A 72,089-nucleotide genomic window follows, 5' to 3' on the forward strand; every position below is an offset into this window, starting at 1 on the left:
TAGAGCTCTCTGTATTTAAAATCATACCATTCCTTTATTTTCTCCAAGGGGGAAGTAACATCTTCATATTCCACCTCCCTGTATCTCAGAGTTAGGGAGAGTTGCTTCCTCTTGCTTATGACATGACCATTTTATACCATCCTGCTTCTCCCCTGCAATAAATCCAGTCCTCTGTGGACAGTAGCAGATTTCAGCTCCATATGTGGGGCAGTGGGGGAGCACACTCCATAGAAAGAGACTAAAAGCATCGAGGGATCAACTGTGCAGCTCCCAACACAAGTCAAATCTGCCTCTATAGCTATTTGGCTTCGAAGAAAGAATATATATGATGGTGAGTGCATATTTGCTCCACTTGGGCCTCTCCTGTTGCCCATACAAGCCCTACTTTTCATTTCCTAATGAAACCCAAGTCTTTTCACCGTATTATTGGTTTGTTATAGGTTTTTGATGTTTCTGGTCTTACAGCACCTTCTGTCTTTCCCATGTGAATTGCAGAAGAGGGGGGAGAATCACTGTTCCTAACCTTTGGAGGCTGCAAGAACTGTGCCTAAAACTCTTATGCTAGTACACAAAAATTAAACTTGTACTTTGTTTTTAAATCATATTTTTTTCCTTTGACTTACACTTCTGAGAATTTAATTATCTCTATTTTGCTTTCTTCTTGAAAATTTCTCTCTCCTATTTTGATATAATTTGGACTTACCAGCATGTCTGGTCACTGCAGATGCTGTGGAATATGGCTGTTGTCATACCCTAATTTTGATTAAGTAATGTAGAGCTACAGGGTTTTGTTAATAACAACAACAACAACAATATTCTGATTTCATTGCCATAGATTTGTTCACCCCCAGAACTAAAAGGCCATGTAATTGCTTTTAGCTGTGATTAGCTCTCAAATCCTTGCAGTAACACTCCTGAACTGAGCTTTTAATTCTCTGAATCCGTTTGTATATCTGCGATGGCTTTTGTCTCTTTGTCTGTTGCTGATGACAAGTAAGGTATAAATACACATCTCAGGAGGTCAAAGAGTATTAAAATAACTTGTAAGTACTTCTAAATGGAAGTGATGGTAAAGCTGTTCTGGAAACCATTTTTCTCAAGCACAGGTGACATTAGTTTTATGTTCTAGGAACTTGGCTTTTTCCTTTGAAGTAAAAACCTGAGTTCAGAAAGTAAGTATACATTGTTTGCTTCAGTTATGCTCTGGTTATACAAAGGTCTTTGTAGTTAGAACATGTGCCAAGTCGTGCCATTTTGAATTAGTCTTCCGAGGAGCAAAACTGGTACTTCCTAAAACCTTAAAATGCTGCTTTTTACACCAGCCTACACAAGCCCTGAGCAGCAGAACTGGCACAGCATCCTGCACTCTTCTGTCCCACTGCCTTAAATCTTACCATGGCCCAGTTTGCTGGTGCTTTGCTCCCCTAACACTTCCCAGCCACTGGCATATCTCAGGTTACATGGGTGGTGGTGAGGTCAGGAAGCCAAGGAGATACTAGTTTGGTTTTTCACCTGCTATCTGTTGAGCAGTCTTCATGAAGCCTTTAGGAATTTATAATTTGGACATCTCCCTCAACCTGTTGAATGTGATTGGAATTAGCAAAGTGCCAGTGAGCAGGACAGATGTACCAAATGATTATGTTGACCTTACTTTTTTTTTTTTCTTGGAAACTAGAAGAAAGGATAAGCTGACCAAAGGTTCAAATGGTAGCCAAACAAAAGTTCACTGAACTTCATCAGTAACTATCAAACCTTTATTCTGGGGTCAAATGTATTATTTTTTAACTTTTTTTTTTTCCAGAAAGACAAGAAAACTTGCAAGTATTTCTCAGCTGTATTAAGAGTACAGTGATATAATCTTTGATAATAATTCAGCCTTTAAAATGTTTTATTTCTTTTCAGGAATATCCAGCATGATTGCAGAACAATATGCAGATAGTAAGAACTACACCAAGTTGGGAAAACTGTGTAATGCAGCATGACAAGAGTAATAGTCCATGTTATAGAGCAGCTAAAAGTATTATGTCAACATTGCAACATCACATTTTGGCACAACTTTAAAAAGATTTTGTACGAAAACCAAGACAGAAAAAAAAATCAGATTTCAAGAAGAGAGTACTTTTGAGAATAATAAGGCCTTACTTAACATGAAAGAAATGGGAGAATTGCTTTCAAATTTGGGCTTTACTTTGAAATCCATCTGTGCCCTTGTGCCCCAGCAAAGGGGTTTGATGTATTGTAGCGCTGCCTCAGGCAGGGGAGGAGGTGAGCTTGTCTCGGCCAGGGGAGAGCGGGAGGTGAGTGGCTTGGCGGGGACACCTCTCCGTGCCCGGCGGCGGCTGGGGAGGCTGAGGAAGACACTCCGCCCCGGCCCGCCCGGTCCCTCCCCATGCCCGCCCCATGCCCGCCCCATGCCCGCCCCATGCCCGCCCCATGCCCGCCCCATGCCCGCCCCATGCCCCGCAGGCTCGGCCCCGCCGGGGAGGTGGCAGCCGCGGAGCCAATGGGCGGCGGTGACATGGCGGGAGCGGCGGGAGGGGCGGGCCCGCACGGGGCAGAGGTGGTTCATCCCGCTGCCCGTCCCGCATCGCCCGATCGCGGCCCCCGCAGCCATGGAGTCCTCGCAGGTTGCCATCATCGGCAGGTAAAGCCTCTGGCGGCCGCGGGCGGGTGCAGCTCCCCGGGGAGGAGGCGCCGGCCCGGATGCCGCGGCGTGCGGAGGGGCTCGGGCGCCGTCTCCCGGCCGGGAGGGGCTCTGGGGACTCCGTGTCGCGTACGGCCCTGCCTCAGTGTCCCCGCTGCTGCCGCCGTGGGATGTGTGAGCCAGGTGCCGCCTCGGGGCGGGCGGTGGGTTTCGGCCAGCTGCGGGGCCGTGCTGCTGCTGGATGCACCTGTTCGGCTCCTTAGAGTGCTTTTGCTTAAGCCTTTGACAGCTCTGTGCTGCTTTAAAGCAAACGGCAAACAAACATCTTTACCCTTTAGGTCTGAAAGACTGGTGCCCCTTTTCAGTGCAGTGCCTTGTGTGTGTGTCAGTGCAAGAGGAGTGGAGAAGTCCAAGCGCAGCTTAAAGTCCTGATTGTCAACTATGGCAAGAGACTCCTCAGTTAGTCTCGGACACTCCTGAAGTAATACTTGCCACAAAATTCAGCAGTATTTCTGGTTTGGGTGGGAATGCATTGTTTCATCCTCTTGAGCTGAACCTAAAGTTCTTTACTTGAACTATACTCGGGAGTAGAGAGAAAATACGTGCCAGGCAGTAACAGTGCCCTGTGCACCACTGTACCTTAGTTCTACAAGTGTGGGCTGCGGCAAACTTCGTTAGCAAGACTACTTGAAGCCTCAGGATGGGAGTCTCGGTGCTGTTGTGTGACAGGGACCAAACTGGCTCCTACTGTGGCCGCTCGTGGAAGTTTTCTTCACCGTAGGTGTGTGTGAAGGATGAGGAGAGCTGGGCTCTTGCCCACTGTGGCTCCTGTGCCACTATTGCACTGAAGAAAAAAAAAATGGTTTTGGCAGCACCTACAGTAGCTGTGTGAGCAGATCTGGTTGTTAATACTTTATTTATCACTGGGCCCAGCAGAACAGTGCTTAAAGTGTCAGAAAGTACTGTCTTGGTATCAAATATGCTACCATCAGGTCGTAATGATGCTGTTGTATACAATGGAGTAATAGTGTGGGTCTGATACCTACCATGGACTTACTTTGTGTGCTCTGTAGTTCAAAAGAAAAACCCCACAATCCTAAAAACCTGTATTAAAGTGAAAGAATTTTTTGTGTGTGTGTTTTAAGGAAATTTAATTTCAAAGTGCAATTTAGAAGGATTGTGCTAGTTTATAAAGATACTGGTAGCTCAGATATGCTTATGTCAGGTTTAAGTGATTCAAATACTTTCATTTTATACTCGTTAGCCAGGAGGCTACAGTAGCTAACAAACCTTGATCGTGCCTATTCTGCAAGTTTGTTCTGTTGCTTACCTCAGAATTGATGAGGTCTGGGCTTACTACAGAGAAGTTGTGTGGTTTTACTTTTAAATTATATGTTTCAAATGAAACCTTACTGTCTGCTTAATAGCACTAAATGCAAAGCTTCATTAAGTTATTTCCACTGATTCCTGCTGTTTCCTGAAACTTCCTGTTTTGATCCTTTTTTAAAATATATGCTGAAACCATAGGCTGAATATGTTCCTGTTTTTTCTTCCTTCTTTTCTCATCTGCCCTATTAGTCTTATTACTCTTATCTCTGACTTTTGCTCCCTTTTTAATCTTTTATTGATGCCCTAATGGCCTTGAATTTTTCAGTTGCTGGAGATCACTGAAGTTCAGTGCTGCAAGTACAGAGATCTTGGAAGTGACAGGAAATGCGTGTATTTATCAAACCCCCCACTGTAACAGTCATGGATATGGAGTTCCGGTCTTGTCTCTGTCACAGATTATTTTTCCCCTTAATTTTCTGTGATTTCAGGCTACTTAAGATTGTGACACTTAAGCTTGTGACTTGATGCTTCCATTTAAAAAGACCACTGCCTGCAACAGATCTAATGGAGTTACAACCTGCATTGCTTTAAGAGACTTAATAAAATTGTCAGTTCTACAAATCTCCTCTATGTATTGGTCTGTAATGATTTCACCAAAAGATGTAGGCAGAGTGTTCCTGTGTGTATCCAGCATGATAAAGTGCTTCATCTAAAAATAAAGGTAGTGCTAGAGGTGGCTAGATGGAAAAATGGTATCAAACCCAAGCTCACTTGAGATTTTTTTTTTTTTCCCTTTTCATGTGCTTGTGGTACGTTCTGAATTGCTGAGGACCTGTGATTTCAGTAGCTAGGCCCTGGATTTTCTGATCATCTCTGAAGCATGATCCTGCACTCTTGGACCAGTGGACTGCTGCCTGTCTTCAGACTATGAACTGAACAAATGATTCCTTTTTTTTCTTTTAATCTCTTTAATGTAATTCCATGCACCAACTCCAGGTTAAGATTGTGGCTGACAGAACTGTTGGTAATGTAGTCCAGTGTCCCAAAGTCAAGTTCCTCCTATGTGAATTCTGTGCTCCTTTTTCTGTTTTGGTTTGGTTTTTTCTTCCCCATTATCTTACTCCCAGCTCTCAGGGAAGCTGCTACACACAGCCAGCAAAGGGTATTTATCTGTTAGAAAGATTTGTTTCTTATCAATATGTAACTGATCTTTTTATCAAATATCAAAAAGTCCAAGCTCTGTTTTTATGTTTGCAGTGCTTTCAAGGCTCCTTTCCCTAATTAAATTCCCCAAATTAAGTTTATTAATTGGCTCTTTTTTTTTCCTTTTCAGTGGGCTCATTGGTCGCAGCTGGGCCATGGTGTTTGCTGCTGGAGGCTTCAAAGTGAAACTTTATGATATTGCACAACAGCAGCTAACAAGTGCACTGGAAAATATTCGGTAGGTCACCTGCCTTGATATAACTGGGGCTGGAATGAATTGCAGGATTTTTGTAATTGTGAATGAATAGCCATATCTTGTTATTTCTGGGAGCATCGATCTTAGGCTTTGAAGAAGGCTTTAGCTTAGAAGTACAGGTCCTGTTAAGATCAGAAGAACTGTCCTTCCAAGTGTCACTGATGCTTCTGAAGACAAATTTAATTTTTAAGTTACTCAAGACCTTAAGTTTAAAGTCAATTTTTAAAAATAATGCTTGTCACCATTAGGTTATTTATAGGCTAGCTTTAAAATATATGAGAAAATGTGAGTTTTTGCACAGAAAGGCAACAAAGACTTTCAAAGTGGAGGTAGGTTGATGAATTGCTGAGAAGTCCTGCAACAATTATTAAAATTTTATAATAATTTTTTCTAGTTACTCTTAAACTGGTGTTTTTGAGTCCTAGGAGAACAGCTTGCTAGTGTCATAGATCAGCTATCATTGAAGTAGGAAGCATCTTTAGAAGGAGTGCAATTTGAGAGTGTGAACATGGCATCACTCACACTGGTTGAGGCCAGCAGGCCTCCAGCCCTCTTCTCTTGCCCTTGGCACTGTGGGTAAAACCTTGTGCCCTGTGCATTACAGGAGCTACAAGTTCAAGTCTTGCCTGTCTGCTCCCCTCCCCCAACCTTCAATGCCTACTAGTTAATTATCTATTCAGTCACTCTTGACTAGATTTCTTCCAAGTACTTCTCTAACCTTCCCTTGAACTGATATAAATCTTTCTGTGGCCCCCTTGCCAAAGGACTTTGTGTTCTGCAGGTTTAGTGCTCACTGTGTGAAGAGCCATTCCCTTGTGTTTGTTTTGAACCTGGCTCCTCAGTTGCTTTGATTGGCCCCTAGTTCTTGTGTTAGAAGGAACATGTCTGCTTGGTCCTATGCACCCTCTTCTTGCTGGGTGTGGACATACAGCTTTTATCTGCCTGTGAGAGAGGGTCAAAGTACATTTATAAGGTGATTCCATGCACACCTTTATGTTGCTGTATTGGCATTTAATGCTGAAGTTCAGATGACTTCATAATTAGCATCAACCTAAATGCCTCAGCTCTCCCTTCATGGATCCTTGGAATGACATATGTCAGCTTGTGTGTCAGCTGTATGGGGTGCAAGCTGCACCTAAAAAAAAGATTGTAGTATGTTGCATCCTAATTGCTTTCTGTAACAAGGCTTGAAGTAAACAGGAGGGACTTCAGGAGCCCCTTGTAGGTCAGTACAGTTGTTGGGGTTCAGAAGTTAAACAGTATATGCTGTCTAGTTAGATTTCCTAAAAAATGCTTGATAACAAAAGCAGGGGAATTTTTTTTTCTTTATTTTCTTTATTTTCCAGGTAGATGTTAGTCAGACGAAACATCTCTGTTGAAACACCTCAATGACACAAACTTGTGGGTTTTTTTCAGAGTTGCTGTCATAGTGGTAGCCACAATGAGATTCTGGATTATTAGGTGGCAGTTTTGTGGTGTTCATTACTAAAGCCAGCACTTACCCTAATTTTTTTCTTTTTCTAACAGTAAAATGAGGATTTTAGCTTTCCAAGATTTTTGGCTTGAAAACATGAAGCATACAATGTCATGTGTAATAGGATAGAGTGCTATTTGAGTGGGTCTGTGCTGTCCTGTGCCTGCATGTGTTCTATAGGCATTCACAGTATCACTGAAGGGGTCGTGTTGGAAGGCAGCACTGGAGGTCATCTCTAGTACCCTAATCATCTTCATAGTCCTCTGTTTGTCCTGCTCCAGGAGCTCCATGTCTCTGTTGTACTGAGGAGCCCAGAACTGGACACAGCACTCCAGATGTGCCTCACCAGGGCTGAGCAGAGGAGCAGGATCTCCTCCCTCAACCTGCTGGCAATGGTCTTCCTAGTGCATCCCAGGATCCCACTGGCCTTCTTGGCCACAAGGACACTGCTGCCTCATGGACAGCTTGTTGTCCACCAGGACCCCCAGGTCCTTCTCCACAGAGCTGCTTTCCAGCAGGTCAGCCCCAGCCTGTGCTGGTGCTTAGGGTTATTCCTCCCCAGGTGCAGAACTCTGCATTTGCCTTTGCTGAATTTCAGATAGTTCCTCTCTGCCCATCTCTCCAACCTGTGCAGGCCTTTCTGAAGGGCTGCACAGACCTCGGGGGTACTGGCCATTCCTGCCAGCTTTGTGTGGTCAGTGAATATTACTGAGGAGGCATCTGCCCCTTCATCCAAGTCGTTGATAAGTTCAAGGCAAGTTCAGTTGAGTTCAAGGCAGGTTTTGCCTTTTACACAAGATGTTCTTAACTTATAATTAACTTGTGTACCTAGTCTGTTTTAACACTCTAGTTAAAAAGCCTAGTTTTGGGAAAACACAGTTTGTGTGACAAGAGTACAAGCTACACAGTTTTTTCAACCACTATTATAATGAATGTATCTATCAAAATATGGTCAAACTTCTTTGCACTGATTTCATAGCACACAACCTGCAGTAAATCACAATGAATTACTGAAGTGATACTTCTGTAACAGTTGGAGCTTGAGTAGGTAATGTGGGCTCACAGGAGAGCAGCAAGGGAATGTCTGTTGGAGCTGTTTGATGGAGCTGGTGACTATTTCTCTGAACTTGATGTAATTTGCTTTCCTTTCCTTTTTCCCTTCAAATAGCAAATACTTTTAGGGAAAATTTTAGGCTTAGGGAGTTTGTGCTTTATTTTGTTTTAGTATTGGAACAAATTTATTTTGCTCTAGTCGGCAGTCCACGAACTTGTAGTGTATGGAGATACTACTTATTAAGGAGAAACTGGAGTGTACAGATGACTATTTATAGTTTCCCTTTTCCAAACAAAAGAAAAGTGGGATTTGAGCAGTAAGTAGAACTCACTTTACTTCTAATAAAAGGAGATGATACTTCTTTGATGGCAGAAATTATTCTTAACTATTTAATGTTGTTGCCTCTTGGTGTGTTGATCCATAACTCATTGCCTTTTGTATAAATTCAGAACATCTCAGGGTTCCTTAACAAATTCATTTCTCAAAGAACAGCAGATGGGCAGCAGGAGTGTGTAATCCTGCAAGAGGAGTGGAATGAGTCTGAGATGGACATAAAATCATTGTGAAAGCCTGTGCATATCTGTGTGGAAAATCTGAAATGTACTCTGTAAATTTCCTTGAAACATTTGGTTATGGGTAAAAGCTAAGATTAGAGTATGGAATTTGGATCTACTGCAACAAAGGAAAATATGTGTCAGGTTACCACAGTATCAGTAGCCCAGAATCAGAAAGAAAAAGAAAGTGTGTTTCTTAAGAGCTAACTTGGTGAGATGGATTTACTCTACTGATGTACCTGTTGAGCAGCACATAGCAGTCAGTGCCTGGGCACATGAAATGAAATGACTGCACGTTGCATTGAACAGGATGTGCCAGTGATGTGGCAAACCAGTATCTGCTCTAGAGGAACAACCTTTTGTTCTGTTGAAGAAACAAACTAGTGAACACCCTTATACCACACTGGACCTACTGAATGCATGCTGTAGTAGCCTGCCTTGGGAAATGCAATTTTTCATATCCAGCATTCTTTTTTCTGCATCAGTGTGATTCTGGTTTGAATGCAAGATTGCTAAATTTTGAAATAATGAAAATTAGAAAAACAAGTAGTATCCTATTTCTGGAAGTAGCCCTAAAACATAGGATGCAAAAATGCTTTAGTGCATGCTCCTCTGCCAAAAATAAATTTATGATTCTTGTAATATGTAAACTTTTTCAAGTAGTTACTGTGCTATTGTTCTAAACATAATTATGCTGCTGATTAAGATTGATTAATTACAGGGCTTACTGGCTTACTCTTCCAGCCTGTCTTACATACTGCTGTATTATATGGGCACAGTATAAATATCAAGGGCAAAATGGAGCTTGGTTTAGGTCTTCCTTGATAGTTTTGTATATTTCCTTTGAGAGGAGAACTTCTAACTAGATGAGCCTTTTCAGAGCATAGCTTGCTATTGAGTGCCTGATGCTGGCACATCAAGCTTGTGCTAAATCATAGGCTTGATTCTACCTTTCAATTTTTATCTCTGCCCACCCCCAAAAAAGTTCAATTAACTAGCTGGGCAAAATGGCACAATTTACAGAACTAACTAGAGAGCATACTGATAGGCTTTGGAAGAGGATAGATTCTGTCTTTCCAAAGGTTTTGTCTGACTGTCCTGTAGTTGAAAACATCTCCGTAAGGAAATGTTGTCTTTTCACTTCATTCCTGTGCAGTAGCCAGTCCCCTGTGCAGGTAGAACATACAATTTCTGTAAGTCTGATTTGTGTAATTACTGAAGCTGTGTTTTGAGAACAGTTATGGTGCTCACGTTTGCCTGGTATGCAGAGTAACAGGTTGTCCAAGGAGGCTGTAAAATCTCCTTTCCTGAAAGCTTTCAAGGTTTGGCTATACAAAACCACTTGGTCTGTTGTGTCTCAGGCTCAATATATAGAACCAGTGACATTTTGGTTTGTTGGTCTATTTTCCCCATGCCAACTACCCTCTTATTTATCAGACAGCACTAGATGGTAGTGCTGTGACTGGTGAATGGTTCTAGTCTTTGGGCTACAGTTCTGTCTGAACTTGTGAAGAACAGGATTGGTGTTCTCTTCCTTCCCTTCTTGTTGGTGTGGGCAATATGGTTGTGATTAAGAGATCTTTAATCTTCTAAGTGTTTGCTTGTTGCAACAGTGTGTGCTGAATGCGATGACTGCCCAGTAGTAGCTGTGGATAAAGGTGAGGCAAGTGGGGTGTGAACAGGATGAGTTAAGTGTTAGCATTGCTTTCAGGGTCCTTCTGTAAAGACTTTTAGAGTAGGATTTGTAACCAGAAGCATTCCAGGCAATTTATGTGAATGGGAGTGTTCCCATAGAATGGATATCTTATCCTGAAGCAAATACTAGCCCAGTTCACAGAGTAGTGTTGACGTGGGCAGACAGGTACAACAGTAAATCTCTGGAGGTAGATGAAGCAGAAGCTCAAAAAGGAAGTAGTATTTTCTGATGGACGTGAATTCTTCATTTTTCAAAGACCTTACAGGTATTGAGTGAAACTCTCTGAGCTGCACACCCAACACAGCTGCAGAGTGAAGCCCTGTGTGCTATGGACATGGCTGCATCAATCTCAGTCTCGGGTTATCCTAGCGATGATCCCCTAAAAATTTAGGCTGCCTAGACTAAAAAGTCATCCAGTAGAGGTCAGTGGTGCACTGCTGTATGAACAAACCTTTGTGCCTTAGTGTAAGGTAAGGATCAGGGAACACTGTTTCCCCACAGTTCTGTAGCAATCTAATACCCCAGGGGAATATAAATATGGTTTAGCATTTTAAAAACTTAAAATTTATTTGTGGAACAAAACAACCAGGATGTCAATAAGTAGATTGGCAAAGGGTGTGAAAGATGAAAATTTCTCAGGAAGGAAGGCCAAAATTGAAGTAATGCACATAATCCTTACCATGGTTTAAGTGATTTAAATACATGGCTAACATGAAGAGTGGTTATGATAACAGGAACAGTTTTTGTTCAGGAGGAAAAAAAATCAATCCAGGCTCAAGTTCCAAAGATGAAGATGGTAGTTTTGCAGGTTAACTAAGAAATGGTATTCTCAGTGCACAGTGTATTGTTAATGGTTTATGACAGAAAAATGGAAATGACAGGATGGTTGTCACTGGCAGAGGAGGAAAGATATGAAACAGGTGCTGCAAACTTCTGTAAGAGCTTGAGGAAGAAAAATAGAAGCTAGATCACTTACTTTATGACTGTAGCTTTTTTGAATCTCTCAGTTACTGATCATGTACCGTCGTTTTGGAGGACCAGGGTGGAAGAGACAAATAAAGTATTGCAATGAGAGTGAACAAAACTTCACCCTCTTCTTCAAAGAAGGAAGTAATTCTGATATGATCTCTTAAAACGTAACTTTGTGTTTTGGTGTTTTTAGTTTGGTTTGGGTTTTTCTTAAGCAATATATATAGCATGTGAGCAAGAGTATGCTGGATTTGGGCAGGAGTACCTGGGAAATGATAACTTCTAATGAATAGATAATGAAGACTTTTTGATTTATTCGTTCCTTATCTTGCCTCACAAGGTGTGAGGGAGCCAGAAGTTTGGATATTCTAGCTGAGGTGCTCCTATTTCTTTACAGTTGAAGCACTGGCACCTTTAGTGCTAGAAACCTTAAATGTTGGATGAAGTTTCTGCCCAGCAAGCTGTGGTGTATATGCCCTGTGAGCTTGGGAAAGGGAGCTGAGGATTTTTGTTTCCTATTCCTTGCCATGCAGATTGCTTAAGAGGTAGAAGTCTGTGCTTTTCAGCCATCCATTTGCTGTGTCATTAAGTTGGTAGAAAGAATAAAGGATTTTTTTTTTCCCTGCTGCTATTCATTAGCTCAATTTCCTCATTTCTTCAGGATGAGCAGTTTTTGCTGAATAATAACCAAAGGCTCAGAGGAAAGGTTTGTGGTAACTGTACAGATTTAACATGATAATGGCTACATAAAAGAGCTTTAGGTTGATTGTGATCAGACAGTTTAATCCCACTTGGTTTTTGTGGAAATTGTTCCTCTAAGTGGTTTATAATGGTTTTGAAAAATGGCTTGCTTATTCTGGATGTTCGAGGGCTTCAAATTATCGAGACTTTTTCTGAGAAGGTGGCATGTCCAGTCCCAGCCATGGTGTGTATGTGAGCATTCGTGTCAAGTTTAGTAACTACTTGAATTTTTTTACACTTGTTCTGTAGTCATTCAAAAAGCCCCAGAATGTAGTGGCATGAGGTTTTTAGGAAGGACTCTTGGCTGTATTGAATGTATTTATTTATTTCTGTTTGTAAAACTCAAGGAAGTATATTAAAGTGTATTAAAGGGAGCTTACTTCCCATTAAATATGAGCAGACTGGTGCACAGTCAGTAGAAAAAACTCTTGCTGACTGTGCACCAGTTAAAACAAGTTTGAGGTGATGACAGTTTTGCATCTAGGAGTAGATCCTAGAGCTGTCTGTGCTTGAAGAGAAGAAAAAACTGATAAGATGGGAGAGGAAGGAGAAATGACTGAAATTAACCTTTATATTTTTGAATATAAATGTGTGCAGTGGCATGGCAAATAGTATAGTACATGGTTTGTTAAGAAGGTTTTTTTTTTTTTTAAATTAATGTTGGCTTAACAATGATGAAGTGTTTAAATGTGTCTATGTTGTTTCTGTCAGCAAACAAATGAAAGAGATGGAGAAGTCGGGAGACCTGAAAGGAGCTTTGAGTGCAGATCAGCAGCTGGCTCTCATTAGCGTTTGCACAGACCTGAAGGCAGCAGTAGAGGGTGCTACTTTCATTCAGGTAAGCCAAGATTTGCCAACTCCTAGCAAACAATTTAGAAAGATGATCAAAAGCTGGGCTACGCAGTAGGTAAGTGCTGGAGAGTTCAACATCCTGACCCCATAAGGATGTAGTCGTGCTTGTTCCTTCTAGCTTAGTATCCTGACATGCAGGATCACACCCCTTTGCAGGATTTCTTCCACTTAAGTCCTGGCAAGTTTATTCTAAGTTGTGGGGAGAGGCTGGCAGCTAAGCTGGGAGGGAATTGCTGGCTTTCATGTATAATAAAGACTGTACCTTTTAGGAAGGTGAATGTGATGTGATGGTGGGCATGACAGATTATCGCTTAGGGAACACCACATACTCTAGAGCTGGGTCTAAAATGTGCTTTTTCCTCTCCAGCTACCTAGAGAAGGCAGGGAGTCTGTGACTGAGGTGAATTCTATTCTGACTGTGAGGAAGTGCTGTAGTGAAACACAGCTGTCCCAGAGTGTTAGAAGTATTAAAACCAGGGTTGATACATAGGTTTGGAATCTGTGCTGCTAAGTAAAATTGGAATGGGGAACAAGCTGAACTACTAGACCCGAGAGTTTGTGGCTGCTTAACTATTAATATGCTCACTGGATTGGACATAGTGCAGAGAACAGGCTAATCTGGGACCATTTCTGTGATAAAGTATGAATGAGTTTTCATTAGGACTGGCATCTTCTACCCTACATGGCTCTCCAGTATTATCCCAGTGTTGTACCATTAGCTGTCTCTACATGTATTTGTACTACACTCAAGAATTTACAACTTACACTGTTTCAGGCTGTAAATCTCACAGTCTGATTAGCTGCAACACAACCCTAATAACAAATTGAACTGAAACAGCACAGATTTCCAGACCTTTTCTTCCTCCCAATGTGGTGAAGTAAGGAGGAGAGAATGGGAGGCAGGACAGAGCCTCACACAGAAGTCAAGGTGTGAATGTACTGTAGATTTTTACAGTGGTACACTGTTTCTGATCACTTCCTTTTCATCATATCGCAAAACTATACAGTGTCACCCCCAGTATCTTACTCTTTCATCACTAATGAGCTCAGAACTTGTTAGTTCATAGTATTGTGTTCATGCATGTATTGCCTACTTCTACTGAGTTTAGTTTGCAAATTTATTGTCTAATCACTCAGTTCTGTAAAGTCCTTCTGCAAATGTTTGTGGTTGTGATAATGATGGCCAACTTAAATTTTATGAGCTAACTTTCAGGTCATTTATGAATGGATGTAACAAAGGGCACAGCTATCTGTGAAACAGCACTGGCCAGCCTATTCCAGTGAGTAAGAACTGACTGTTCTTCCTACCTTCTGCTTGCTCTCTCTTTGCAAGTTTCTGTGCGTGAAAGGAGCTTTTGTCTGTCGTGTGGCCAGTTAACTTTCTAAAGTCTTTTTTGTTGCAATACTTCTAGGCATTCACACAAACTGCATCAGCTACATGATGCCTGTGCTTATTGCTTCCTTTAAAGAATTCTGCTTGGTCTGTGAGTTGGGAATTTACTCCGTAAAGTTCCTTTTTTCATCCCTAATGTTTCTTCCCTTTGATTCTTCTTCTAATTTATGTGATACTCATTCAGAACTACCGTTTTCTCTTAACTTGCTTGATAAAGACATGAGGCTTACAGGCTTACTGTTGAGATCTTTTCTGAAGTCTCCTTAGAAGCTGAATCATGATTGCCACTCTTCTCTTTGGTACCGAAATAGTACACATTCAATTTCTTTTCAAGTGAGTGGTTGTATACAATTGTTACTGTGTTGGGTATTTCAACCATATCAAAACATGCCCCACTACTGTAGTTCTGTTTCCCATCTCCTCTGTTCTGTGAGTTCTTCAGCTTCTTTCAATTTCAGACAAATCATGGGAGTCTCCAAGACTTTTAAACTTCAGTTTTCTACAAGGATTACAAGGCAAAGCAGAACAGTTGAGAAGAAATCACTGTTCTGTGTTTGTTTTCCAGATAATCCTTCTGTACTCTCATCTTTTGATCATATGCATTCTTCTCCAAGCATTTTGAAGAAAGAAGAGAAATATTTTTTAAATTATTCTATCTGTAAATTGTGATGGGGTGGTGGTGTCTTCTTTGTTTTGCCTTATTTTTACAAATTAACAATCTCACATGGCTGTAGTCATTTGAGTACCACATCAACTTTGTGAAGGCTGCCTTCTTGTTTCCAGTATTCTCATAGTTCTGCTTGTTTTCTTTTGCTGTTCCAAGCATTTCTTACTACCTGGTCTATCTGTATAGTGTCTTTACTTTCTCTGTATGCTATCTCTAAAGGTCTGATCCTTCTCAGTGCCAACTTTTTATCTCTTTAGCATTCTGACTTCTATTTTACCATCTTCTTTTGAAGCTGAACACAGCTCTGATGGAATTCTTGGCTCTTGTTGCTCTGGTAGGGATGTTGAGTTTTACTGTGCTATTGGTCCCGTTAGAGAGAGTCTTTGGCAGTAGGGTTTTTGAACAAGGTCTTGCATGCCACATCAGATTAAATTGAGGGCTGCATCCTTCCCCACCACTATCAGTTAATCTACAAAATGGGCATTGGGCAAATGTTGCAAAATCAAAGTAATTTTATGTTGGAAGGAACCCATGGAAGTCATCTGGCCCAACCCACTGCAGGACTAACTTGCATCAACCTGCACAGAATTTGTGCAGTTGAGTTTTGGGTAAACACTTCTGGTCTCTTTGGGTAACTTGTTAAAATGTTTGATTACCCTCATTGTGCAACTTCTTCCCCCATATCTAATTGGAATTTCTCTTCTTGCAACTTCAGTCTCTTGCCTTCTGTCCTACCAGTCTGCACCTCAGAGAACCTGTGTGTTCCTTTCAGGTAGCTGAAGACAGCCGTGTTGTGTTGGTTGTCTCCAAACAGCAACAATATACTTGGGGTAACTCCAGCTTTCTGATGCTGTTTTATGTTCCCTTTGCCCTCTTGATGTCTCTTAACATGTAGTTGTTTAGTGTAGAAATAGAAATAAACTAAATAGCTACAGTATGCTCATGGATAACAAATCATACGTGTGATATGTGGTTAGCACTATTTGTATCAGCTTATCAAACCATAGCATTAAAGTTTGGTTTGATTCAAAGTGTTAGCAAATACACAGTGGAAGTGGGCAGGCAACTTATTTGAAATACTTTAATTTTCTCTTGAAAGGAGGGTGGTGGAGTAGAATAAAACAATCTTAATTCTAGGCTCACAGCCTTATTTCAGCAGTGAGCAGAGTACTTTCTTGCTGAACCACATTAAACTTAAGGAATGTTGCTTAGTGCAGCTTTGATCCTGGAAGGACAAAATGTATGAATTGTAACTTATGAGTGCGAGTGTTCTGATGTTCAATTACTTAAAAAATAAAATATTGGTTGCATTAATGTTAGTTGAATATAGAGGACTCAATTTTCATGCCAAATGGTACAACCTACTGAATGGCTTGTTTGAAAATTTTCATGAGAACTGCATTTCTTTACCCTGGATTTCAATTGGTTAAATCTTAACTTCTTTTCAAATTTGGCCTTTGTATAGTAAGTCCACTTAAAGCTTAAAAGAACTTCTATATGTTTGCTCTCTGTGAGTAAATTCTTCAGATATTTGCCTTCTATGTAATTTTCATAGGGCATAACTTAAAACAAATGGGATAAAGAAGTAAAAAATGGAACTTCCTAAGTTATATCAGTGAAGATATAAAAGGGAAAAATATGCAAGAAATAATTAGAAGGACTGAGAAGAAAATTTGTAACAGTCATGTCAGAAGCCTTTTAAAAGGTTATATATTCCCTCTCCTGAGCATTTTCATGAAGTAACTTGTCTTGATTAGTGTGCTTTGCATCAACTTTAGAAAGAAATCAGTCTGTATTTTGCTCACAACCTGAGTATACACACGAGTTCCCTTCTCAGAACTTGCCTATGCTACTTAGAGTAAGAGCATAACCTATAGCATTTAGGTGAATGTACACTGCAAGTTTCTACATCACTAAAAGCTGTAACTCTGAAATAACTTTTTTATTAGCTGAAAACTCCATGGGCATAAATTATTTGATATCTTTGAACTATAATGTCCCTGGCATAGGACTGTCATGGGTGAGCTATATGTTTCTTGCTAATGTACTGTTAGCTTTCCTGCATAAATATAGGATGACTTTTGTCTTCTGTCCTTATGTGACTATTGGGTATTGAATGTCTTAGTACTCCTTTGAATATTAAGACCAGATTTGAGTGGATATGTTTCTAGTTCATAAATAATATAAACTGAGTACAAGTCAGTGCAGCACTTATACGATCTCTTACCACAACACTAGTAAAACAAAACCAGAGCTTCGTAAGTTGAATGATTTACAATCTGAACAATAAAGTTTACTAGTTGTCAGAGGAAGATCAGATGGCTAACTATTGGTATGATCTTACTCTTGACTCCTGAGCTGCTGTGTATTGTGGTGAGTTGTGAGGGCTGGCTGGACTGGTCGAAGATGGACACAGAAGATGACTGAGAGATGCTCTGAACCCATCTGTTGTGCTGTGGCGTTGAACAGAGCAGACTGGGCAAGGGGACAAAGTTAAGTTTTTAACGTATACCTTGTGTTCTTGAGGTATTTATCCTTTTTACTTTTAAAAGAACTCTGCCTAAAAGCCTTAGAACAGTATCTTCATTTCCTGCCCACACCTTTAAAAAGAGAGGGTGTTCTGCCCCCTCTCCTCTTCCCCCAGTTACACCTGCAGACAGACTGTTGAGCTGGTGATAATGACATTAATAGATCTTCAGCCTGGAATCTTTTAGATCTCTCTAACTTTTTCATCTCTTCTAGTTTGATATATTTTTTTAAAAAAAGTGTTAACAGCTTTCAAAAGCCTGGTGGTGCCTCAGGGTGCAAAACCAGCATTGACTTCAGAGCTTTGACAGCAGGTGTCTTGTGTCTCTGGTCAGAAAAATTAATCTTTGACTGTCTGTTACCAGTTTCTACCCATAGCTTTTGTTTGACTTTCCTGACAGCTTTTAAGAACCCTTTTACTTCTGGGGATGAGGGAATGTCTGCAGACAGTGAGTGAAGACATCTTCAGCTGCCCTGAGCTCATAGGCTAGAAGACCATACTGGTTTGGAGGCTGTGTTAGTCACATACCTCTGTAAAAACAAAACTGCTGGCAGGCAGAGTGTGCAAGCATTGCAGTAACATGGCTTCTTCTGAGTTGAGCCCTGGACAGACAAACATGGGTCTGTTTGTTCTCAGCTGGGCAAATACAACCTTAGGCCTGGTTTTACCCTGCTGAGCTTAAATGCTGGCCTGAGGCATCAGAATTGGTGGTTTGGATTCTGAGGGAACAGGTTTTAAGCATGTGATCTGACTTGCTGTCTTTGTAGAAGATTTGAGAAAATTCTTTCTCATTTTAGGGATTGAAACGATCAGATCTTAAAGACTTGCTGTAAAACATTTTATGAGGTCAGTCTCTGAGTTGAACTGAAAGATGATGTTTAGGTAAACAGCTTGCCAGTGTCACTGCACTGGTGCTGCTGCTGAATGGACTTACATACTTCCAAATTTTCTAACATTCATTTCCCATCTATTCTATATATATAACAGATATATGTATACATATACATATATATATATATATATATATGCACACATATATGCATTTAACAGCTGGTGTAATCTACCATTACAGTCTTGAATATGGTTTTGCTCCCCATTTCAGCAGGTTGTCATTGCCAAAACTATCATCCCACCCAACAACTGATCTTGCTCTTCAGGTTCACTTCCATTGCTCCCTGATCCCTCTTCTGGGGCAGTATTGTGTTTCCATTACCTTTCCAAGATCACTTTCCCTATTTTTCAAGGTGGATGGGATCAGGGTAGAAGGAAACAAAGAAAATCAAGTTCTTTGAGAGAAGATGTGGGGAGAAGGATGTCAGTCAACCTGTTTGAAATCTTACTGTTCTTTCCTGAGGGAACAAAAAGTATCTTTATCTGTATCAGCCTGATTGACTTGTCTGTCTGTCCTTTGAAAGTTTTGTAAGGCATGTGAACATCACAGAACAAGATAGATTTTTTCATGCTGTGATACTAACAGGGGATGAAGCAAAACTTGTCTTCATTTGCGGTATTTGTTTTAAACAAAAAAACAGCCAAAAAGCCCCTCACAGAACCCTACAAACTCTCCCAAATCTGCAAGTTTGATTTTAGAAAATGGAGTTCTGAAAACTAGCACTGCTGCAAATCCTGTTTTTCTACTAAAGGTTGAACAGGCACTTGTAATTCAATCATTTATTCTGAACAGTATAAAACGGCAGTAACTTGATATTTTTATTGCTCAGATTCTTTAACAGAGTTATGAAATGTAGGAAAGTACAAAATGTTTCTATCCAAATGCTGGATTTCACCTCAGTGTTTTTTTCTTGCACAGTATCATGCAGTCAACAATCTTTCATGTCACTCAAGAGGTAGTGATTTGTGAAGCATCAGATTTCACACTCGTATGAGCTCATATGTTCAAGACAAATAAGAAGTTATCACTCTAGATCTAAAGTGATTTATAGCCCTAAATTATTTTTTAAATTAGATTAGCTTGAGAGTGCTGGTGCTTTAACTGATGCTTTTACAATAAGCTTCTTCATCTACTGATGGGACCGAAGTCACTCAGGACCAGTCATACCTAGACAGCTGTCTGTCAACAGTGTGCAAACCTGTTCTTGAGATTCTCTTTTGGTGTGTTTCCTTCTCCTCCCATGTTTAGCATTTTACTTCAGTGCATACATAACCCACAGAAAGTCTGTAATTGAAGCCCTGGGATGTGAAGCCTGCATGCCTGTATTTAATTAATATTTTTTATAACTGTATCACAGAGTGATAATGTGGTCCTGCCATTCCTAGCAAACAGCCAGTCTCCTTTTCAGTTAAAGGAATTGTTCTCTTTATTATGTTTTCTTACCCTTGGCTTGCAGGATAACAGTAAGGCAGTTCAGGTTCAAAATAAAATCTTCGTTGCCGAGGTTGTGTGGTTTGTTTTGGGCTAACTAAAGCTGGTTTACACCTAAGGAGGCTTTTGTTGACAAAAATACTTTTGTTAATAATGTGGTATTTGTTTATGAGCTTGAAACTGTCTTAGAGGAAGTTGTGTACCCACTTGTTGGAATGAGTATCTGCTGTGGGAAAGGGGCAAACAGCCCGATGGACTCCTGTTCCTTTGTGTATATCCCACTGGGTTGGGTTTCTGCATCACATCCAAGTGTTTCAGGGCTTTTGTGGTGGTTTGGTTTTTTTCTCCTTCCTCATTTTAAATGATCAAAATCCTGACTCTGCACTGAAAGGTGTGCAACAGCCTGGGGCCTCCTTCAATAACAGCTGTGTGTGTGTCTCATCCCAAAGCCATGCAAGACTGTGTTGGGCCTCCTGCCCAGCTGCTGTCCCTGCCCTTACCCTCAAGGAGGGTAGCAAGATTTATAAAAGGAGGCGGAAGCAAATATGTTTTTCTCCCACCATCTTTGAAGTTTGAAATAATGGATTTTTGTTTGTCACCTTGTCTTGGTATACTGTTCGATCCAGATACCATCCATCTCTAAAGTGCCTCAGAATATACATCTAAAACCATTTTTGAGGGGAGCATGATGGTAAAGTCCAAAACACTTAAAGTCAAATCTTTGCATTTGAAATGTGTAATGATTTTGAATTTTGTGAAATTACCAAAACCTATTCAAGGTATTAGATAAAATTAGCAAAAATTAGATATTTGAGCTAAGTTCTAATGGTTAACAATAGTATCAGAAGCAAAATTGATACTCCGATTTAATAATTTGTTCTGGTGTTAAAAGTAGAGTTTTATGTCTCTGCTGGTTTCACTAGCTGAACTCCCAGCCTCTGCAGTCAAAATGTCATATTTTTTAATTGCAGGTGGTATAGTTCCCCAGGTTCATGTGTGTGACTCTTGTTTACTAAGTAAAGTGCACTTCACTGTCTGACACGGAATGCAATAGAAAAAACCTTAAGTTTCCTTAGTAGAAGGTGCATCCTCACTCCTCCAGAATGGAAATACACACCTAAACCCTGCAGGAGCAGAACAAACTAGCATGTCAACACAAAAGCCTAAATAGAAATTATAATTATTAGGACTGAAATACTAATGATAGTAGTGAGCATTTTAAACACTCATTTGCTTAAAATATAATTTGGTGTGGATTCAATAAAATCATAGCAATGACTGAAAGACAGCAGTCTGTATGCAAAATGGAGCAAATAGATGGAATCTTGCTTTAGTAACTTCAGTAACCTCAACTTTGCCAGTGATATTGGGGGAAACAGAACTGGTTGTGAAATTACAGGGTTTAATTTGCAGAGAGCTTATTTTCGCATATGTACTTCTTTCATTGAGGCTTTTACAAGAATCCTTTATTATATTATTTAGATGTGGTAAAATTGTATGGAATAGGTATATTTGACTGTAGAGTTGCTATCTATAGATTTTAATAGTGATTTGAAAGCTCTCTTTCATTTAATTTAATTTGCAGGTCTCCTTTTCAGGTATTTTTAATGTCTGTCTTAAACAGCATTCAGGTTATGTGTATAAAAATCCACAGGTCCCAGCTTTTTGTAGGTTTATGTTAATCAGGTTTTGTTTTAGAAGTAAAACATTCTGAAGTGACTTATTAATTGAAAATAAAATAATTATGCCTGTCTTTTCTGATAAGTTATTTTTCTAGTGGATTATAACTATAGAAGATAATGGAAGTATTTGTAGCAATGTATTAGGCACTAAGGTTTCAGAAAAGCTCCTTTTCTGAGATGCAGAACTCTTTGTCTCTTAATCCTGTGAAGTTCTTTATATTCCCACAAAAAGCTAGACATAATGTGGTCCCTGTTGCAGGAGTGCTGACAGTCTGGGTCCAGCTTGTGGGATAGTTTGGTGCTTTGAAATCTGCTGCTATGGCCTCATTCTGTGAGGGGAGGGGATTGCTGTCACTTGACTCTGGGGCTGTTCTACAGGAGTGCTTTAAAAACGTCAGCTAAATCACAGCACTGATAAGCTGAGACTCCTTAAAATGCTGTAAGTTTTATTTGTGTGTGAAACAGCAGGGGCTTTTGGCGTGTTTGGGGAGCCTCACTTAACTGCAGAAGACAAGGAGCGTTCTTGTTGCAGTCAAAGTGGTCATGGCTTCTAAACAATTTACCTGCTGCTTAAAACCTCATTGAATTTACTGGGAAAAGGGACGTTGCAGAACTCTTGAAAATACTTTTCTGCCTGAGTTATGGTTGTGAAAGGGCACAGGGTGTTCTTGCTGTATCAACTGCAGCATGGCAGTGAAATGCAGCTCTTGGGGGTTAGGTGGTCCAAGATGAAGGTAGGAGGGGAATGGCTGCCTAGGGTGTTTCTTGCTCTCCCTTGGTTTGATTGAGGAGCCATTTGGGAGCCTATGGGTCAGGATTAGAAGGGCCACCAGTATGGGAGAAATTGTGGTAGATGTCTGCTACAGACCACTTGATCAGGAAGAAAAGGCCTTTTTCAGAATACTGGAAGAAGGCTTACATTCAAAGGCCCATATATTTAGGGTGGGACTTCAACCAAATCAGTATCTGCTGCAGGGACAGCACCAGAGAGCACAAGGAATTCAGAAGGATTCTGTAATGTATGCACAGTAACGTTGACACATGTGGTTGAGGAGCAGAAGAGAGGACATGTTGTGCTGAACCTAACAAACAATGAAAAACTGGTTGGAGATGTGGAGATTGGGGGGAACTCTTGGCTATAGTGACCATGAGATGGTGAAGTTGAGGATCCTCAGCGGAGAAGCAAGACAAAAACTGGGATTACAGCCCTAGACTTCAGGAGAGACAACTTTGGCCCGATGGGCCAAAACCTGTTTGGACGAATCCCATGGTATGGGATACAGTCCTGGAATGAAGAGGGGTCTAGGAGAGCTCAAGATGGGATCTATCTGCACTTACAGGAATGTAAATTTTCATAAATCTTCATATTAACATTGCCAGGGAAGAAACACTTTCTTGTTTATGTTTTGATTTTGCAGCAGATAGCAGGTAGGAATTCATTATTGTGCAACTGTAGCTTTCAGACTTCTTTATTCAGCAATTCCTTATGCTGGTGACTACCGTCAGACTCCATACTCATTTTTGGGAAGGCTTGGTGCTGCTCCCTGTGACAGCATCTCCAGATGATTTTACAGAAAGTGGCTTGCTTGTTGCTGAGTGGTTGTAATCTTCGACATTCTGCATGCTGGTTAAAATATCAGCTTTCATCTTACACTGCCATCTTATACAGCTTGTTCAGGATGTTTACTTATTTTAGGACCATACCACTGTGTTGCAGGGCTTTGCTGCAGGCTATATTTTGCTTCTTTTGCCTCCCAGTACTAATAAATTGCTCAGCAGCGATTCTCATTGATAGTATAAGGAAAAGGTCTTTTGCAAGATAGTGTTTTGGGGAGTGTTTTCCTAGAAGGTACAGAGGAGTTGCTACCTTGGCTACCTTGGCGCATTTGAGAATGCATGGGAAGAACCTGGGTAGATGCCAGTATTTAAATATAGGAAAATGAAGTTGTGCATTTAGATGAGCATGGATGCATGTGGGAGCACAGGTGGTGGATAGCCTGGTGGATGGTGAGAAAGGCCTATACAAAAACACAGAGACACTGGATTTAAACAGATCAAACTCCCTGGCTTTCCATGTACTGGCATTTCAGGGGGTGTGTCATGTGAGCGCAACTTTTTAGTTAGGGGCAACTAGACCTCAATCACCATGTTGGTATATCAGTTAGCCAGGGAAGGAGTGTAGTATGTGTTTATCTTTGTGTAGTTTTTCAAGTGTTCATAAACTGGTCCAAATGGCTGCTATGTGTTCTCTGCACATGCATTTGAATAGTGTAATTCCTATTACCTTTAAGCCTTTAATTCAATACAACACTTCCAGGAGATGGATTTTAAAAATTAACAGCTGTCATGTTGTGATCAGGCTGTTAATAAAGTTTGCTGTCTAAATAATAAAATGCTGTATAATAAAGTTTAAATTGGAAGTCAGATTAGTAGCAACCTTGTTTAGGTGGCCAGACCTTGGAATAAAGGTATACTGTTCGCTGCAATGAGAAGTATGATCTTCCCTAAGAAAAGGGCACAGAAATATACAGTGTCAATTAAAATGCGTAGTGGTGCATGCTAACCTTTTTGCACTGATTCTTTGAGAGAAACTGTGGTAGCTCTAAACCCATATCTTATCTGCTCTCTGTTTGATCTTCTCTTTCTCAGGGTAAACGGAATAGCTTCTGACCTCTCCAGGCTCCATAACTGACAGCAAGTGAGGTTTCTGTTTAATGGATTGTTTAGAGCTTAATTTTCCCCCTGTTCTTCAGGGAATTGGTGTCTCTGAGAAAATAATTGCATGCTTGAGAACAGAAACTTTATTGCAGTGGTCCAACAACCTGAATACAATTGTGACACTATACAAGAAACTCCAAGCAAAGGCCCATTCAGAAACCTTACGTAACCGCGGCAGGTTTGAGTTTCCAGCAAATTTGAGTTTGCCTTTTTGATTATCATCTGATGTGAGAGCAGGCTTAGAGTTTCAAGTTCACAAACCTATTCAGAGGAGCTCTTTTATTAGCTTGAACAGTATCTGCAGAGTTCTCGTCATCTTTGGCTTCACTAAAAGAAACTATTTAAACCTAACCAACAAGCAGGGATTCTGGCACTGTGAGCAGAGTATCATTTTGTTTTGATAAGGCTGTCTAATACTTTGGGCTCTATCTGGAGTTCTTAAATGACCCTGTTTATCAGTTCTGCATCATGGAACCTTTAGTACTGTTCCATGCAACATATTCTTTAAGACTTCAAATTACTTTTAACCCATCTATTGGTTTGAAAACTCTGGCCCTGGGCATTCCTGCCACAGAGTCTATCTGAAAGTGAAGATATTAAATGTAAATTTTGGATTATGTCAAATGTGTTGCCTTTTCCCCTAAACTCGTCATGTGCAGTTCAGCATATTAGGAAGAACAGAATGAAGTACTGACAGGTGAGAGAAGGTTGGAGTTAGAAAAGAGCAGATATCCTCTGTGTGTTTTAAGGGGAAAGCTGAGGTTTTGCAGCTTTTAGATCCTGTCTGGATTTTTTTTAACTCTTCCAAAAACCCTAGAAAACAAGCTGGCCTTGTTCCTCCATTTTCTTCTCATAGACCAAAGTCTTTTCTGCTGATTGTGGGATCCACCGTAGGTATTATCCTGTGTCCTTCTCCTCCCAGGCTAGTGGATCTTTGCATGCTCTCCTTCAGGCAGCTCCTGGAGGTAACTTTGGAAATCTAGCAGACTGCAAGTTGTGGGTCTTGGCTCATACATCTAAAAGTTCACACAATAATGTAGAACTGAACGTGCTCAATAACTTTGGGAAAAGTTTTGATAGCATCCATTTTACTTCAGAAATCTTTCTCAGTGACCCTTACACTTAAAATGCTTACATATCTTCGTTCATTTCAACTCTGGGAATTGTTTCAGTGCAGCTTGCAGAGCTGTACCTTGGAATCTCCTGCCATAATTCTGGAGATTGTATGTTTGTCTTCTTTTGAGATACATCTGTTCATTTCCAACTGAGAGAGAATACTGCCTTCTATCATGTGAGATTCTCTTTAAAAAAAAAAAAAAAAAAAGTGGAGACCAGGTCTTACTCCTCATTATTGTGTTATCTCCCTGGGAGTAAAAGTCTGTATTTTAGACAGAGCAGAATCTTTTCCTTTGGGTTAAATCTCCTGTGGGGTGTGGTGGTCCATCTTCTGCTGTACATAAACTCTTGGGCTTTCCATTTCTTTAACTGAAAGGTATTTTTGTGCTAATGGCTCGCTGATATATCTAGGCTGATTAAAAGAGATGGTTTGTGCTGAATTTCTAGGTATCAGGGTGGGACCAATGAAGTCTGAAATGTATGGATAGATGCTACATGACTACATGTAGCATGAACTATGTGGCTCCTAATACTCTTTTTTGGTTTTATTTCAGGAATGTACTCCAGAGAACCTGGAACTGAAAAAGAAGATTTTCAGTCAGTTGGATCTTATTGTGGGTGACAATGTTATCTTGAGCAGCTCGACCTCTTGTCTCTTGCCCAGCAAATTATTCACTGGCCTTAAACATGTTAAGCAGTGCATTGTGTCACATCCTGTAAGTATCCTGCATCCCAAACTCCTTCCTGCAGACTGAAAGACACAGAAGGGTATTTGAGGCACTTGTGTGATGTTGTTAGTGTGCAGGGGCCAATTTTTCAAAAAGGCTGTAGTTTGGTTATTCTGTGAGCAGCAGCAGCACTGATCTACTAAATTGAGAGGATGTAGCATGTTTCATAGTGTTAGCTCAAGATATGTTCTGTGTGAGCTGTTGTGCTCATATTACTTTGTGTTTCTCAAACTAGTGGCTGTCAAAATGTAGGAATTCTGTGTTTTGTGTACAAACTTACAACATTGCTACTTTCTTCTACTGTCATTGTTAGATTTTTTTAGTATCCTTTTTCAGCTCTGCTGGGTAGCAGTAAGAATCCAAACACTGAGCTGCATGTGCTTGTCAGGTAATATTGCTAAAAGATGGAAAGTTTAGACTCCAGTTTTTCAGACTTGTGATGCAGAAGCAGTATACCTGAAAGATGACTTAAGGAATGATGAAATGGAACAAATTTGACTTGGAGCTGAATTTGCGTGGTTCGTGACCAACTGGGACAGGGCAGCGATGCAAAAATGGAATGACTAGAGGTTGCAGCAGAACCTCAAAATGGTCAAAGGCACTTGTGAGCTTCTGTAGAGGTCTGTTTCGAACTGCCAGACAGCAGTTTATAACATGGAAGAGCATTTTGTCTTGATCACTGGGATTCTTACTGCTTGTGTTTTCTACTACTCAATAAGCTAATGAATTTGTTAGCCCAGTGTTAGTCTGCTGGTCAGCTGATCTGCTAAGTTGATAATCTTCAGTTGTCATGAAGAAAGGTACTGCTCTGGTCTCTGCAATTTGATAACTACATGATGTCTCCCCAGGTTATCCCTCAGAGTGTAAAGTAAATGTCAATTCCCTGGGCATGCTCCAGAGCACAAAAATACAGCACTACTTTACTGTAATATCTTTACAGCTACCTGTAGCCTAATGCTGTAGTGTCACAGCATTTGGTCAGTCCCTTTCTGGGACCTCCCCACCACCATCACCATTGTGCCTTGGGGCTTTGTGTTTCTCATCTCCTTTCTTAGCTGTCACTTTGTTAGACTAAGGTGATTGTCTGTTCCCTGAAATACTTCTCATTTTTAAGAACTTTCCCCCATTCCCTATTTCATCTGTGTTCTACCACTTTCAGTTTTCTCCGATATCTGTTATCTCACTCCTAAAAAATTGTCTTCCTATGTCTCCTCAGCGTGCTCATGAACACACCCATATACTCCCTGTGCCAAATTCATGAAATTGAATACTTCAGTAAGATCACTGTCAACACTAATCTTCGAAGAAATTTTTTAATAGCCTCAGTCTCTCTCAACAATTAACTTGTCCTCTTTCTGATTGGAACTTGTGATATACACAAGGGTTAGAAAAGCCTCAGAGAATGTCTTGGTGCTTGCAGTGTTTTGGGTCTTGCTCAATTTCCTGGCACCACTGGACAGTGTCTATCCACCACACTGATCTCACCACTGGTGGTGGCACTGCCAAAGAAACTGATGTGAGAGAGGCTGTGTTGGGACACAAGGCCCTCCAAAAGGAATGAAGTGTGTTGCATCAGTAGTTAGAGCAGATGTGACATACATCAATCAGATTATGCATTGGTCAGACCCTACAGGAAAGGGAATCATGTAAATACTGAAAAGAAAGAACATGCAGAGAGGAAAGGGTGTTTGCACATTGCTGTGACTAAATCCTGTGCTTGCATTTACAGGAGCACAGTTAAGAGTGGTTTACTATAAGGGAGCATGATGAAAGAATCAGTATTTAATTACCATCCTTTAAATGTCAGTGTTATTCCTGGTAGTTATTTATTATATGTTAGCTCCTTCTATGCATGGAACTAGATGGAGAGCTGAATTTAACACCTCTAAAAGTACAGCTGAAAGACAGTTATGCTCTTTGGAAAGAGCATGCATGCAGCATTACTATCTGTAACACTGTGACCTGAAAAACTTTCAGCTGTTTCCAGGATGTTCTTTAGGATTTTTTTGTTTTTTACTTCAAAAATACGTTACACAAGGGTCTTGACTTGATGAGAAATTACATTTGGGAAGAGTCAGGGAGAGGTAATTTTTTTTTTCTAAGTACAGTGTTTGAAGATAACCTGTTCTGCAACATTTTCAATGTTTTATGTGATATCTGTTACTGTGTTTAGCATACATTTACAGGCTTGGACCAGTAGAAGCTTATCTGTTAAGTGTTGCATCTTACAGGTGGTGTTTAGCAATACTTTTGTTTTAAAGCTCCTAACTGTCTAAAAGGAAATGCCTTGCTTAATTTTGAAATACAGGTGGTGATCATATGTCTTACAACAACAAACAGCCTGAATATTGAGAAGTTACTCAAGTCAATATAAATTCTTCTAGTACTATTCAGGTGTAGCTCCTTGAATTTTACTGGGGTTAAAGAGAGTTTGATTTAGTGCAAAGTTTTTTGTTGGGTTTTTTTTCATTTTAATTAATGCACCAGCTTTTATTGGCTTGGTGAAGTCTTTCAAGGTCTGAATATCAGACTTACTGTGTTCACTGGAAATTATCCAAGGCCATCCACTAGTGGCAGCTATAAAGATGTTTTATATTTACTTGTGCCGTTGATGGTTGACATTCTTCTTTTGTGTTTCTTCTTGAGGTAAATCCACCTTACTTTGTGCCATTGGTTGAAATTGTTCCTCATCCAGAAACAGATCCTTCTACTACAGAGAGAACATATGCCGTGATGAAGAAGATTGGTCAGTCTCCTGTCAAACTAAACAGAGAAATTGAGGGGTTTGTTCTGAATCGACTACAGTATGCAGTGATAAGCGAAGCCTGGAGACTTGTGGGTGTATGTATATCTTTTTCTTCAGTGCTTGATCAGTTCTGTAAATGTGATAAGTGAGATTGTATATTTAAACTTCCTATAAATTTGTGTTGTCTTTTGTTAAGTTGTCCCTTTTGAACATAAAATGTATATTTAAATGTAAATTAAACCCAGTAAGAAGTGATGTCAGCTATAAAAAGCAAAGACTGACAAAAACAAGGTGATATGTGATCATAACAATTACTCTTTATCCTGCTTTCTTTTTTCAGAATACTATTATTTTCAGGATAATCAAAAGAATAATCTTAAAAGCACAGGAATCAAAATACTGATTTTTCTTTTTTGTAGGCTTCTCATAATTTCCTGTTTGTTTTTTTCTACTTGTTTTTTTCATTACTGTACAGTGGTAATGAAAATATTTTAAATGGTTTTCTCTTTGGCCTTTCAGGAACTGAACTCATAGGTTCAGCTGTTACTTGATACTTGTAGGTAAAGACAGATTTCTCCTCCTCCTGCCCATTCAGACTTGTAGCTGAGAATCATTTGTTTGTGTCCCTTCAGCTTTTCCCACAGTTTCCTGTTCTGTGCTGAAAAGTCTGATCTTTCATCAGCAGGAGCTGAGTTATGAGTCTGTTGCTATTATGTTGAGAAGAATTTCAACTGGGCTTTAATAGGACTTTGTTGTTGTGGGGAGTGTTTTGATTTTTCAAGCTGTTTGAAACAACCATGCACACAAATATAGGTAAAGATCTTAAAACTAAGGTAATATTATTGTAAACAAAGCAACCCTTTTTCCAAAGAAGTATTTAAACATAGTTGCTGAATTGATTTTGCTTACCTGTACCTTTCACTAGCAACATAATACAACAATATAAAGGAGGTGGTGAAAAACAGTAAGTAAAACAGTGTTGTGAGGAAGGAACTGATCTACCACTGGAGATTTTAATTTAAATTTTTTAAATGGCTTCTGTTGTTAAACTTTTAATACAAAGTCTCAAGTTTATGATAAGAAAAACCCCTTCAGAAAGCTGTAGTCATATTGGAAGACATAGGATAGAAAAGACAGTAACATGGAATCACAGAATATTTGGGGTTGGAAGGGACCTCTGGAGATCATCTAGTCCCACACCCCTACTACAGCAGGTTGCACAGGATCATGTCTAAGTGGGTTTTGAATAACTTCAGAGAATACTCCATAACCTCATTGGCAGCCTGCTTCAGCACTGTATCACCCTCAAAGCAGATTTTTTTCTTCCTATTCAGATGTAACTTTCTGAGTTATAGTTGGTGCCTGTCCTCTTGTCCTGTTGCTGGGCACCACTGATGAGTCTGGCCCTATCTAAATTGGCCTGTAAATTATTTCAGAAATCATAAAAACAGTGGTGAAAAAGTATCTTCAAGAATAAAAATGTAAAAACAACTACTAAAAATTGTGGACAAGGAAGGCTAAGTTCATGAGCAAAAAGCTAGCTTGAACTGCAACTTTTACTGTTAAAGAGGTTCCCACAGTGTAACCTTTCTTTGAAAGAAAGAGATCTGATATAAAATAAGTCATGCTAAGAACAAGATTTTTGAAGGAGGAAAGAGTAAATGACTATGAAGGAGAAATTGAACTTACCCGTGGATCACGAAACTGAAATACCAAGTTGATTAAATACCAATTTAAGCACCTTTTTATACACTATCTAGCATAACACTGCAAAAATGGAAGTTAGCACACTTTACCTCTTATGAAAGAATTCAAAGAGTCATTGAGAAGCTGTGGAGCAGTAAGTCTGATAACGTGTAGGCACATTGATACAACACTCTTGGTCAGCACAGGCATTCAGGTAATGCCTCAAAAATCTGGTAGGATTCTTTCACATCTCTGAGAGCATAAACTCAATTGTGGGAGCCACTGCCATAGTCCAGGGATCATTTAGACACATTCGTGCTGGACTGTGCAGAAGCAACCTCCAGCTGTCAAATTCTCAAAGACTGGACTGCTGGGAGCTGAGGCAGTACAGTGCATATCAGTGGAAGTGTCATTGGCTGTTTGGTTTTGCTGTGGAAGGAGTAGAACACTTCATGGGCTGCTGTTGGAAAGGAGGAACTGAGTTGAGGCAAACCTTTAGTGTGAACCGGTATGGATGCTTTTGTGGGAGTGGTGGTTATGTGAATAGCAATAAAACAGTGCTTGAAGGGCTGACAGATAAAGAAAGTTGCTTTTGTTGTACATCAAAATTTCCAAGTTGTTCTGTTCTTGTGCAGTTTTACTGCGTTTCAGGCAACTACACATTTAAACAGTAACAACTTTGATAGTTGTATTTCCATTCCAGAAGCCTGAACAATAGCAGCTGTCAAAGGTGTATGGTTTCAGCTGTGTGAATTCAGGCTGCACAGTACCTTTGATGGGAGGAGGATCACTGCAGATAGATGAGAGCTGCAGGCCTGGAGCAGTTTGTGTGTTTCTACTGTTGTTCTCCCAACTTAGTAATTTTTATTGCAAGTCATGTCCTTTTCGTGTATTCCACTTTCCAAATGGGGAAGAATACTTCTTGCTTCTGATTGTGAAGTCACTTTTCCATTCTTACTGTTGAAAACATCAATCTCCTCAACTCTCAGTCTTTGAGAGGCTCCTAAAAATCAAGTTTTACTCACATTGGTAATGTCTTGAACAGATGTTTTCATTACTCCAAGAAGCACTGGGGAGTTGTTTGGATTTTTTTTTTTGCTGTTTGTTTGGTTGTTTTTTTGGGTTTTTTTGTTTGTTTGTTTGCTTGCTTGGAGTAGTTTTTAGGGTTTTTTTAGGGATTTTAAAGCTGGGCTAAAAATGAGTGCTGTAAATACAGGACTGGACTAAATGTGAGAGTGGGAAGTGTGGAGTTAAGGTGGTAAAAAAATGATAGGCTTGAAAGTTGTGGGGCAATTTGTGTGAAAGTAGGAGAAGGAAAACTCATTTGGAGATGTGCAGTTGGATTCTGAGAACTTTGCTTATGTGGATAATTAGGAATGCAGACTACAGGATGTAGAAGTTTGACTTTACATGAACTTAGAAGCAGATACCACGGATTCATTTATGGGTCTAAAAGATGTAATTTGAGCATGTGCTTCCCTTTGAGGCAAGACTGCTACAAAGAGATGTTTCATTTTGGGTCTGAGTTAGTCTTTTTGTGATGAGATGTCTTTTCAAAGAATGCTGTGACTTGCAAGTCACAAGCATTTGGGCAGTGCAGGTGTTTGTGGCAGGAGCTTTTTGTATCAGTTATCTCTGTCTCCTCATGCTCCACATTTAGTCCATGAAAAAGCAGATACTGGGAGCACTCCAGTCTCTCTCTTCAAGGTCATGTATCTGAGAACTTTGTGTAGGACCTCACAGCCTGTCTGAGAGTGGCATTTATGTAGGTTTCTTATTTATGTTTTTAATTTTTAGGGCGCTGGTAGAAATGCTACAAAGCTGATAATGATGAGAGTAAAAGATGTACTGTGAGATGTTGAAGTTGAAGGTCCTTATTCTTCTCTTATTGACCCTAAATTTTGATACGACGAGTTTGGAACCATTAGAATAACCTTTAACCAGTAACAGGAAAAATATATCAAACTGCTTTCTCTGTTATTCTCTGTTACCATTTATTTACTTTCTCACATCTCTATTAAGAGTGGTCACTGGTGTGTCTGATTTTGTTCCTAACTCTTGGCGTAGAAGGTTACTGCCTTTATTTGCCTGGGAAGCATGCTGTGCACTGCAGATATCATTACTTTAGTACTTTTACCAGTACCAGTGTATTCTAGAGTAGTTTGTCATTATGTTACAAAGGAGTGTTAGTTAAATAGCTTGACTTTGTCTTGTTCTGAAGGTAAAATTTTGATTGACATAATCCAGTTTCACCAACACTTCACTGTGACTAGCTTAGCAATGCTAGCTAATGCAATCCTTAAATGCTGGCAAGACTTTTTAAAGTCCAAATTCCTTACTATTAATTATATTACAGTGTCATTCAAAGGACTTTTCTAAAAGATTGAAGATAAGGTATAGGATTAAACACCTAGTTACAGTGCCCCATAAAAGGGGGAATATCATAAAAACTAAGTTTAAAGGGACAGTAAGAAAAACGGTGTTGATACTAAGTGTTTCTTACAGGGCGAGGTGAATGAGGGTGCCATGGAAGATGGAAGATAAAAGCCAGCAAAGCAAGGAGGTGTGAAGTGTGTAGGACAAGTTTCTTAAACATTATGAAATGGAAAAATGTGGTAGAGGGATATGGCAGAAAACTCATATGCTCAAAATTACAGGAGTGGAAAAAGATCTTATCAGGGTGTGGATGGAAGGGACTTGATTGAAGTGATAGTGACAAGAAGGGTGTAACAAGTACTGCTGAGAGAGAATGCATATATTAGTGGCAATCAGGAAAAAAAAAAAAGGAATACTGGATTTGGGAGATACAGAGGTTGAAGTTAGCAGATTTGGAGACAGAAAGTATGTGGTCCAGGAGGCATTGGAGTCCAAAATAACTCTATAACAGACACTGGAGTGAGTAGGAGAACATGATGAATTGATGGAATGAGAAAAAAGTAAGACTGTGGGGCTTTTTGGCTATTACATTTGATACGATTACAAACTGAGTCCGTGACTGAAGTTGCGATGTGAGTGTGAGTCACAGATGGAAAGACTGGTGATTAAAAGCAGGCAGGTTGGGTCAGAGCCTAAAGGTGGAGACAACAGAACCACCACGGGTTTCTGGAAAGGTGAAAAGGATCCCTGCATGGGGAGAAGCACTAATGAAATACCAAAGCTCATTAGGATAATCCTGTGGTTTCACTGGAGGTTAAAATCTCTAGGAAAATGAGATTGTGGTATATAAATGGTGTTGGAAGAAGTGTGGAGGATTCTGAGATTGTCTAGATTTTGAAATTTGACTGGCCATTGGGATCACTGAGGATTTTAGTGGAATCTATTTTAAATATTAATTCTGTAGCTGTGAGAGCTTCTAGTGAGCTCTTAACACACTTCCTCTTCCCTCTGAAAAGTGCTGGAGGCAAAGGCTTACCAGAAGGGTAATCCAGGATGAAAAATCCTCTTGGGAAGATTATTTCACACCTAGACTTAATGAATCCAGATAGGAACTCTTTCTTGTTTAGTTCTTAGCATAAACACCAATCCCTGTGGAAAACACCTTCCTGACCTTGCATGCTGGTGAATCATTCTACCAGCTTATGGTCTCCTTGTCATAAACTGGAGTAGGGTTATTCCTTAGGGGAGGACAGTCTAATTTGTTTATCATTTATGTGTTTTTAATTTCTAAAGGGAAGAAGTAAAAAGCTTTTCTTTAGGAGGGTCTTTTTGACAGGAAGAAGCTGAGCTCATTTGTGTAGAATACTATATCCCTCAACTGAAGAGATCTGTCATGGTTTCCTTTTGGTAGCAACAATTTTTGCCTTTTAGCAGCTGTAAATGTCAAATTGCAGCTATAGTCAGAAGGCCAAGAGAAAAGCTCGTGAGAAATCTCATGATTCTGAGGGCACCTGGTCTTCAAATGTCAGTATAATAGCTGAGGACTATGGTATCCAAAGTAGGTTTTTAATTAAAAAAATAATTTGCAATGATTTTGAAGTGCTTCAAGAGCCTCTTTTAACATTATGTTTACAGTTTTTAACTGCTGCTGTGGTTCAAATGCTTGTCTGGAATTTGTGGTTAGTCTTTTGTCCACAAATCCATGTCAACCAGGGGGGCAGGGGGGAACCACTCATCAAGCACAGCTTTACCAGCACAACTCATTGTTTGGATGAAGCACTCCCAACAGAAGAACACTTTTGTTGACTTTGCTGATGTTGTTCAGAGAAGTTGTGTTGCCCTGTCAGGGGAAAAAGCTTTCACAGAATGTATGGTGCCTGTGTTAGTTACCCTGAGGCTGGTCTGTAATCTGAATTCTGTCTGAGGTTTTTGTTTAGTCCTGTCTTTATCCAGGCCTTTCTCTCTGTCTCTAGATGAGTTACTTTACCATGTCTGTGCTTTACCTTTAATTTGAAGAAAATAATGCTTTCTTATCCCTGCCATTTTATGGCTAATTAAATTGCTATGAGAATTGTGTGTTCCATACATGGTACATAGATCTTAATTATTATGTCAGTGTTTCCTTTTCAAGGTAGAGTTCTGCAACAGGGATTCAGACAGGATTGTTTTTGATAGGAACAATGTCTACTAACAGGTTGAGGATTGAGGTTGTCTTATAAAAGTCTCAGTTTAAGCCTGAGATGATGAAACCCAATGTCTGTGGCCAGCTGTAGAAGTTATGTTGGTTCACGGCTTATAAGCTTCTTTTATAGTAGCATTAGATGATGTGAGTGATGGACACAGGAAGACACTGTGGGTGAGGTTCAGCTCATTTAAGATGGGATATCTACAGTGTAGACAGTGATATCTAAGTTCCTTACTCATCTTTCAATCAGTGAGGAGAATTAGGCCCTTTTAGGACACACCTCATCTTACCTATTCTAGATGGCTGCTTTAGGACGCTGATTTCCTTTTTCTCCCTGGTGATTATAAAGAGTCTCGATGTCTAGCTCAGATGTCAATGTCTACTACAGATCAGAAGAGTTGTCCTGCACGCTCGTAACTCTAGCCCATGACTGCGTGATACAAAGAGGCATTCAGAAAGGGCCCTGCAAGAGAGAAATTTAACAGAAAATGACAACAGACCATGCGTACTTATATTCTGAAGCCCAAAACAGCTGCTTAAGGAAGAGGCATTGAGTGGGGAGAGCACCTCAGAGTAGGGTGAAAACAAATTAGAAGTAGTTCATCATCTCTTCCACCTTCCTAACCAGAAGGAAATGTTTTCGTGTCTCTGGGAATAAAGAGGACAAGTTCTTGAAACCAAGCCTTATCTGATAGAAGTGGTAAGAACAAGTCTTCATTAATTCATATCTTTCTAGTAGGTGGAGAACAACCTCATGTAATAAACAGTATTTCTTCTCAAGTAAATCTGTTGAGGTAAAGAACTGTAAGTCATTTTTTTACAAGACTTTCTTGCCCCAACCTGATGGAAGAATTGGCTTTCTTGTAAGTGCTACATGTGGATGAAATAGCAATGCTCGACTTCTAACATGAGAAATGCTTTGTTTTGCGTGTTCCATATCTTGCCAGCTCTTGAGGTGTGAGGCTGGCAATGAACTCGAGAACCCTGGGCAGGTTGAGGCTGGGTAGGCTGAATGTTTGGTGAGTTTTGTGAGAGGGAGTGGCAACTGCATTACCTGTGTGTTTGGATCCAGCCTTTTTTGCAGGTGGCCTCAGGAGCAGTACCCACTGGTGTACCACCATTCTGCTAATTTGGACTCTGCCCAAAAATCCAAAGCTAAGAGAATATGAAGAGATATTTAACATTTAGGCAAAACTCCTGTATTTGAAAGGGGTGGTATACTAGTTGGATTTGACATAAACTCTTTTGTTTGTGTGCTGTTAACAGTGTCATGCTTGCTTTTTTCTCTGATTCTCGGTTTCTGGGACTATAAAGTACAATAGTCTTAGAGACATGAATGACTGCTTATACTGAACCTTAAGAAGGCTTGCATAATAGATGGACATTTCTGGCAAACAGTTGTTTTTCTCTTTGCAATCTAACTGCTTTTTCCAGCCTTAGTTTTTATTACTTCTCTAATTTTTTAATTATACACATAAAATGGAAAATTTTGCATTAAAAGGAAACCCTCACCAGTCTTCCTTCCTGTTGTATTTTTGCTGCTTAGGAAGGAGTAATGTCTCCTACTGATCTAGACCTTGTGATGTCTGATGGCTTGGGAATGCGATACGCATTTATTGGACCTCTGGAAACCATGCATCTTAATGCAGAAGGTAGGTAGTGTAAAATGTTATGAATATGAAGGGAAGGCTTACATTGCACAAGACTCTGGAAATGTTATCTAACCAACAGGTTAGGATTGCTGCAACTATGGCTTGTCTCTGTTTTTACTGTAATGATAAGAAATAAGAAAAGGAAGACTTACCTAAAGCATGAGGTCAATGGAAGGAAATAGATATTGGCTATCCTGTTATAAATGATCACATGAAAGATGACAAGTCATTAAAACACTAGCTGTGTAATAATTTTTTTTTCCAAGATTCATCCCAGTATTTCAATAGCATTGCTGTACCCACAGTTCAGGACTATCTAAGTGTCAGGTAAAAAACTATTGAAAAAGTTTAGCTGATAATCCAGTGTCACTTCCACAAAAGCACTTTGTTGGCTTGTTCAATAACTTGGATCATAAGAAGTATTGCTTCACTGCGGCACATGTAGATGCATTTTCTCCAAGTCTAGAGCTGCTCCTGTTTATGTGCTCACAGATTGACTCAGGCTCTTGCTCTCATCAGAGACAGTTTAAATCAAAATTGCTGATGTCAGGACATGTGATGGCTTATGTTCATAGTTCCATACCAGTGCCAACTTCTGTTTGGTTGCCCAGTATTGCTTCACATAATGTGGAAAAATATGGACCTCCTCTTGATTGCCAAGAATTTGCTTGACTAACCTGATCTCCTTCTAAAGCAAGATGATCTGCTTAGTGGAGGAGGGAAAGGATATTGTCTACCTGGACTTTAGTAAAGCCTTTGACTCCTTTTTTCCACAGCATTTTCCTGGAGAAACTGGCTGCTCACTAGGTAAAAGACTGTCTGGATGGCCAGGCCCAGAGAGTGGTGGGGAATAGAATTACATTCAAGTGCAGGCCACTCACTAGTGCATCCCCCAGGGTTCAGTGTTGGGCCCAGTCCTGTTTAATATCTTCATTGGTGATCTGGATGAAGGGATTGAGTGTACCCTTAGTAAATTTGTGGATGACACCATGGTGGGTGGGAGTGTTGATCTGCTGGAGGGCAGGAAGGCTCTGCAGAGGGATCTGGACAGGCTGGATCAATGGGTCAAGACCAGTTGTGTGAGGTTCAACAAGGCCAAGTGCCAGGTCCTGCACTTCAGTCACAACAATCCCAGGCAGTGCTACAGGCTCGGGCAGAGTGGCTGGAAAGCTGCCATGTGGAAAAGGACCTGGGGGAGCTGTTTGACAGCAGCTGAACATGAAGCCAGGGTGTGCCCAGGTGGCCAAGAAGGCCAATGGCATCCTGGCCTGGATCAGCAGTAGTGTGGCCAGCAGGACCAGGACAGGGATTGTCCCCCTGTACTCAGCACTGCTGAGGCCACACCTCAAATCCTGTGTTCAGTTCTGGGTCACTCACTGCAAGAAAGACATTGAGGGGCTGGAGTGTGTCCAGAGAAGGGAAAGGGAGCTGGGAAGGGTCTGGAGCACAAGTCCTGTGAGGAGCAGCTGAGGGAGCTGGGAGTGTTTAGCCTGGAGAAAAGGAGGCTCAGGGGGAACTTTATTGCTCTCTACGACTGCCTGAAAGGAGGCTGTAGCCAGGTGGGGGTCAGCCTCTTCTCCCAGACAGCAAGTGATAGAACAAGAGGAAATTGCACTGGGGAAGGTTTGGATTGGATATTAGGGAAAAATTCTTCATGAAAAGGGTTGTCAAGCATTGGAAGAGGCTGCCCTGGGAAGTGGTTGTGTCACCATCCCTGGAGGTATTGAAAAGACATGTAGATGTGGCAGTCAGGGACATGGTTTGCTGGTGAACTTGGCAGTGCTGGGTTAACGGCTGGACTTATCTTAGAAGTCTTTTCCAACAAAACGACTATGATTCTATGACAGCCTGCTCTAATGTGGTGTATTAATAATGGTTTTTTAAATCAGTGGAAGGAATTGGAGGTAGATGTAAGAAACTGCCTCTGTCCTGTTTGTTAGCTGATCAGTTTCACCAACTTCAGAGCAGCTGCCTTTTTTTTACAGCAATAAGATATTAGTTGTCCACAGTCTTAAATTACTTGTTAATTAGCGAGGAAGGAGGGTAAGGATGAAAGAAGCATGTGAGAGAAAATACTGTTATTTGTGGGAGAGTCTCTTTTTTTATTTGGTTTGGTTTTGTTAAGGTGATGTGACATTTTTGTTTGGATTTGAATAAACTTATTCCAATAATTTTTTCTGAGATCAGTGTTTCTTCTTTCCCTATGGGAATGCATACATCAAGATCCTCCCATGAACTTCCTATGGGCTAATGTCACTTTTTTCCTGGGTTAGTTCTTATATCCTTTCTTCCATATTCACAAATGATCCTATCAAAGCTATTATCTAGGCCATTTAGATTACCCTTTAATCAATGCATGAATATTAGGAATGCTGACTATATGGCAGTGAGCCAACAGCCTTGAACAAGGCATAACATGACAGCATCAAGTCATTAAAAGGAGCAGAAACAGCAATAACAGTTCAAGAACTGAATTGCAACAGACAGAGGAAACTGCTTTGGGGAGGAAAAAAGTATATCCAAATTGCATAATGCTATGAAGTTGATTGTTGATCACAACAAATAAAATTAATGTTGATATGTGTTTCAGATTTTGAATTTGTATGCCTGCTTTCTATTGTGGGATTATGTTGGCAGACACAACATCCCACCTGTACATGTACCAGGCAATCTGTGAATACAGTGAAGATGGTCCAGCCTCAGTAAGATTGTATCTTCAGAATCTCTTGTTTCTTGAGAAATCTCTTCTTTTTTTTTTTCTTAAGCTCTTGCAAGCAGTCATCTGTAGAAGTAGAGGCTAGACTATCATATCCTGTGTTTTACAGGTTTGCAGCAAAAGCTCTTCGTATATATTTCACAATTGGCTTAGATCAGTTATTTTATTAGTGGGTTATTTAGCAAGCTATAATTGGAACTTGATCTAAACTGCCAATATTAGTAGAAGAGCTGGATGGGGGGAGGTGGAAGGATCTTTGTTGCTGTTTTCTCGCCTGCATTTTCGTGAACACCGTTCCAGGGTTATATTCTACCTGTCACCCACCCAGGTATTCATACAGGTGTCTACAGGAGTTATGTGGAAATTGGGGCTGACCTATGGTCCCCATAAAGTAAGAACAAATATCCAGTAAGCTAGGACTTAGTCTTCACCATCAAAACTGTGTTTCTCTTACTGAAAATGGGAATAAGTATTTCCCAAGCACCTTCCAGGTGAATTGGTTTTGGATAATAGGAGCAGAGTGATTGTGCTGTATAAAAAGCAAAAAATATGAAAAGGAAAGAGTGGGGAATCATAAGTCATAGTTCAAAGGGAGGAAATTTTTCTTGTTTGGTTGGGCAAGACATAGCCAGGTGTGGTTTCTAAGAATTACTCTGAACAGGTATGCTGGCTGGGTCAAGAGCAGAGATTATTTCCATTGCTATGGCCACTACTTCAGTTCTGCTGTACAGGGACCAAACCAAGCTTTAACCCAGTTCAGGAACTTTTGTACTGCAAGGTGATCAGCATGTGTGAGAACCTCTAAGGTAGTAACATCTAAGAAAAGGAAGATTGCCTCCTTCTCTGTCCAACCTATGTGGTATGTTATAGGATAATAAAATATTTCAACCCAATTCGGGATACTTGTAAGAGGGGTACCATGGATATGAAGTGTCACAGTAGTATATAATCATAAAAACCCTTTTCATTTTCATAAACCCACCATATATTTCACACGTTTTTATACGCAATCAATTCCCTTCCCAGTAGGCTGAAGAAAGCAGTCTGTAGCTCTTCTAGATATGCTGTTTGCCTCTGTGGAGCTGCAGGGCTTTTCTGTGTGGAAGAGTTTATATGTAGTGAGTTAAGAGGCGAATTTTTCAGGATACTGGCTGCTCTGCACCAGTTTCCTTCTGTGGGCTCTTAGGTGCAAAGTTATACCCTCTGCTTTCTGAAAGGAACACATGGCTTTGCACAGGAATTCTTAAAGCTTTATTCCTCAAGTCATTATAGATGGGTCCCAAAGAACACATCTTGATGCATCCTTATGCCTTATGGTAATGAAAGAATGTGTATGATCACCAGGTGGCTCAGACTGAGGAATTCATCCCAAGTTTGAAACTGATCTAACAAAACAAGCAGTTCATAATGACTCAGTTTAATTCCTTCATCCAGCTCACTGCAGGCCTGCAGAAATACTTGGGCATTGCTGTTGAGATGGTAACACTGGTACAACGAGAATAAAACTTTTTTTGGTGCTACCACTGTTTTAGTGTACTTGCAAGTATTTGTGCAACTAGTGTCTTAAGTGAATTCATATGGTAATTAATGTAATGTACAAAATGTCCTGTGAGTTCACACCCTAACTCAGAGCATGCACCTGTGTTCAGACACACCCTTGATGAAGATAGGATTACATTTAGAAAGTTGCCCTTGGAGCTGTAATGTCTAGAAGTGTAATCCCTCTATCAGTAAAAAAGTTTGGGGCTTTTGTTTATCTGAACATAATCTAACTGTGTCAGATTCCTCCATGATGTTCCCAAAATATGCCTTTTTTTCTGCCATCATCCATACTCATCTTTCATTGCAGCATCTTCTTAGATTTTATGTGCTGAAGTCAACCCCACCCCAGTCTTTTCAAATTGTTGATGCTGTTGCATCAGTGGCTTGACCACCGTGCCTACTCTCTTTGAGTCACTACAGTATCTTAATATGCTGCTCATCAGGTTGGAAGTCATCAAGTTAATACTCAGTATTGTGAAGCACCCTCTCTTTGGCATGTTCCCTGTCCATGCCAGTAACCCTTGCTCCTGACTCTGCTTCCCTCTCACAAGTGTCTCAGTGCCTTCCTTGTTCTGCCCCATGTATAGTCTTCTTGCCAGGCTGGTTTACCGAGTTTGCTTGCGTGCATCCTTCAGCCCTCATGCCTCTTGTCTTTCTTATGAGGACAAGGGGATGAGACAGCATACAAGAAGCTGAGATACTTCAAGATGCTTACAAACTATGATGCATGAAAATGCTACATTTTAATCTGTTGTGTTTTCACTTCTCTTTTCCTACTACTACAGTCATCTTTATGAACTTCACTTGTGACTTTTCAGGGCAGTGAAGCATTTCATGCATGTTTCTAAGCTCCTGTGTTCTCTTTCCTTCATCAATAATTAGTTCACTTTGATGATGCAACTAGAGGCATTACAGCAGTAACGATGTTTGCACCACACTAGTGCAAGTCCTCAGGTAAGGATCTGCAAACCTTAAGTGTGGTTATTAGAACAAATTTTTGTGGGACAGTTCATTAGTCATTTTGGAATATGCCTGGACTGTCATTGAAACTGAATAAGCAGCAGCTTATTCCATTATTGGAGCCTTGTGTGTCCTAGATATGTATGGGCAGCTGAAGAGCCTTGAATCAATGTCTTTGTCTAGCTTGTGGTAACATGTTCCTGTAACTGTATTGTAGGAGTCAGAAATGCTGAGAAAGTTTGGGACTTTCAGGGAAGATAGAGTATTCCCCTTTTCATCTCTATAATCCTGCATATGCTGCTCCCTAAGAACTTTCTGTTACTCATTCCTAGTCTTTCACTCTCTGCCATAGCTTGACTAAGTGGTGGCAAGTAGATTCAGGAAACTCCTACCTTCCCTGGAGGTGTTTCTGTTTTGTGTTCGTAGTTCTCAGTTGCCTGCTGCAACATCTGCCTTCTCCCATGGGCTCTTTCCTCCAGTATTGGCGAAGTGAGTGTGTGCAAGGAAGATGAAGGTCTAGCCAGGGAGCCAGCAAACCACATAGACAAGAGGAAGCTGTCATCCTCTTCCTCTGTCCCAGATGCATCTTGTGTCATTTTTGTTCTCCAGTTGGAGATGGCGAGGCACGGCGGGGGCACAGCAGTGGGATGCAAGGAGAGGTGGTTGATTTTATCAACCTCATTTACCATCTTGCTGTTTTTCCATCTCCTGGGTGCTCCCTTCTGTCTCACACTGTTTGCCAATGCTAATTCTTCCAGCTTAAGCTGCTCCCTGGGTAGTATCTACAAGGATTAAAGTTAAAGGGATTGTGTCATATTTGTTTTACTTCTTGTCCCTATGCTCCAGCCAAGGTCTCTTCTCATCTACCTTTGCAATAGCCCTGACCTTTGAACCAAAGGACTCCTAAAGTCTAAAGGCCTGGAGTCTAATATTTGCTGTGAGTTTGCAGTTGAAAAGCAAAGTGATTTTTTCAGCCATATTCCCCATTGCTCAAGTGCCTTCTTGGAGCTGGCAGCCTACAGGTGATCCTGATTACTGAAACCAAATTTAAACTGTATTTCACGTTGGGAGAACTACTCTGAGTTATTAATTATGAAGTATTGATTTTTTTAATCCTTGTGTGAGACTGTGTGTATATTATAACTTTTGGTCTATTTTTCCTTCACTTGTCAGATTTTGCAGTGCCCACCCCCTGCTTGCCATGCAGCAGATGTGCTTGTGTGTTACCATTTCAGCCACAATATTGACATCAATTATATAATGCTACTGCTCTTCTCTAGACCCCTAACTTTTTTTATACTTTTTCCTCTTTTGCTGACCTTGCATAAGGCTTCTTTCCATTCAAACATTACACGCAATGGGTGAACTGTGTTACCCAGCCTGCATTTGGCACGTCTGTGCTGCATTGATGAGCTACACCCACCCAGAAATTGTTCTGATTCATTCAGGCAGTAGGTGAACTGCCAGTTGGAGCTTGATTTCCAGGTCTAGCTGGCTGAGTGAGCTTTAAAGGCCATGTTCAGCTCAGGAGTTCATATTCAGCAGGTAAATGGTTCAGCCATATCCAAGCATTCAGCTTTCCCAAGATACTAATGTTATCTCTTCAGCTTGAGGTTTGTGAAAAAGATTTCTGGCGTACAGTCTTCTATTCTACCTTCTCCTGACTACCACAACCGAAACTACTCAGATCTATAGTATTATTGCACAAACTTGCCAGATGTTTGAGAGGTTCCCATGGACTTTTGGAAAAGCATCCAATCCAAACTATTCAGTCTAAGTGTCATAATAGACCTGTGTCAGCTGGGTAAACACCAGAATAACTGGTAACTGACACTACTCCATTTACCATTCCTTCTGTTGCCAGATGCTCATGGGAATTTGCTTGAATTGCCGTAATTGATTGAGTTGCCATTTTTTATTTTGACATCGTCCAGCTGGCAACAGCTGCTGCTGTAAGCTGTGAGTTAGGAAGGTGTACCAAACAGAGATCTGCACTCTTCAGCCTCAGTCATTTCTACATCTGGGAATGTTCTATGATATTGCATGATGTGGGAACTTTTTTTCTCAGACTCCTCACTGTTAGATGACAAAGCTCACATGAACAAGTTGAAATATAACTATCTTTGTCTTGTGCCTGGTGCATGAGTCTCATCCAGAATTGTCCTGGGTTCCCAAGATTGCTCACATGGATATCATATCCCCTGTAGGTCAGTCTGGGTTGGCTTCAGGTGCCAAAGCGTGTGAGTCCAGCTGTTAAAATGTAATAGGCAAACACTTATGCTAATGGCCAGCTATGGTCAGTAAATCCTGATAACCAGTGGTCCTTTCCGGAGTGTTTGTGGAAGTGGATGGTGGTCTCTGCTTCTTCCCCCAGAGAAGAGATAGGATGATATCAGTCTGTTCCACATCCCACAGTAATGCTTCTCTTCCTGAATCTCACTTCCTGCTAGGGATGTTTTGAAGCCCACTAGGCAATCTGGAGGTTTCTGTCTGTGTGTCAATCAAGAAAATTTAACAAAATACTTATTTGCTGTATAATTAGAGAACTGATATACCTATATGACTAGCTGGCATTCCTTTTTTTGTTGGGGAAGACTAGAACATGCCAGGTTGTATTCTAGGAACACTTATGTTCCATGGGTAGATAACACAAGGAAACAGACTGACTGTATGCTGATTGTCACACTCTTGGCACCAAACACAGGTTCAAGCTACTTAACAAGGCTCCTGTTTTGCTCAGAGCCTCCTCCTTCCTTTGGATACTGGAGAATGTTTCTAGTCCATTTTTAAGAGAGTTGAATACTCTCAAATCTCCCCATTGTTGCTCAAATCTCCCCATGTTGCACTGGAGAATGTTTCTAGTCCATTTTTAAGAGAGTTGAATACTCTCAAATCTCCCCATGTTGCTCTTATGCAATGGACATGTTCTCCTGTTCTGTCCTTTCAGTTGTTTATCAGACTGCTGAAGGAAATTTAATACTTCCTTGAGGCTTTGTCCTTTGAAAGTTCTTCTTCCTTGGCCCAGAAACAAGAGATTTCTCCATCCTCCTACCAACCTCCAAGGCCTTTCAGAAGCCCTGTACTTCAGCAATTTCAGGTGTGTTGAGCTGTCTAAGTGTTGTAGTTTATGATACATAGTTGGCAGTAGTCAGAGGTTTCTATTCATTCATTTCAAGCTGAACTATTTTAGGGTTAGACAGGTGTGACTTCTAAGGTACTGATATCATACAGTATTGCATTCCAGGGAACTGTTGAGGAAAGAGATCACTTAATGACTCTTTACCTGATTTGCATTTTTTTGTGTGATGGTCAGGCCCACCCACTTTTATTTCCTGTATTTTGTGGTTTGATAAGACCATGAGCAGTTCCTGTTCATACTTCTCAGTCTATATAATGTTCTGAGTCTTTGTGAAAGAGTTGGTGACTGTGACTGCTTGCCTTTGTCTTTGGTACGTTTCTACTCTTTGCTTTGATAACTAGCTAATAAAAATAGAATTAACGATGCAAATTCTTCAGTCTCAATGGTTCTTAGAAGCCTTTAGTGGATATCCAGAACTTCTCACATCTGGGGCAATCATCAGGATAGTGATAGATTTGGCTTAATGTTCTCAAAGTCTTTTCCAATCTAGTTGATTCTGTGATTCTTATCAGTGTCAGCTTGCTTACTGCCAGAAAGCATAGCTCATTTACTGTTGTGGTACAGTTCCTGACATCCTGATTGGGAAAGGCTGCCTTAACCTTTCTTGATTATGTGGTAGCTAATAGCACTAAAAAGTCTACTAGATGTGGTATGTCTGGTGAAGTGACTCATTTCTCCTTTTGGTGCATATATGATTTCAGTTCCTCTCTAGTGCCTCAACAATATTTTTTTTGAGATTCCTATTGGAGCTGATGGAAGCTGGATCTTTCTCTAATTCAGCCAAGGTCTACTTGACTGCCATTTTACGTGTTATTGCCAGTTAGCTGGTTCTCAGGTTCTCTGACCATGTGTTTAAGATCTTAACAGCAGGTCATGAGGTCAGACCAAGCTATCAGGGTTTCATCCAGTCTTGAAAAGCCCCAGAGACGGAGACTGCACAACCTCTGTGGGCAGCCTGTGCCAGTGCTTGAGTATCCAGTCTGAACCCCTCATTTCAAATTGTGCCTGTTGTCCCTTGTTCTTCTGCTGTGCAACAACCATAAAGAGTCTGGCTCTGTGACTGAGCTCCCTCACTGACCTCTCCACAGGCACTGCTACAGCACTGGGGAGCTGCTGGTAGGTTCCCCCAAAACCATTTCTCCTCCAGGCTGAACAAGCCCAGCTCCCCCAGCCTTTCCTCACAGGAAAAGGGCTCCAGGCCCCACCATTTTGGTGGCCTCTGCTGAAGTTGCTCCATTTTGTCAGTGTTTTTTTGTACTGGAGAGTCCCAAACTCAATGCAGAATTCTGAAGGATGCAGTCTAATGAATGCTGAGTAAAGGGTGTTAATCACTTCCTTTAGTCTACTGGTAATTAACTTCAATCTGTTAACACAGCCCAGGCTGTTGTTGGCCCTCTTTACTGCCAGGGCACACTGTTGGTTCATGTGCAGCTTGCTGCCTGCCACTGCCAGGAGTTCTTGGAGTTCACAAGCCTGTGTTGTTCCAAGGCACTCTTCCTTCTGAAGTGCAGGATCTTGTGTATGTCCTTGTTAAAGTTTTAGATTGGCTCATTCTTCCAACCTTTCTAAGGGCAGTCCTACCCTTCAATGCATCAGCTGGTCCATACCCCTCTAGCTCCCACCCCTAACCGATTTTGTACTATTCACAAACTTCATGAGCATGATTTGTTAAGCAGTACAGGTCTCAGGACAGATTCCTGTAATACTCCATTTTACTGGCCTCTAGGTGGAGTGCAATCCATTAACCACTACCTCTGGGCCTATGTGTCCAACCCATTTTTTTGTCCATCTAGTTGTCCAAACAGACCGTATTGTCCTAACTTTGATACAACATAATCATGGAAGACCATGTCAGATACCTTTCTAAAGTTGAGGTAAATGGTATCTACTGCTTTCCTATTTTTCACAAGCAATTATTTAATGACTGAAGGCAACAAGGTGAGACATGATTTACACCATGGTGTACCCATTGGAGACTATGTGCTGATTGTCACAATCACTCTCTTATTCCCATGTCCAGGAATTTGTTTCAAGAGGATTTTCTCAGGGACAGAATTGAGATTGATAGGTCTATAGTACTCCAATTTTTTTTCTTTTTACCTTTTTTGAAGATGGGTGCAATATTTGCCTTCAGTCATCTGAAGATCTCAAGTGATGACATTGGTGCATTGACTGATACGATGTTTAAAATACAGTAGAAAGCAGACTTGCAAGGACATGCTAGTAACAGCAGGGCTATTATTAACAGTAGAAATCCTTCTTGTTGCCCTTGACATCCTTGCAAGTTTCAACTGGAGCTGATCTTTGGCTTTCCTGACACCATTCCTGCATGCCTAGGCAATGTTTTTTAATTTCTTCTTCATAGCCTGTCCCTGCTTCCACCTGCTGTATGACACTTTTTTGCACTGGAGCTCATCCAAGCAAATCTCTTGATACTTGCACTTGCCTTCCTGAATACCAGGATGGACTGTTCTTGCCCTTGGAAGATGCTATCCTTTACTGGCCTCTCCACAGGTGCTGACCCACAGGCTCTCACTCAACCAGTTGCCCTTCCCATAGATCTGACCTGCCCTGTTACAGAGATAGCACACTCCCTCCTTGTCTTTCCTGCATGTGTATCTCTCTAGTTGTGTGAGCATCCCCACACACTCAGTTGCTCCTAATATAAAGCTTTTCTCACCAGATGGGCCAGGGTTTTGGCAAAGATGCCTTTTCTCCGCTTTGTCAGGTGGACCCTGTCTTCCCTTAGAAGTGCTCAGCCATCAGAGAGGGTTGTAAAAGCCAAATGCCCATCTCTAACCCCAGTTAGGGGCTACAAGATATTGATGTGCAAGATCCATCTGTTCCTCCTTTAGCCCTTTTCCTTCACTGGAGGCCACCTGTGTCTCCATGCCTTTGACACTTCCCCCTGAGCCATGTTGTTCTTGATACACTCCAGGTTAATAAATAAAAATAATAGCGGGAATGCTTCAACAGCTATAACACACATTGACCAGGAGGACAGGAGAGGTGAGAGCACTCTCCTCATGGACAGTGGTCAGGGAAGCTTTCTGATCACAAGGAACAAAGCATGGGTATATTTGTGGTTGTGCACTACACCCCTCACATAGCATTGCCTGCTGGTGTGTGACATTCATTGGTTTTGCAATGCAGCCGTGTCCTAAATGATTTTTCTGTGAACCTTAATGGAAATGGAGTGGATAGAATCCATTTTTCCTTGATGACAATTAGGTGTCTTAATCATAAGAACAGACCATTTTTTGGGTCTCTGATTTAAGACAATGCTTAAGCACAAGGCAGCCTTGTTGACCTTAACCAGGAATTTCTGTTGAAGTGTAACTTTTCACTCTTATTTTCAGGTGTTACAAATTATTGTGAAAGATATGCTGAAGGAATGAGACTTGTTCTGAACACCTTTGGGCCAGTTCCAGAATTTTCAGGTGAAACAGTGCAGAAAGTCAATCAGGTAAATACGGGGTTGATAAAAACAGTGACATTCAGAACCAAGAATGTTAGCTTTTATTTTGGAATTTGTACCATTTCAGTTTACTGCTGGAGGTATCCGTAGTCTGTAGTTATTGTGTGAATGTGTACTTTAAGGTAAAAGATCAGTACAGTGTGCATAAGAGTCCCTTTTGAAAGCACTTGGACATACATCGTGGGAAAGTGACCTAGCAGTCCCATTATTACCAGTAGCATTATTACTAGACAGAGGAGTCAGCTGCTAACAGCTGTGAGTTATTAGCATTAAATCCTCCATGCTATTTCTTACCACTTCTCTCCTGTCCTCTTATTATATTATGCACAACCTCATTTCCTTCATTAATGTGCTTCCTGTGTCTTCCTCCTACTCCATCTTCTGTATAAACCTATAGCTTTTTTTCTTCTGGGTGTTCTTTTTATACCTTACAAACCAGAGTTCTACTTTGTAATGTGTGCAAATACACATTTAAGATAAGCATGTGAGCAGTCTGGTTGCTTGTATGTTTAAAGATAATGTGTTTAAGTAGTGTTCTGGATTGGGATCTAGTTTGTCTGTTAACATTTCTGAGCCCACAGTTTGTTTATACTTGCTATGTAGTCATTTTTGAATGACCATAGGAATCAATTGAAGTATTGTAATTTCCTGACTCTGCCTTTTCAAAGTTGCCTTTTTTAATGATTCAGTAAAGAGCACATGTAGGGGTTGAATAATTTCTGATCAGCTGTCAAAGATTAATTCCAAATATAGAGGCAGTCCATCTGAAAGATTTGTGTTCCTATTTTGTGTTCCTATTTATGATTTAAGAAAAGAGATTTCTTTATGCTTAAGCAACATAGACTGTGTGTAATAACAATCAATAATAATTTTGGGGCATTCACAATCAGAAGCTTATAATTGCTATGAAACAGTTTGGCTTTCTTTATAGAAGGCTGGGTTCCCCTTCAGCATCTGTTTCTGTGTCTCTTTTATTATCTTCGGTCTTCAGTGCCAAAGATGGGCTTTAAGGGGTCCTCCATTAGTGTAAATCATTAAACATTTCTTATCTTACTCCTCCGTCCCTCCCTCTGTTTTTTTTTCTGGAGTGCCTGTAGCTTGCCAATCATTGGTAGCAGGTCCAGGTTTTACCCAGTTTCTCAACACCTGCCTTTTAAGCCTAAGACTTCAGCTACTTTTTTGGCAAAGATGACTTTGTGATCTCTATCTGCACTTTGAAAACAACTTCTTTTTCTTTGACACTTCTAAGACAACTTTGATTGTGCACTCAGAAATACTTTTTTTTCCCTGAGTTTGCCATGTGTCTTTCCCTGTTATTTTTATTATAACTGGTATGTGTAAGACAAAATGCTTATTAAAAATATTATATCCCTCATTGCATTGATGGGGGTTACACACAGAAATCTGGTTCAGAACACATTTTTCAGCAACATAAATGGCCAGCTTGCCTCCTTTCTACTTAATTAAAGATTATCATCAAAGAGACTAGACAGTGACTGTGTGGAGCAAAATGAGGGAAGAGGTGGATGCTTTGTTGTTTCTGTAGTCATCTTCATTGCCACATTCAGGATAACCTTATCCAAGTGGGAGCATTTTTCTTCTGTAGAGGTTGGCTTCTTTCCAGTCACTCATGTAAAGAATTAGTGGCCTATTTCTTGTCATAGCTTAAATCACAGTTTGTGTGGATGGTGACTTGGTCTGATACAGGGAAAGCAGGAAAACAATGCTTGTGAAAAGCTTTTCACTCAGAACGTGAAATTGAATCATCTTAAATTTTCTCTTCCAGGCACTGTCTGAAAAAATTCCAGTTGTTCCAAAAGTCCTGGATGCCAGGAGAAAATGGAGAGATGAATGTCTCACTGGTCTTGCCAAACTGAAAACACAAATGAAATCTGACTGAGGTGCACCTTGTCTAACAGGAGAGACCAAATTAAGAGCAGATCTTCACAAAAAAAGTAGAAATTTTTGGTCACGCAGAAGAGGAGACTGAATGGGCAACCAATGACATGAGCACATGTAGAGACCAATGAAACATTTGGTCCAAATTTGCCAAATTCATAAATGACTAGAAACAGTTATTAAAAAGTTCAGTTAAAATTTATCAAATTGCTATATAAATGCAGTAGATATGTAAGCATTAAGTAGCTTTAGCAACATTAATATTGTGCAATGCCAGAATACAATCATGTTTTAAATAATGAATTTTTCAGCTTGCTTAGGAATTCAGCACTTGAATAATATTTGCTAATGCAGGGATCTGAAACAGGCAAACATCAGCTGTTTGTCACTGGAGAAAATAAGCCCTCCCCTGCCAGTCACTGTGACAGCGAGGTTAATTTGTAAAGCACTGACTGCAGATAGGAGAAGGTTGTGTTGAGCAAAGTGTGGATTCACTGGCTGGTGACTGAGACCTTAGCAGCAGTTAAGGGTCACTTCAGTTCATATCTGTTACTGTTTCACAATGTAGGGGAAAGATTAGCTCTGCCTTTCCCTCCCCTTGGCACTTCTGTTCGTGTATGGAGATCTAAATGTGAGGAAATAGAGCAGAATTCCCTCTTCATGCCCTCACCCTGGTTCTGTAAGACTTACCAGAGACCTTCTTGGTCTTCAAGACCACGCACTTGAGAGCCCATGGCTTCTCCCACCAATGTTTGATGCTGGCCATTGGCATTGCTGCATAAGTATGTGCCCAATTTTAAGGCTTGTCTGTGAGAAAGAAGAGATTTTGATTTAGTAGCTAATTTGGGAGACAGTATGGTGTAGTGCATCTGTCTGGATTTTCTCCACGACCTTCCAAATGATCTTGAGAAACCAGTTTACCTCTCTGCTGCCACGTCTGTTCTATACATTAGCTGAAGCAAGATCTGCTTCTTTAGGACTCAGCTTTAGTGAATGTAACAGCTGAAGCTGAAGAAACCCAGATATCTGAGTTTGAGCTAGATGATCTTTAAGGTTCCTTCCAACCCAAGCCATTCTGTGATTCTATGATCTGCTCTTTTGGTCCCCTACAGAGGGAAAGATGCAGTGGCTTAGATGAAGCATCTATGCTTTACTGCTGCCCTTCCCTCAGGAGCCACAACATCACACACAAGAACACAGGACACACCTGGAAGTAGTATCAACTTCATGTACTGCAGTGGCATGTTTTGGTCCAGCACAGACAAAGTGTTATTATGAATGTCTGTTCTCTGTAATATAGCTGGACTTTGCTCTTAGCTGGAACCTTGGGGCATTACTGTTAATACAGATAGGAGGAACAACTTGAAACAGTGCATTGCACCCACCCTGCTTGAGTTACACAATTCTGAATTTGTGCTAACTGGTCATGTAACTTCACAGCACAGATGTAGAAGTTTTAAGCTGTCAGTTTGGTAATTCTCATGGGTTTTTGTGGTAATTCTCATGGGTTTTTGTGGAGGATGCGGCACACAAACAAACTGTTGAAACTTTACTAGTTACTATTTTGAGCTTAACAGCAGAAGTGTCTGCATGAACATACCAAAACCACTTATATGTGCTTAGGTCACAGTAAAAGAGACATAAGATAATTTGTATTGCTTGACAAAAGTGATGGGCCAAGAACACATCTCTGGATGTAAAACATAGGATGGGAGGCACAGTGCAGAGATTGTCCTGCGCTTCTTTATAATCAGTGGAGAGAACAGGAAATTTGTAAGCTCAAAATATTTTATCCCAATATAGACTTGAAATTTTCAGGTTTCTTCTCTTGTTTTTTATTGCCACAGCGACTGGCTCAACCTGCATTTGGATATTTGAGAGGTCAGTCCTTACTCCTGAGGCCTTACTAAGCAATAGTAAATTAATTATGAGGTTGATTTCCTCATTTTGTGTATGTTTTTGCATTTCAGACAAGGCTGAAGAAGGTTCTGATTACTTTCAAGGTTTGACCTGTTTTTCTTGTGGGCATATGACATTGTCATAACTAATTAGCTTGCATTCCTTCTGTTTACTCTGAGATTTTTTAAGACTTGATCATGCCATGAAATATTTGCTGCTGTCTGTATTATTTGCTTATTAATAAAATATTTTAATGAGGAAGGTGTAAAATTGTGCGCTCCAGTGTGATTGATCATTTAGAGACAGAGCACTTCTGTACAGTGAGCAGCTGCTCCACAGGGTTACAGCAGATCTCTTGGAACGTCAGTTCCCACACAGGTTTACAGCTTCAAGTTGAGGAGGAGGGGAGACTCTTGACAAAAAGTGTATTTTAGCTGACATTTGTGCAGGAGTTCCAGCTTCCAGGACAAAATTTTTGCTCCATGAGGATTAGTCAGGCAGAGGCATAGGTTGGCCACAGAGGTGGTGTAGTCTCTGAACCTGGAGGTTTTCAACTCCTGACTGGATGAAGCCCTGAGCAGCCTGGTCTGAACTCAGAGCTGACCTGCTGTGAGCAGAAGGTTACAGCAGAGACCTCCTAAGCTCCCTCCTGGCCTGCATTTCCTGATTCCAAGTTTTATTTGATTTTGGACAATTTTGCATCAGAAATGTTGCTCCAGGCACAGTCAAATATTTAGTTTAATTGTCAGCAGAATGAGCAGTAGTTAAATGTTCAAACAACTATTTTATGGTAAACTATGGGATATTTTGGAATACTTTATCTTGTGGTTTCTTTTTCACACAATTGCATATTTTAAAATCCTGTATTTTTTTATTCAGGTTACATCTATAGAGTTTTTTAAGGTTCTTTGTTGCACTGTGTTTTTCTGTTTCACCAATTTGATATTTATTGTTTTCCTTATTGCATGTATTTTACTGTAAATTACTGCTGCTTATTGGAAGCAGTGTCCAATGTGGTCATACCAAAGCCTTTGACTTAATGCCATTAAACTATCTATTATGTGTGAGGTTAGAAGAAAGGACAGATGCAGGGAAATACTCACCTACTTCATTGAGGTAAGTCCAATTCCTCTGTTTCCTAAATCTCCGAGTGTAACGGCAGTAGTTTGCTACTAACTGGAATGGTATTAAACTGTGTTATCCTATCTATACCATCTTTTAGTCAAAGAGTGAACTGTGCTTCATTAGGGAAGCAGGAGAAGTGCTTGTGGTGCTTGTATAAAAACAGAAAAAAATAATATTGAGACAAAATGATGTCATTGTCAGTCTCAGTTTCTTGCAAGATGTGATCTGCTGCCAGTGCCTGTATAGTTACATCAGGACTGCATTGCCATAGTATGGAGTTACCAAAAAAGTGCTTGCTGTGGCACAAACACATTTAATCATCAGTAAAACTGAGGTACATCTTTGTTACACTGTGTGAACAGTGCATACTGCATCTGAATTTAGCTTTTGGTTTCAAGTCTCTTCTTACAAAAATTACAGTCCAGACTGCTCTAGAGAGTGCTGCCATGAGACTTGCCATGGCAACTGTCCAGACAGTGGCCACTGCCTGTAGCCTCAGGTGGTTTCTGCCGTGTCCACCCTGTTGGCAGCTCTGTCCCCATGCCTATGAAGAGCAAAAAAAAGTGTCATTTCCAGCTGCCACCTTTCCTGTAAGCTGCTGGTGAGTTTCTTGTCTGTCTCCAAAACAATTTTGCTTGTACACCCTGCTGCTGGCTGTGCTGGTGCAGGTCAGTAAACAGGCAGTATGGGCAGCCTTGCCCACAGTCCTGGGGTTTGTTCCAGTTCTTAGGCCAGATCAGTCTGTGCTGGCCTCCAGTGTGGCTTGCTGCCCTGTTTCTGTAGCAAAGGGGTTTTGGCTGTGCTGCCTAAATAGCCAGTCTGCCCAGCTCATGGGAAGCCAGCCACAGCCTCTTGCAGAGCTAGAAATGGATGTTTACAGCACATCCTCATTCACCCATTTTCCAGGCTAACAAAATTGGACTATTCACCTATAAAATCAATTTTTTCCTTCTAAGATAGTTTATCTGTGATAGCTGATATCCATCTGCCCCAGTGCTGTGCTGGTCCAAGCCCTTTTCTGTGATCCTTGATGCACATTTTCTGATTTTCCCCTAACATGGGTTACTGCCAGCTGCCATCCACCTGATGGCATTACTTCAGTGTGAGGAAAGCCTGGGAACTTTCCATGAGATAAAAATTCATCTGTGATCAGCATTGGGGCTCTTTTGCCAAGACCACCTTCTTCTGGTGGTCGTATCAAGGGTTCTGACACTTGTGTTAAAAGGCAGAGGTGATCACCACTGGATGTTAGAGCCTACAAGAAGGGCTTGAACATGGCCATGCTCATGATTTATGAATAATATAAAAACCAGATAATTTGGAAGCTGCCTAGTTAAGGCAATGTTGAGAGACTTCTAGAACAACATATGATCACCTTGTTTATAGCAGGAAAGCACAAAGACCAGAACTGAATAAAACTCAGCTACCATGGGAAGACTAGTTTGTTTAGCACTAAGACCACAGCTGTCCTGTACTTTTGACAATGCTCAGTGAGCTTATATTCAATAGTGGCACTGGAATAGTGTATTCTGGTTGCTTCTCATCCTTTTAGGGTGCATTTCCTGAAGAATTTTCTCTGAGGGAAGCAGAACCCTGTATTTCCTGGCCCTTTTTTAAAATATATGATCCTTTGCATGATTTCCATGTTCATGTAGCCATATGATTATGTTCTGCACTTTGTTGTATTCTTTTTCCGGTTTTTTTTAGATTTTCTTTGAATTATCCATTCACCATCCACCTCTCTTTCCACATTAATTTCTTCTGATGACCCTTTATTACTGATGGTTCTTAGCTGCTCAGAGGATCATCTTTCATTTCAAAGCTACATGTGGGGATTAATTGCTACCCAGATGTTGTACCAACCTCCCACTCCTCTACAAGCAACTCTTTGTGGTGGCTACTGATTATTTTCACTCAGTAGGTGGGATTCAAACTCTGGATCTGGCCATCTGGACTCTGCTTCATCATGGCTGGTGTCTCAAGGGCCTGGTTTGGTCATTCCCAGCAGCACAGTGCAGTTCTCCAGGCACAGCCCAGCTGCCCATCAGCAGCACCTCCTCTGACTCACATTCCTCCCAAGACAGTGTTGTGTGCTGCAGGTACTGGAGTGCCAAATGCAGTCTTTTCCTAATCCTCTCTGCTGACAGCGATGTTTAACTTCTTCAATTTAATCTCATGATAGGTTCCAAGGTGAAGCTGCTCCCTGTTTTATGTCTGACTCAGTATTTATCTGTCAACTCAGTGCCTGCTGTGATCATTGTTGATCAACCACTCTATGAGCCTCAAAACAAACTTATTGGCAGAAGACCTTTTTAGACCACAGGGATCTTATGTTTGGATCTGGAAGGCACAAGGCAGTAGAAGCAGGACCCTTGTGGTCAGCACAGTCCCTGTAATGTGGGACTCGATATCCCTTTTTCAGCTTCACAGGGCAGCTCTTCTGACCGCTGGCTCCTGTCTGTTGCCTTTTCAACTCCTTGCATCCTCCCTGAGAAGCAGAGACACCACACAGGTGAGGTGTGTTGGATGTACCAGTGCTCACTGATGTCACTTTTCTGAGCCCCAATTCCCTACAGTTCTCACTTCATATTTGTTTATGTTCCCCATTCCTGGGATACATTTGTGCTGGTTTCCAGGCCTGTTTGGCAAATATTGTCCTTCCAGTCATGGTTTTCTCAAGGATACCTTACTATTTTTGTTACTTGAACTATTATTTTCATGTGTTTTTTAGTGGTATATCCAACAATTTCACCTGGAGAAAGCTGTTACGGCAAATCTGAAACATCTCTTCCTCTCTTTTTATTCCTTTTGTGAGGAAATTATTAAATGCCTAATACATGCTTCTACTTTTGTGAATATTTTCTTGGTTTGGAATGGAACCAGCTACAGTTCACACAATCCCACCCTTGGCTAAAATCTCAAGTTTACATACCTGGGAAAACCACAATCTCTGGGTGGAGAAAGTATAGTCTCTGCAATTAACTTGCAAGCTGACTTAATGAAAGTAAATTTATTAGGGAGAATTTTATGACAGTATATTTTCATCTTTGGCAATAATCTAATAGGCAGCACAACAGATAGCACAGAGCTGAACAACACTCTGAGCACAGCCTGGACAGAGGGAGGCTGCACTGGGGGATCCTTGGATCTGTGTCAGCATCTCCCTTCACTGCCCAGGAAGACAGGCAATGGTCCTGGCCCACTCTGTTTCTTTCTGCTTTGTGCCTTCTCCTAGCAGCCCTTTTTTTTTTTTTGCATTTGTACCTTTATACAGTTCCTGCCCTACTACCCCACGTTTTTATTTTTGTTAATCCATGTCTGTTTGGAGGTCCCTTATAGTCTCCCTCATTTTCCAGTTGCCCACTTAATGCTCAACTGCATCTCAGCATTCCCATTTTTTCTTTGGTGGAGGCTGGCAGTGCTCAGGGTGATGCACCTCCCAGGGGAAGAGGATTGGAGATGGCAGAGGTTTGGAGATGGCGGACGGAACAGCTGCAAGAGCTACGCAGGAGCCTGATCTGAGGGTAGCACCTTGGCAGAGATCACTTACTCAAGCCATGTTCTCAGCCCTGAGCACGGCAAGTTAAAAAATCTTGACTGGAATCCGATCCCCTGTCAGCCTAAGACAGCAATAGGCCAAGCAGATTTATCTCCTGCTGCTCAGATTTCCACGTCTCCTCCTTCTGATGCCCATGATTTGGGCTGACAGTTATTTTAACTGTTTGCTCAGTCTTGAGCTTTGCTCCTTTTTGTGGGCACAGAGACCATCTTCACATAATTATCTATGCTCTTGGGCTCACTGCTTATGAAATAGATTAAAAACATATTTTTCAAGCTTTTAAGAGGTTGTATGAAGTTCACCCTAGCTGAAAATATAAGTATCAAGACAGTTTGATCCACAGCTTAGTTTTTTTTCCAAAGTCTTCCCAAGTGTTAGTTAAGCAACTGAACACGTTATTTAGAGCAGTTGCAGAGGTCTTTTAGGAAAGGATTGATACACATCTCTTGGAGATGATGCAAATATCGTCAGTACAAATCAGAGATCCTTGATCCCTATAAACATGCAAATTATAAACAATTAAAATATACAACATTGCCTAATGCTTAATACAAGCATACTCCCAGTGCTCATGCAGTCACAAATTAGTTTATCTAAAGAAACCAAGAGGAAGATGAAGAAAAAGGTGGGGTGACACTTGATCACAGGAAGTAAAGTCTAGCTCTGAGAAGGGGGTTTCCGAAGGGATATTTTGGGAGGATTTTAGGTCACAAAGGAAAAAAAAAACCAACCAAACCAAAACCACAAAAAAAAAATCCAAACCCAAACTTACTGTAAACAACAAGACAAATATTCAAGGAAGCAATCCAAGATAGAGTGGTGGTGGACATTGTGGAAACATGGTAAAGCTACACAAACAATACATAATACAGTAATTTCTGGAAGGGTATGAGCAAGCCAGGGCTGCTGAGACATCATCATTGCACAAAAAAATGAAGAAATCCCAAGAGTGGATACTCCAAACTTTTAGAAAGGGGAAGTTGTGAAGGAAATAGGAAATAAAGTTGAGAGACTGGGGTGTTGAAATAACCAGGGAAGGAGGGAATCACTGTCAACACTGAGGCTGTGACGGATGAGGGAACAGAAGAGGGAAACTGGACATGGATGTGAAACTAGTGGGGAAAGGCCACTGGAGCATCAGAACAAATCTGCAAAACCAGGAGAGTACAAATAAGTACTGACTGGCAGGTTTTACTGCTCTTTCCTGATTTTGTGGAAGTTCACCTCAATGCTTCCTTAGGAATATGATGGGAGTCAGTATTGGAAGCAGCCTTGGTCAAAGTTGCTGTCAGTGGATTCACATCAGTTTAAAGGCAGCAGTGAACAAGGAGGAGCAAGTCAACCTCAACAGCTGGGCAGGGAGCTGGGCATGCCATGGGTTGGTCACGCTCATTCCTTGCAGGAGGCATCTGCTTCAAGAGGCAGCACTTTACAGGGTAAACAATGTCTTGCAGACACTCAAATGACAGCCATGTCATAAAACAAAGTGAAGTTTTCAACAAGATTGCAGTTTTTCAAGAATTAGCAAACCTTCAGGCCATTGTCTGAGATAAATGCCAATGGCAGCCAAGGAGTTGTGGAGTTTTTGTGCTTCTCATTTCCACGAGCAACAATTTGGCATTTAGGGGCTGGGAGAAATATTCCCATGGAAGATCTGAATGCTGTTCCTTGGTCATTGCATGTAAGACAGTATAAATAGCAGACATATTTAAATTAGTGAAAAAACCCTTCATCGTCCTGCAAACATCAGTTCTTCCACCTTAGATTTACAGCCTCTTATCTCCAGTGTCTTCATCTAAGGCAAAGGACAGAATTTGGTCATGCAGGAATTAATAAATAACTGTTAGATACCATTTTTGCAGGAGATGGACTCTGCACCATGAACTCCTCCATGGATAATGACAAATGGAGATTTGCTCAGCCACCTATGTTGGACAGACACTGGAACATGGAATCATTCTTTGAACCTCTCTTTGGTGTCCAAGTTCTGATGTGTCCAATCCTGTGTGTGATGGGTCCGTGGGTGTCATTCCATGGAGTGAGGATGGCTGCAGCAGGCAAGAGGCTGGGTAAATGAAAGATGTAAATTTGAAAAAACTGGGCAGATTAAAAGGATTGGTTGTAAAACAAAGTGAGTATGCTATGAGATAAAGGTACATAATGAGCTGCAGCTGAAAAGATTATAGTGGTGATATATAAAGAATGTCCTGAATTAATCACTTCCTTTGTGTAAGTATTTATATTTTGCAAATCATTATCACTTAGCAACCTACACTGTCATTTTTACTTTTCACAGATTTAAACTGTTTCCTGGGGGTATTATATCTGTCTGGCTCAGCAAAATTAAAACAGTATCTCACTTAACACTGTCTATAAGTAGATGGAAATAGTTGGCTCCAGATGTGTTATGAATTGTGCTTAGAGAATTAACAAGGTTTAGATCATAGAAAGTGGGGCATATTTGCTGTTCAACACTTTCTTATAGAGCAGTAATCTGTGTTTAGTTTTATGGATCTTATCAAGTGCTTGTTCAAGCCAAGTCACAAGTCTTGCCAGGAATACTTAATGCCACATTTGAGGCGATGAAATGTAAACCAGGAAGAGACCTGGCAGGATTGCTGGGTTCCCCCTCTGCTCTGACATCCCCCTGCCAGGGAGCCCTGCTGGAGTCCCACCACAGACCCTCCGTGCAGGGAAACATCACAGGGAGATTTGTCTAAGGACTCTTGAAAAGTCCTTCTGGAAAGGGATTCTCCAGCCTCTCCCCACACTCCACGCCTTGTACATCTTGGAAATGTTCCCTAGTAGGTTGTCAAAGGACTCTTTGTTGCAGAAGGAAAACCAATTTCTTCATGTCTTTGTCTACAGACATAATATGAAACAATCATCTCCTCCAGAAAGATTTATGTGTTTGAGGATTGTTTCCATCTCTGTTCCTAATAGTCTTCCTTGGACTAAATGAGCTATATTTTTCCTTTTGAATCCCTTAGTGTATAATTCTCTTTATTCTTGTGCTCTTTGAATGCTTCTCACTTTGTCCAGGTTTGTAAGTACTTGACCAAGCCTGCAAGTGTCCAGACAAGGACCCCACACTTCACTAAATTCATTCAAAGATCTTTAGCCTCTATTAAATCACAGCATATTAATGCTTACTTCTGTTCTAAGAGGAGTGAAGATAATACTTGTCTGTCGCTGTTGAGCAGCTAGCAGAGTAATGAATGCATCAGTTCTCAGTGGCAAGAAGGAATGACCTTTATTGTTTTGATTTCATCACATATATAGAGTTCTCAAAAGTCACCCAGATTGGTCAGTCAGAAGCCTTCCCCCAGGCCTGATTGGCCAGGCCTGCACTGTCCAAGTTCTGGGACACTGTTCCAACAACATCCAAACTTTATCTTTATTTATAAAACACAAGAAAATTTCTCATGGGAAAAACCTGTGCTAGCCACACTTGTCTTCTCCCAGTTCAGACTAATTTGCTGCCTTGCCAGCATGGCCCACACTGGGCTCAGTGGTGATCCCATCCAAACTCTGGCAGACCTCCCACCTGGGCTGCCTGCACCTCTTGCCCTTCCTTTTGCATGCTGTTATTTTCAGCCCTATCTACATGAGCAAAGAGTGAATCAGTGGAGGCCATGGAGTGGATGATGAGTGGCTTTGTCCTTTCTTCCTCCCTGAAATCTGCTGCCCAGCACTTGTGGCTGGCAGGGGGGGAGGACTGGGCTGGGCTGTGAGTCATCCTCCACTCCCTGCTCCCTTCCTAAGCCAGGAGCTGGAAGCTATGGCCAAGGCCCTGGTCCCATGTCTGTAGGGAAAATAATCTTCCCTTGCTGTGCATATCCACTGCTGTGGCACAATCATGGCCCCATTTAGAGCAGCTTTCTCTTCCCATTGCTCTGGTGGATGAGCCCTGCACTCCTCTGTGTCCCTGCTGGCAGCAGATGCCTGCTGCTATCCTGCTGCACAACCCAAGCAACAGCCTCACCATAAAGAATTTCAGCATTAAAAATGGGTCCAAAAGTCTGAAAAAACCCAGCAGTTGTCCCATGACATCTTAAGATCTGATGGAGAGCAAGGTATTATGGATCCACCATGTGGGTGTATACTGTTCCTGAGCTGATTGACAAGTAAGAAAGTTTAAACACCTGAACAATAGCTGCTTTAATGCCAGAAGTGCAGACCCAAAGGGAGAGGTGAACGGAGGAGTTAAATATTAGATAGCTTTTGAGGGTTAAAAATAACATGTCTATGACCATAGCTTTCCACTGGGAGTTCCCTTTGACACCTGAGTCTCTCAAAGTCACAAGCTATCCACGGAGAGATGTTCTCCATCAGTGCCTGTCCACACTCCTGCTGTGGTGGGGCAGCACAGACCCTGTCTGGGCTGCGCTGGAGGAGCTGTGTGATGGGAAAGAGGGTGCACACACCTGGCACTGCTCCAGTACTGTCAGCATCTGACAGTCAGAGGTCTGGGGTAAAAATCATGCAAGCTTTCATTGTTGAGAGCACTTTCTCTTTGTTGTTAATAGTTGTTATTTATTTATATTAGAGCATTTGGTTACTTTTAGATTACTTTTTCTTTCCACTATACACAATCTGCACGATTAAAAATATGCTGTGGGAGCTGGTTTTGATTTGGCATCTTCTGCTTGCTTGTGCTGTTTGCAGAGATTGTCACACATGCCAGGTGACTCAAGCAACCCTTGCTTTTCGAAGAGGTAACCTATCGTCAGCCAAAACCTGTAAAATCCTCCAAACCCATGACCACCATTGCATGGCTGTGCCTTCAGCTTTGCTTGGTATTTGTAAATGATTTTTAAGATGGTTCTGTATGAAGGTGCTGAGGAAGAAGCACGAGAAGTACTGGATCACATGCTGCAGCAGTATTTTCCGATTATCTCTTTCCTGTGTGAAACCTAAGCCCTCCTCACGTATGAATAGGTGAATCCTGCTCAGCATCTCTAAGTGAGGGGAGGCTTCTTTCACCTGCCCTCCACTCCAGCAAGAAGTGGTCCTTCTTCTCTGGGGACCCACCAGAGCAGCAGGTAGCAAAGCCTCCCTGGCTCTAAGTAGGCCAGTGTGGGGCCATTAGTCATCCATCCGCTCCCCGCATGCCTCAGTGCCTGTGCCCGGAGCAGACACGTTCCACTGCCCTTATGTAACCCCGGAGGGCTGGCTGTGCTGCTGGGGGCAGCCACCACCTCCACTGCCTGCCACCACCCAGCACCCCAGGGCCCAGCAGGCACCTTGTGCTCTGGGTGACATTGGAGCCTGCCATGAATAGGCACAGGTGCCCACCAGCCAGATGCAGGAGGACCTGCTTCAACAGTACCAGCCCTGAGCTGAAAAGCCCACCTGGGGCAAAACCTCTGGTCCTGGCTGGTAAGGCTAACCCTCTCCTCCCACTCTCCCAGCTGGTCGCGCACCATTGGGATAAAGGGTCGCCATAAAATTTTGTCGAAAGACACACAAGGCTCAGTTCCCCCAACCTGCTGGCTCGGCCCCATCTCAAGCCAACAGTCCTGGTGGATTTTTAACAAGCATGAAGAATTGGTTTGTCTAAACCTGTGTGTGCAACCATCAAGCAAGTCCTTATCTTGACTTAACCTACAGGTAGAACGACTCTGGTCATACTGCCAGCATATTTCAAGGGTTTATGTCCACACCCCTGTGGTGTGTGCACTCCAGTATCCCTCAGGTCGTCTTTCATCATCGGTTACGCTTCAAGTCTCTGCAATCAGATATGGTTATCTGAGCAACAGGGAGAAATATTTACCAAAATTAAATTTAGATGGGAAAATGGGGAAGAAAAACAATAAAGGGAGGAGAAAAGAACTAAAGGTGAAAACTCAATGTTGTTTGAAATTTGCACTGATGTTTGGTAGAAAATGAATTTATTTCACCTTTGCACATTGGCAGTTCTACACAGGGAGATTTATCTCATGCAATATATTCTTTGCCTTCTAGTTTGTATGATAATTTGATTTTTGAGATACTTGGTTTTCTTCTTTCCCACATATACAACTCCTGCTAATGCTGAGAAAGATTGTTGGTGAGGACCTCAAGAGAACTTGGATTGTGATGAGCCAGGGTTTTTAAAGTCCAGTTCTGGATTCTGTTTCTACATTTTTACTGTTCTTCTATACATCCATTATTTTTTTCCAAGTTTCCCCTTATGGTATGCTGTCTTGGCAATGATCCACAGGGAATGCTGAGATCTGGGTACAGATTGCTGAGTGGAGATGTTGCAGCACCTGTGTGCAGGTGACCAACCCAAGTACCTTTTGCCTGCCAAAGCAACCCATTGGGCTGAGGAACACCCCTTCCTCAGGACCCTTCAATCCTTGTATGAGAAAACAAGACCTTGTCTACCCCTGCAGCCACAACTTTGGGCAGAGCAGCTCAGTGCTTGCCTATCTCCTTGCCCTGTGCTGACAGCTGCCTGATCTTAGGGCACTCAGGTTTCCTCCTCCATGATCCAAAAGAGAAATTTCTGCTTCCTGATGGCAGATTCAGCTGGTTAATCACCATCAGCTTCTTTAAGTTCCAGAAATGGAAACTGCATCAAAACTCAGTGTTGCTATCACAGGTACTGTCTCCAGCCCAGTGGTATTCAAATGGGAGTTCTGCTCTTTGCAGCTGTTCATCTGGCTCTTCTGGACACACCCTGACTTTTGACTGCCATCTCAGCATCTAATTAAGGGGTTAATGGACATCTCCTCCTGCTTCTTGCTCAATGTGGTTGTAATGGCAGCCTGGACCCCTTAGGGAGGGAGAGTAGGAATGGATCTCATCTGGGATCTCCTTTACAACACTAAAATGTATTCCCATATCATGCTGTTGCCTTGTGTTATGAGTTACAGAGACACCTTTGTGGCCATGAAAAGTGCTGAGAAACATCACAGAAACACCTAACAATCCAAAACCCTCTGGATATTTATGCCTTGAAGTTCTCCTTCCTGCTTATATTTGGGATGTGGATTTTGCGTGCAAGACTCATCTCTCATAAAATCAGGGAAAGAGCAGCTATTTAGCTCTGCCTTGTACTCCGGTTTTGGTAATTTACTATTAATTTTGTTTTATAGGTAGGCAATGACTTTTATTGTCTCATTGATGTGGTTATTTCATGGCTGAAGAAAGGGATAAGCTGAAAATGAAGATAAAGAAGGCATCCCTCATGCTCAAGGCCCTGGTGATGTAAAATGTTCTCAGATAATTCCTCTGCTCACATAAAGTATAGGAGGTTTTAACAAAAAAGTCTCAGGTTTCCCTTTTAAAACTTCAGAGTCTCTAAAACCAAGAAAAATGCATCCATGGGAAGGGAGTGCCAGTAATAACAGCCCTGCTCTCACATCCACTGGAAAAAGAGAAACAGGCACCAGTTTCCCCTGAGGGAAGAAGGATTCTGAAAGTTAAACAGAGATGTTTGTGGTTGTGAAGAGTTAAAAGGCTTCATAGGCACCCTGCTTCCTTCTCATATCCTGAACAGCTCAGGGCAATGCATCAGCCCTGCAGCACAGGGAAAGCCCAGAAAAGAGCTTGCTTTCAGCAGCCCCATCTTGTGCAGGGAGACTGAGGAAACACCAGAAGAGGGATATGGCTAAGTGCCAATGGATCTTGCCCTTCAAAATTCCCAGTGGGGACTATTCACGTATTCTTTCTGTGCAGGAGAACACTGGTTTCTCAATAGCTGAAGCCTTTGTCTGCCCTAGTTGAAAACTACCGTTACAGGATTTTCTTTGTTAAATTTAATGCTACTCACATTAAAAAAAGAAGCAGTCTGTCTTAGACGTGAATCATCCTTTACGCACTGATCAACCCTCCTGTTCTCATTTCTGCATTTGAATAATTTTGTTAAGCTTGCATTTAAAACCTTTCTATAATGTGGCTTTTGGCTTGGCACAAACCAGAAATAATTATCCTGCTCTATTAACATCTATAGTCTATGAGAACTCCTCCTGCAAATGTGCCATGTAATCTACACAGGCATCGATCCTAAATTAAAAGCCAGCATCAAAACCTGAGTCACTTCTATACATTATTAAGTGTCCATTTTGGTTATGATGTCGATGGTTGCCAATCCCATTTCATACCTGCCCATCCCTTTTTTCTAGTTTTTCTATCCTCCTTGCAGAAGACCACATAGATAAACAGAGCACAGTATAAGATATCTTTGTGTCTGCCTTTCACTTGGCTTTCATATGGATGTTGTTGCATATTTTATGTCAGGGCACCTTGGTGGCTCCATTCAGTTGATAGTCTCTCCCCTCTCTCCTATCTCTCCAATCCCAGCCAAGATGAGTGGCTGAAAATCTTGCGCAGAGAAGCTGAACTCCATAGTCCAAAACAAATTTCCTGGCTGTTTTCACTAGGTGGAGCATAATCTACAACCAAAGCAAATCTGGTTTCACGGCTAAGAGGCAAATCTTTCTTCCCCTGCAGCCACAGGAGATCCTGAAGGTGGAAGGAAAACAATTTTGCTTCACGGGGTGAAGGAAGAAAGAGCACAAGGCTGTTTCCAAAGTGTGACCTCCCCTCTTTGCTCTACATGGTGAGTCAGGAAGACCCCACAGTGGGAGACCACCCCTGAGGCTGGAGGTTTGCAGCCATAGGAGATCGTAGCCAGGACATGTTTCCTCATCCAAAAAACAATAATCCAAACCATCCAAACTGCTGAGTGCCAGAATTGCAGAGATGTTAGCCAGTGCATGTGACAAAGGGGATTGACTGTCCGGACAAGGTAAGCAGGACTCCCTTCATCGCTTGGCAGAAGATTGGGATAAATGGGAAGAGTCCTTCCTTAGGAGAAAAACTGGTTTGCTAGATGATGAAGAAAGAGGTTCTCCTGGTGTAACCTAAACGTGTCTAGCAGAGACTCAGTGGGGACTTTTAAGTGTCATGAGACAAGAAGGCTTCCCACGACCTGAGTCAGTGCAGTAATCCCCACACTGTAGATTACCACACTGACATGCACCCAGAGCAGCAGAAAAAATTGGACATTGCGTCTCTCATGAACCACAGGTGCTCCACAGATCTTCCTGCTGCCCCAGAAAATAACGTCATCATGCCAAACCAGGCAAAGCAGAGGGTGTGACTGTCCTGCATTGCCCAACCTCTGCCCACTCAGCTGACGTTGGCTTGGCCATGCTGGTGAAGAAGAGAGGAGAGGGCTGGATGGGCACCTGGACAGGGGGAGCAGGCTGGCACATTAACCCATGGTAACCAAGGAATATTTGTGGCCTGGGGTGGTTTTTGATGGGATGGGCTGTCCCTAGAAGTAATCCTGATTGGAGAGCCTGATAGAAAACACTGGCTAAGCAGAGATAATCCCAGTCTACTGAGCAGGAGTTAGATGAGAGGCCCTCACTCGCCACTGAAAGTCAGTAGTGTTGGCTGAATGAAAACTCTTAGATAATACTATTGGGCTCAGCAGACAGAACAGAAAGGTAATAATACTCTTTGGCTAATCTCATCACCCTGTCTCTGACAGTAGCCCACACACTTCAGGGGATGGAGGACACCCCATGGGATTATTGTAATGATGTCCTGGGGGCCAAAGGACATATTTCTTACTTCTTCAGGTAGGATCTCATACAGGCCATGAGGTATGAGTTGTACCTGACCAAATTAAGGAAAGGCTGTGATTTTAATTGGGACTATTTTGACAAAACTGGCTTGACTACCTTGACCAACCCATCTGGGGATCCTGGCACTAAAGGAGACATTATGTTAATAGCTTCACTTGATGGGAATTGAGTATCATCACAGGAGGGATGAAAGCTGGAAAGATCCCTTCCTCCTTTCTTTTTTCTGCAGGGACTGGCAGTTTAACTTTGTTAAGGAGAAAGGAAGAGGGGAGGTTTGTCAAGACCTTCTTTAGTCTTTCAATCTCTATAATTTATTTCTTCCAAAAATTAGGCAAGTATTGGGGCTGGAGACAATTGTGCTTGAGCAGGAAAACGCTGCTAGCTTTCTGCTCATGTTGCAGAGTCCAGTTTACTCAGCTTGAGTGAGGAGTGATTAAAGCATTTTGCTTTTGAGATGCTTCTGTGGGCACGTGCTAGGAATGACTCCTTTTCTAATCCAGTAGCTGACACAGCAGAACCTTGCTCTCCATTGTTGCAAATCATTAAATCAGAGCACAATCCATTTGGAGCAACTCATGGAAACTCATTATTATTTTGCCACTGCTTGCTGAGCTGCTTAGATAATCAAAATGCTTGTGAGAACAGGGAAAAAAATCTTGCTCTTGGCCTAGAAGGCGCAAAGAGCAGTGACACACCCCAGGAGAGAAGCAACAAGATGTGTGGGAGCAGAGAAAGACAACTTGGGAGGATAAGAGCCATGAGACCCCCTGGAGCCTCAGTCCCATGGACTTCATTACAGCTAAACATAATGCTTTCAAAGCAGGCTCTTCCCTGCTCTTTCATTTCATTGGTAAGGTGCAAGGGAGGTAAAGGAGGAAGGTAATGTGGATTAGTTCTTTTAAACAGCCAGTAAGGCAGAAGCCTTTGCCATGTTTTGGAAGCCCAACATTCCTTAAGATAGAAACAACACAGGATACCTGGCCCGGTTGTCTGGGGAGATGTGGGAAGCTCTGTGAGAGCCTTCTTCTTTTTCAACTTGGAAGTCTGGGAATGGGCAGCAAATTAATGGAGAATGTTTCCTTTAAGTAATGAGAAAAAATGTGAATTACTGCTGAGGTTTCCATTCTGCATCAGCAGGAAGCCATTTTTCTACTCTGGTCAAAGATTTTAAGGAATATTTGGCACATGAGGACAGCACTGACATTGTGCATTTCTATCACATGGTCTTGAGATTGATGCCATTTACTCATTCAGGCTTGATTCTGGAAATATGTAGGTAGGTTACCTGCTTATTCAGTGGTCGCTGGGAATGATTTAGTGGATTTATGAAAACATCCATGTCAGAACCTCATAACCCCAGAGACATTGAGGAAAATATAAATCTGGAGCTCTGAAGATTGATATTAGTTGTGACACTTCCAATAGGAAGGTAAATGACAACATTTCTTAGATATGATCATTTACAAAGTGAAAATGCCAATGTAACTAATAAAATTTGAAACTATTTTCTCATGACTAATTATACTCTGAAAGTGAATGTGCAGCTATAGTTACCAAGTGATGGGGAAAATTCAAAGGCCCATAAATACACTTTAAACATAATCATCCTTTTTGCCAGTAGAAACCATGACCTTTCACAACTGAAATATATAGAAAAGCATAAAGAATATATTAAAGTAGCGACACTGTGGAATTATGCAGGTTCTAAACAATTATGGAAGAAGAGAGCAAAAAATCTGAAGTAGACAAGTAATTTGGGAACTTGGCAGCTAATTCATTCTGAGTCTTGCACTGCATTTCTTAAGTTCCCACACACATTGTGTTTCTAAAGCTAAATCCTGTAGGCCCTTATCAGCTCACATTTAAGGGTTAATTTACAGACCCTCGGTCCTGCAGAACATGGTTCATTGTTTTTTTCACAGCTGCATAAAACATTGTAAATGTTTTTTAGCAAATAATATTGGAGTAGAAAATAAAAGGCAAATCTTAGAGGAAGACCAGTTTTTTAGTAGTGGGTCTGGATTCTGTGACAGTGAAGTAGCTGAACTAGAGGGTTATACATACCTGACTGAGCCAGTAAGGCAAATTGACAACTTGTGTGTTTATACAGCTTTGTGTTTTTATATTCTTTCCCAAATTCATGTCTCTTGCTGGCTGTGAAATAGAAGCAGATACAAATGGTTAAACTCCTTTGTCCAAATTCTGCTGTTATCTATATTCACTATTTTTTCCTGACCTGTGCAGGACCCCCTGACCTAACCCCTCAAATGCTGCCTCTACAAGATGCCCCTAGTGAGGCCCCCCTTGATTCCTGGAACCTAACCCTCTTTCAGAACAGTCCAACAAATACTTTCCAAATTAGGGCTATTCAACCACCCCTGCCCAGAGTCACAGAACACAATTACCAACATGATTTATCTGAAGAATTTTCAACTCTTGAACGTACTGTGGTGACATTTGCTGATGGTATTCTTAGCATGCATGGGAGGAATGGGGCATTTTGTTAATATGTATCTGTAAGGTAAGGTGTGTAGGATATGGCTTTTTCAGTTCCCTGTACTAATGTTAACCTGGCATGTTAAAAGCTATCCTGGGTTTACAAAAATAATATGGCAAAGGCATTATGAAGGACAGCCAGAATGATTCTGCATGAGAAAAGGAAGTTCTTGGCTAAAACTTGTTGTTGCTGATGCTGCTCAGCAGGAGGGGAGCCCCCACAGCTCTGGAGACACGGGGTGAAGCCACACGCTGGCTCCCATCAGGACAATCCAGACAAACATCTTGCCCTTCACCACAGCTCTGTAATTTGAAATGCAGAGGAAGGAAAACTACAGGATTAAGACATAGGAAGACAGAAAATTTTTCAGATTTCCAAATGTGGAGAAAAGAGACCTCAGCTACCTCCAAGTGCGTAACCAGTACTACTTTCCATGACTGCATCATGATGAGCATCTCACAATGCACTGCAATTCTTCCCTGCATGCAAGTGCATCAAAATGCCACAAAATCACATCAGATTTTGTGTTTGTTTCTCAGTTTTAGACAAAACCATTTGCATAAATATTCTTATAAAACTTTTGGGGTTTTTATCTCTTGTATTTATTAGGGCATACTAGCACCACAATAATTACATCAATGCAATGATACCAGTCGAAAGTTCTGATGAAACAACTTGCACAGATCAAACTTCATTTGCAATTTCTGAAGGAAGTGCAGAGAGCTTGATATCAATGTTTTCCCAAAGGGTAGAATTATCTGAAGTGCAGGGTGGGGCTGAAAAGGGGAACAACTTCAGACAGTCATTAACATTTTAGAAAAGGACAAAATGCTTCATAGCAGCTAAAGGTAAAAGGCTACAAATACTGTTTAACCATCTATGCAGGTATTGGTCTTGCCATGGGAATGCTTTGCAATTACAAATGGAAAGGCAGATTGTACACTGAAGGGAGGTCCTCAATTTTCTTTAACATGGGTTTCACACTATGGAAAGCCTGGAGCATTTTGTATAGATCAGCTCAGTGAATGGAATCACTACCAGAAAGATGCCTTACCAAGTGAAGAAGATGGAAGACAGCAAGAAGACTCTGGCACCTGCTAATTCTGCTGCTAATTTTAATGTTATTTTAATTGCCATCACGGAGAATGGAATGAAGAATCTGAGGCCCAGTCCTGTTCTCATAACATTTTATGAGAGGTTTGGCACCAGCTTTCATGAGAACAGGACTGGGCGTCATACCTTCATATCCTAGTTATGTGAGAGGGACTGCCAGAATCTGTATCATCTGAAGTCAGATGGCCTCTGTAAATTAAGCAAATGAGCAGAAGCCAGCAACAGGAGAGGAACTGCAAAGATGAATTCAAAGGGAATTGCCTATAGAAGGGAGAGAATGGATGTTAAAGCAGCAGAAATATGGCTGAGTTGAATTAACTAGGGTATAAAAAAGCTGAATATTCTGCCTACCATGCTGGGAGAAACTTAAGAGAACCTCACTCAGATTTAGGAGACTGTAAGGAAAAGAAATAAACTGAAATGTGACAGACTAAAAAAAAAATCCCACCAAAGAACCCATAACACACCAACAAAAAAAATAAAGCCAAAAACCACAGACTGAGCTCTCCTAAAGCATCTTCCAAAATTCTTAGGTATTTGAAATCAACAAATTCTGCCATATGAAACACAGAAGTGTCTCAACAAAAATGCCCTAGGAATACAACGGCTTTTACATGCATGAAAAACAAGACAGAGACAGATTAACTCACTGCAAGTGAAATCGAAGACCCTCAGCCATGTGGCATAGGCTTCTTCACTGAAAGGGTGGTCAGGCACTGGAACAAGCTGCCCAGGCAGGTGGTGGAGTCACCTGCCTGGGCAGCTTGTTCCAGTGCCTGACCACCCTTTCAGTGAAGAAGCCTATGCCACATGTCCAAGAAACAACGTGGTTTAGTTGGCAAGGTGGTGTTCAGTCACAGGTTGGACTTGATGATCTTGGAGACCTTTTCCAACCTAAATGATTCTGTTATTCTGTGAGTGAAAGTTCCTCAAAGACTGGAGGGGGAGAGAGGTGTCTTTGTAGACAAAGAGTTTCTTTCTTCAAGAAAGCATCAACACACTAGTGAAAAAGAAAGAGCCAGAGAAAAATGGGGCAACACAACCTGAACCTGTTCCCAGGAATACAGAAGCCAGATGTCAGTTAGCAACTGAATGATGGTGCTTACAACTGGAGAGGCAAACACTCATTCCTGGATTTCCTTCCAATACATGAGAATGAAAAAAATGGATAAATAGAGAGAGTGAACATAACCAGAAAGTACAACATGGTGAACAAGGCCTGCACAATGCAAAGCCAGGAGGGACATCTGCTCACACAAGATGTTGTGCACACTGGACTGACGGCACAGGAAAGCTGACCTCACCTGTATGCATTGAACTGAAGTGGCCATGGGGAAGCTTGGGTTCATGCTGATCATTAATAAAAATTCAGATTTAAAACTTGACACAATTACTTTGAATAACAGTATTCTGCTTGAAGAAGTGCATGCCTACTCCCAGACTGACATCAGATGGAATGTGGAGCAGGACAGCAGAGAAGAGAGGACAAGATCTACCTATATCTCATGTTTCTGCTGAACTGAGACAGTGAAACACAGAAAAATAAATGAAAGAGATCTGGGAAGATTGGGGAATGAAGTAAGAGCCAGAAAGTAGAGGGTCAGCAAGAAACCTGAACCACCATCAGAACATCTTAGGCAAAAACAACAGGCTAAAGAGAAGGAGCAATCAGAGGAGATACCCTTACAGTGGACACAGAAATCTCAAAGCAAGTGAATGGATCTGGGGCAGGGAAGGGATTAAAAAGAGCCAAGAGCCTAGAGGATGCTAGATAACATGCAACAAGAGGAGGGAAAGGCATCTGGATGATACCTTAAAGGAAGAAAATAATGGGTACAGGCAAGTAGTGGAAATGAAAGAAAAAAAGACAGCACTGGACAAGTGCTGATGCTTGTGTAGGATTCCTAGGCAGAATAGGATACAAAAAAAATACCACTATAGGAAAAGCAAACTCTCATGCATGAAACAAGTGAAATGCAAAGGTTTTAGGGGAACCCAGGAGCA

At 41.2% G+C, this 72,089-nt stretch overlaps 1 protein-coding gene and 1 long non-coding RNA gene across 2 annotated transcripts in view; one reads left to right on the plus strand and one right to left on the minus strand.

Moving 5' to 3' along the window:
* The first annotated feature begins 2,427 nt into the window (after positions 1–2,427).
* On the plus strand, positions 2,428–52,474 carry CRYL1 (crystallin lambda 1). The gene is made up of 9 exons (XM_085063240.1): positions 2,428–2,485; positions 2,529–2,644; positions 5,307–5,414; positions 12,632–12,758; positions 25,753–25,914; positions 28,573–28,767; positions 36,466–36,571; positions 48,288–48,394; positions 50,193–52,474. Exons 1-9 carry the CDS (start codon positions 2,456–2,458, stop codon positions 50,304–50,306), a joined length of 1,065 nt encoding a protein of 354 aa, XP_084919366.1. The 5' UTR covers positions 2,428–2,455; the 3' UTR covers positions 50,307–52,474.
* A 15,525-nt stretch (positions 52,475–67,999) lies between these two features.
* LOC146444886 (uncharacterized) overlaps positions 68,000–72,089 on the minus strand; it is a 9,569-nt gene continuing 5,479 nt past the window's right edge. The window contains exons 2-3 of the long non-coding RNA XR_014852777.1: positions 68,540–68,629; positions 68,000–68,115 (exon numbers count right to left, since the gene is read on the minus strand). This is a non-coding gene — a long non-coding RNA (uncharacterized LOC146444886). The remainder of the gene's footprint in view (positions 68,116–68,539; positions 68,630–72,089) is intronic.

The sequence above is a fragment of the Lichenostomus cassidix genome, chromosome 1 (assembly GCF_008360975.1).
Source record: "Lichenostomus cassidix isolate B80296 chromosome 1, HeHo_3.0, whole genome shotgun sequence".
Lineage (NCBI taxonomy): Eukaryota > Metazoa > Chordata > Aves > Passeriformes > Meliphagidae > Lichenostomus > Lichenostomus cassidix.

What these genes read in the sequence shown, in the direction of transcription:
- CRYL1 (XM_085063240.1), top strand. Translation starts at nt 2,456, where the DNA reads ATGCCCCGCAGGCTCGGCCCCGCCGGGGAG. An exon ending in AGTGCACTGGAAAATATTCG is followed by an intron (nt 5,415 to 12,631) that starts GTAGGTCACCTG and finishes TGTTTCTGTCAG; the next exon opens with CAAACAAATGAAAGAGATGG. An exon ending in AGGGTGCTACTTTCATTCAG is followed by an intron (nt 12,759 to 25,752) that starts GTAAGCCAAGAT and finishes GTTTTATTTCAG; the next exon opens with GAATGTACTCCAGAGAACCT.